At 42.8% G+C, this 72089-nt stretch overlaps 1 protein-coding gene across 1 annotated transcript; it reads left to right on the top strand.

The window, feature by feature from the left end:
* Positions 1-33749: 33749 nt before the first annotated feature.
* Positions 33750-47661, top strand: NXNL2 (nucleoredoxin like 2). Its single transcript, XM_088470259.1, has 2 exons — positions 33750-34100; positions 47417-47661. Exons 1-2 carry the CDS (start codon positions 33802-33804, stop codon positions 47586-47588), a joined length of 471 nt encoding a protein of 156 aa, XP_088326385.1. The 5' UTR covers positions 33750-33801; the 3' UTR covers positions 47589-47661.
* The last annotated feature ends 24428 nt before the right edge of the window (positions 47662-72089 follow it).

The following is a 72089-nucleotide window of genomic DNA, read 5'->3' as shown; positions in this document are numbered from 1 at the left end:
TGATTTCTGATATTTATTTACAGGCAAATTATACAGAATGAGATATACACAGTAGTGACATATATACTAGTATATTTATGCTTCCTAAGAAATAAAACTTAACAAACAATATAACAGACTTAGACAATTAATAATAACACAAATTATATACTTGCAAGCACATAGTTACCGTACTGAGCTGGCTCTCTGACTGACCTTACTGAGCTGTACTTTCCTAATATTTATACCCCTAACTATCCATTAACTGGCATATTCTCATGGCATATTTCAAAGAGCCATAACCTGTGTGTATAATCTTTGACCTATACACATACATCACTCTCTTCAAAGGAACCTTATTCCATTCTATTTTAAGCTAATGCAGGTTAAGTCTCCGATATCCAAAATGCTTGGGACCAGGGACACTTTGGATAACGGAATATTCCATATTTTGGAAAAATTGCATATCATAATGATATATTTTGGGATTGGGACCAAAATATTCACACAGAATGCATTTGTGTGTTATATACACCTTATACATACAGCCTGCAGGTAATTTTATACAATATTTTCAAAAATGTTATGGCTCAAACAAAGTCTGTGTACGTACATAAAATTCAGTTATGTTTCATATACACCCTATACACAAAGCCTGAAGGTAATTTTATACAATATTTTTAATAATTTGTGCCTTAGACAAAGTTTATGTACATTGAACCATCAAAAATCAAAGGTTTCATTATCTCAGTCATGCCAAAAATTTCCGTATTTTGGAATATTCTGTATTTTGATATGGGAAACTCAACCTGTAGTAGGCCATTCACATTAATTCTTGGTAAAGACAAAAAAAAAATCACACAGATACTAAATTACATAATTTACTAGTGGAATGCAATTTGTATGTATGTGTGCCCTGCTCTTTACCATGGTGGGTTTGGACAACATCAGGGATGGGGAACCTCAGGCCCGGGGGCCGAATAAGGTCCGCGGAATCATTTCTTCTGGCCCTCGGAGCTTTTATCTGTTAGCCTCATCTGGCTAGCAGGGTGCCTAGAGTGACACACTGCAACCAGAATCTATGCCGCAGTGCCGCCTGGAGCGTCCTTAGGATGCTTGAGACAGTCACACCGCTGCCCTTGCAGCTTCCCGAAGCATCCTCAGGATGCTCTGGGCATTGCTGTAATCACCGGCTATTGTGGCTCCGCCCCCGTGTGATGTTTTGCGTTTTTCTGTAAGTGGTGAAGAATAGTATTTAGCAAGTTTTTTTGAATAAAATAACTATTCCCAACAAATTTGGGTTACTTGAAAATGGGGGCCAGCATATTTAAAAGTTGCTAAAGTAAAGTTGAAAAAAACTTGAAAAATCCACCTTCCGCAAGCACCTGCAATCAAAAAAACATTGGGGCATACTTTCAAGTTCGCTAGTTTTTAACTTTGTCCCCCCCAATTTTTTTTTTGCCCCCTCTTGCAAACTCTTTTTTTGGATTGTTCTTAAGTCTATTTTTAAATATTTTTTGAAACAATTTAACTTCGGGGGACTGTCTGAAGGCTGTACGGGGGTTCTCGCAACGTTGCACCCCAAAACCCCAATTCTGCACTTTTTTCCGCCTCCTATTCATAGGTGAAACTTTCCCGCCTATTACATTGCATTGACTTTCCGCCTAGGCGGAAAGTCTTTCATATTGAATGCGGGGTAAAGTAAAAACAGGCGAAAATTACGTAATCGGCGAAAAAGTATCGTGGATACGGACTTTTCGCCTCAAATTGAATACGGGCCATAGTCTTCTGATTCAATGCCATGCCAGTTTTTATAAGGCATACCTGGTAATAAACATTTTAAGTTTTCTTGTTGTCTTTTTAGTTGCTAGCTAATGTTAATGATATTTTACTAATGATACTTTGCTATTACAATCATTTGGTGGTCTTTTCTTCACATTTGGTTCCCTTTCCAAAAAGGATATCATAAAGTGATAGATTAAGAGTATGCCTGGGAGTGGCTCTGATGATGTGTAGTTCCAGTGATAAAACCTCTGACCATGCTAAACTTGTCTCCACTATTATTTTGATCAATTTTTTCTTGGTTATACTATTAAATATTTGAACCTTAACTTTTCTTTGTGTTCTATATACAGTATAGATTCTTTTGTGACTACCAAAGATTTTATTGTTTGGAAAAACATTACAGTAGAAGTGTATGTCTCTTTCGCTTTGTATGCCTCTGAAGATACCATACCTGTAGACAAACTCTATACACACCAATACATATACTGCAGGTTTGTACATTTTGGTAACTAGATCAAAATAATTTTCAGTACCTGGAATAAGCCCTCTGTGGGAAGAAGTATGTGGGATAGCCCTGTTAGTATTGTTTTTCCTCAGACAAGTAAGGCATGAAGCAGTTTTCTTGCATTACCTGGAATAGGCCCTCTGTGGAAAGAATGTGGGATAGCCCTGTTGGTATTGTTTTTTTTAGGTTTTTCCTCAGACAAGTAAGGCATGAAGCAGTTTTCTTGCCTACCTGAGAATAGAAGCCTAATGTGCACCAGTATGACCCTATCAGTTTACACATACCATCCTTTCCCAAGTGAGTCAGACCATGGGCTGCTTCTCCAAGGTCTGTATAATATGATGTAAGGGATACCTTGTCCATCTTGGTCATACCTTGTCAATTTTTCATAGACCAGTGGGCTTTTGACCACTTCCCTTCAACTTACGGATAGAAATTTTCTGTGGGGAACACAACTGTTGCATCTCAATGAAATCCTGTTCATTAAGTATTTTAAAAAACCTACAGTAGATCAACTGGTGGTGAAATTTTAAATTTACTTATAGGTAACATTCTTTAGAAGCTTCGTCTGCTATCCAATACAACTGTATTGCTCTTAAAAGTTTTTTTAATGTGCTGCAAATTAGATACTGGCGTTCCGGTTGTTATGAGGAAAATTCTGAGCCAACATAGATCTCCAAATTTATGTCAAACAGCCAAATGCTTATCTTGAATAATTTTTGACAACCTATACTATACTATAAATTTTTTCCACCTTACCATTTCCATGTCCATGTCTTTGCAAACATTAAATACTATTCCATACACCACCTGATGAGGCACAAATGTTAAACATGTGTCCGGATTAATTGTATGACAATTTGTCAACAGTTATGATGTTGTCATTGTTGTGACATTGAACATTTCGGCATGTGCAGAATGTCAACATGTTCATCATTTCGACATGTGAAATGTCTACATTCTGCACATTCCAGCAGCAGACGGTTAGGGTTAGGCTACAGAAGCGGAGGCATAGGGTTAGTCTATGGGAGAGTAGGTTAGGGTTATGCACTGGGGGGATGGTTATTGGATAGGATTAGTCATGATTATCCAACAAGCTATGCAGATTCTGCTGGAAATCAGCCTGATGTCACTGCCGGACCTGGAAGACATTGCTGCGGCCACTGGTTCCACCATACCAGGTAATTCACCACTAGACCACCAGGGACGTTTGTCGGCATTCTAATCATGTCTACATTTCATCAGTTTTGATGGGGTCAATGTTGACATGCCAAGCATGTCGTCATGCCTCATGTTGACATTCTCATGTCACCAAAATATTCCACACCCATGTCAGAGCGCCTTAAGAATGATAAAGGCCTGTATCGTATCTAGGGAAAGGTGTCTGATGCCTTGTGTAAGACAATGGCTCGGGTACAGTATTTGATTTTTTTGTGTTTTGTTTGTGAGAGATGGCTCAGCACATGTTCAGTATCAGTGACTGATGATTAAAAAGAATCGATATTAAAACAAATCATCTACATATTACATATACACTGCTTGGCTAAACATAGCAGTGATAGTGTTAGTCTTGTCTGTTTTGTTTGTTCTGTGTTTTGTGTGAGCATGGCAAGTCAGAGAAGAGTTTGTAGATGTGGATGCAACATTCTATTTTTGTATGAAGAGAGTGTTACATTATTCTCTGCAATTGTCCCTTGCTATGACTTAATTCTGGAGAACAAGGTAGCAAAAACTCTGAGTAGGCATTAGTGCCAACTGTGGAATAATGTGACATCTGTGAATCCTGTGGGGCCATATAAGCGTACTGAGTCTCACTGCAGGAAACGTTTCTCGGATAAAAAGGGTTAAGCTAAATGGCTAAGGAACGGATGGCTGTATTGTGTATAGGTGGTGGTCTCCCTCTAAATATAGAGTACACTGAGTATTAAGAGTAGATGAGAAGGATTATTCCTTATTAGTACATGGGATCAATGTTCACAACTCTAATGCCCTACCTCAGCAGTAACAGCCTGGACGGGAGGAAGTGAGACTGCCGTCCAGAGGAATTCAGGCATCTGCTACCAGTACTGCCCAGGAAGATGTTACAGAGCCATCAGCCATAAGAAATCAGGTATCTGCTGCCTGTTCCATCCAGGAAGATATTGCAGGGCCATCAGCCAGAAGAATTCAGCCACCTGCTGCCAGTGCATCCTTGTTGAAGTTTTTGATATAATGTAAAAGAGAAAATTATGGATACAATTACAGCTTCATTGAAAAGCACCAAATCACATCACTTAATCCTTACATGTTACAATAGCCCTAATGCTATCTGTGTTGATTTTCCTCTGCTAATCTTTGCTGTGAAAGTAAAGGAGAAAAGGTAATGGTTATGAAATTGTAAATGTTCCCAAGCAATATTTGTGCTTTTCTTTTTGATAAGGACCTACTACAATATTGAAAAGCAAACCGGCATTAGAAATTGGAAGGACACAGACCTACACTTTCTGTTTTTTGGTATGAAATGAAAAAATTTGTGAAAATTTTCCTAAAATGACTTTTGTCCCTCAGAAAAATCAGCTACACACAGGCATGCTTTTTTAATATTATCATGTAAAATACAGGATTATGGAAATTGCAACCATTGGGCCAACATGTGGTAAAGAACATGAAAAAAGGAATGTATTTATGTTTTCAATTTGTATACAGAATTTTCTAATCAAGATACAGAGGATATAGAAGTTCTGGATTAATCTCCTGTTATTACAGAAGAAGAATAATTGGTGGCCCTTGATTTATACCCAATCAGCCACTGCCCCACAATAGCAAGAGATTGGTCATGTCCCTGTGGCACCTCCTCAAAGTGTACCTCCAGCAAGGGCGGGTGAGATGTTGGAAGCCATTTTGGCATTTCAACAAACAGACTTCATGGACAGTGAACCATGTCAATACAATTAAAGACTTTACCAAATGAGGCGACTACATCACCAGCATTCTGCAACATATTACTAGCCTAAGCAGAGTAGCCACAACTATTGAATCACAAACATCAGTGCAGTAGTGGACTAAGTATTTTTCCCAGGGTCTGCTAGGACTTCCATACTGCATCTCCGTGTCGCTACCGTGTTCATGGGCACAGCCATATTGGTCTGTGTCATCTGATCAGGCCCCTCCAATGGTAGTCTTGCGGTCACTCAACTGATCTCTGCATCCAATGACCAGCTCCCTAAGGGTATTTAAGTCTGGCTTTGTGAACAGGAAATTGCCTGAGCAACTTCACTTCTCTAGTGACTATTTGCTGAGACTGCATCCTAGGCTCACACTATTCTTTAGTGTTCTCTATCAGATATCATTCCTTGTGTTACCCATCACTTTTCAGCATCACGATATCCAGTTACTTATCCTTTGCTATTCAGTGTCAGGATCACCGGAGCTTCTATTCAGCACCAAGATTCCCAGTGCAGCTACTCGTAACAAACAGTATCTGGATCTCCGGAGTTGTCCCCATCGCTAATCAGTGTCTGATTCGTCTTAGCAGGTACTCCTCCAGTACATTCCTAGTTCTGTCCCTTGTCTTCTCGCTTCTCTCAGATACCTACTCTGGGGGCCACAACCTGTTCACTTGGTGCAGCGAAAGCTATATCCCGCTTGGAGGAATCACTGGTGAATACCATCAAGTGGATTAGATTCCATGCCTTAGAGTAGGTCTCGTCAACATCTGAGAGTAGCCTATGAGGAAAACTTACATATATCCTCGTCTATTACCATCAACTCACCCGAGCCCACTGCACCTGCAACCGAGGTCAATCAACACCAGGGCCTGACAGTTTGCACAGGCCAAATGGAGGCTGCAGAGTCTCAGGGTGATGGAGTTCTACATATTCTGCTTTCTCATATGGAATGCCATGAAGCCAATCAAGAACTCATAGGGGAACGTCTTCTGGTACTCACTGGCCAGTTAAGTTCTATTAATTCAGTTATTTCTGTAATGGCTCCAGCACCACCGCAAGGTCCTCCTGTACCTCTTTTGGGAGCTTATGCTCCAGATCTGTCTTGTCTCCAGTTAGTTCATCCAAACCGTTTTGACGTCAACCCTAAAAACTGCCAAGGGTTCATTAATCTCTGTGAAATTTAGTTTGAGTACCTCCCTCATAATTTTCCTTCCCAAAGATCCAGGGTCGCATATATTATTTCTCTGCTCACTGGTTCGACCCTAGATTGGGTATCACCCTTGTGGGAGCGGGCAGATCCTCTGATGTCTAATTATGAGGAATTCTTTAAAACTTTTAAAAGTATATTACATGAACCAGGCAGGTCTATTTCAGCATCTTATGACATTTTACAACTCCATCAAGGTTCCCGTTCTGTGTGTCAGTACATTGTACAATTTCAGACCACTGCTTCCGAGGTCCAATGGAACGTTGCATCCCTCAGAGCCGCCTTCTTACATGGTCTGTCAGATAAAATAAAAGACGAATTGGCTTCTAGAGATCCGCCAGAGACTAGCCGATCTGATCTCACTGTGTACTAGAATTGACTTATGGCATAGGGAAAGGCAAGTGAGCAGGTGGCGTGAAGACCATCCGTGGACTTGTCCTCCTTCTACTCATCCTGTCAGTAGCCCTTCGTCTTCATCTCAAGACGAACCCATGCAGGTTAATAGGTCTTGCCTGACTCCAGCATGAAAGAAGTGGTCGTCTGCATAATCAACTCTGGGCCTGATTCAGACCTGGTCGCAAGTGCTGAGTGCTCGCAACTGGGTCGATGGTGGCTCACAGCGCATGCGCACGATGGAGCCGGCTCCATCGTGCGCATGCGAGAGACCCGGCTAGTGACGGGCACTCCGTCGCTCTGGGTCTCGCAACAAAGGGGGTGAGCTGTCGATGTTGAGTGACAGCTCGCCCCCTTTAGTGGGTGGGCCAGGGGGGTGGCAGCCCGAACGGAGGCGTTCCCATGAGAACGCCTATTGTTTGGGGGCGGCCCCACTGACATCACGAGTGATGTCAGTGGAGAGATTCCTGCTCTGTTACAGCTGAAATCTTTGTGGGGCTTGTGGCCACGAGACCCTACCACAAGGGTCTCGTCACAAGCCCGATGGTCACGATGGTCTTGACCATCGTGACCATCATCATGGCCGCTCACTGTAGCTGTGGGTGATCACCCACAGCTATGCAAGAGGCCGTTCTGAAAAAAAAAAAAACCCGGCCCTGATTCAGAGTGAGCGCTCTGTCAGAGCGACCGGGTCTGAATCAGGCCTTCTGTCTCTACTGTGCTCTTGTCCCCACCTTTCAAGAAATGAGAAACCCTAACCTTGCAGGGAGGGCTCCAGCTGGGGGTTTTATCTAAGTCCTCTCATTTGATTGATCCATTATTACCAGTTACTCTCCAGGTAGCCTCACAAATGAAAGATCTTTTGGCATTAGTGGATTCTGATGCGGCTGGGAATTTCATCTCAGAAGCCCTTGTACAAAACCTCAGCATACCGGTCAGACCCCTACAACATACTATGTTCCTATCTGGGGTAGACGGAAGTACTCTCCAAGCCAGTCTCATTTCTTCCAAAACCACTCTTGTCACCCTTGGAATAGGTGCTCTCCATCATGAAGAAATTAAATTTCTAGTTCTTCCCAAAAGTACCCATATTCTAGTGTTGGGTTTGCCTTGGTTGAAGATCCATAATCCCACTTTGGACTGGGTTACTATGCCAGTATTATCTTGGGGATCTCACTGCCAGAACAATTGCCTTTCTAAAGTTTTTTCCATGTGTAGTCTTCCTATTTCTCATAAAGGTGACACCTCTGGATCTCCTGAGACCTCTGTAATATCTAATCTTGTTCCTGATCTCCAAATTCTTGAGCCATACTCTGACTTCAGTGATGTCTTTTGTGAAAAAGCAGCCAATTCATTGCCACCCCATCGCTTCTGTGATTGTGGCATTGATCTTATTCCCGGGAAGACGCTTCCTCGTGGTCGAGTTTATCATCTTTCAGTTCCGGAAACAGCGGCTATGTCCGAATACATTAAGGAAAATTTGAAAACAGACTACCGTGTTTCCCCGATAATAAGACCTACCCTGAAAATAAGCCCTACCCTTACTTTTGTAGCCCGGTCTAAAATAAGCCCTACCCCGAAAATAAGACCTACCTTTTTTTCTTTTTGAGCTGGGAACGCTGCAGAGACCAGCGTTCCCAGTCATGCAGTGCGCGGGTGACGTCATGACGTCACCCGCGCGCTGAGGATCCTGTGCGGCCGCGCCTGCTGGATCATATTAGATCCAGTCAGCGCGCAAGTGAATGGACATCCCGGATGGCGGTGACTCAGATAAGTACTGTACTTGCACTGCAATACGGGGGCCTGCATAAAGGACACTGCTACAGGGGGGGCCTGCATAAGGGGCACTGCTACACAAGGGAGGCTGCATAAGGGGCACTGCTACAGGGGGGGCCTGCATAAGGGGCACTGCTACACAAGGGAGGCTGCATAAGGGGCACTGCTACAGGGGGGGGCCTGCATAAGGGGCACTGCTACAGGGGGGGCCTGCATAAGGGGCACTGCTACAGGGGGGCCTGCATAAGGGGCTGTCAATGTTAGTTAAAATAAGACCTACCCTGAAAATAAGCCCTATGGTGTTTTTTGGAACCCCCAAAAAAATAAGACAGTGTCTTATTATCGGGGAAACACGGTATCTACTTCTCTAGCCGATGCAGGGTTTTTTGTCGTGGAGAAAAAAGATGGTAGCCTTAGACACTGTATCAACTATCGTGACTTTACAATTAAAAACCGGTATCCTCTACCCATCATCTCTGAGTTGTTTGACAAGGTGCTTGGAGCTTCTATTTACAAAACTCGATCTACATTAGGTATACAACCTCATCTGCATACGGGAGGGGGATGAGTGGAAAACTGCTTTCAATACCCTGGATGACCACTTTGAGTACCTTGTGATGCCTTTTGGGTTATGTAATGCCCCAGCAGTTTCCCAAGGATATGACAATGAAATCTTTTGTGGCATTCTCTATCAATTCGTTGTGGTTTATTTGGATGATATTTAAATTTTTTCGGAAAAATCTTCATCAACTCCATCGGCAACATGTCAGGGATGTCATCTCTCATCTCCGGACTCATCACTTGTTTGGAAAAATCTCCAAATGCATTTTTAAAGAACCTGCAGTAACTTTCTTGGGTCATATTCTCTCTGGGAAATCCTTACAAATGGACCCTGATAAACTGAGTGCTATCCGGGATTGGCTACAGCCAAACACTTTAAAGGGGATCCAATGATTCCTGGGGTTTTCCAATTATTATCAGAGATTTATTCACGGGTTCTCAACCATCGTTGCTCCCATTACAACTCTCACTAAGAAGGGAGCTGTTCCTTCTCATTGGCAATCAATGCATTTCAAACCCTCAAATCAGCTTTCCCTCTGCTCCCATCTTAAAAAAAACAGATTTGGAGAGACTATTCACTGTAGAAGTTGATGCTTCCTCAGTAGGTGTGGGAGCTGTACTATCTCAATTGGCTGAAGACAGGCGCAACCATCCGTGTGGTTACTTTTCTAGGAAATTTCTCCCAGCAGAAAGGAACTATGCCATCGGTGAACAGGAACTTCTAGCTATGAAGCTGGCAATGGAAGAGTGGAGATATCTTTTGGAAGGAGCTCAGTAATATCAAAGAATAAAAATCTGATGTATTTGGAAACTGCTCAATGACTCAACCCAAGACAAGCTCAATGGGCTCTCTTTTTTTTCTTGTTTCAATTTCAAAGTTTTGTTTCGTCCTGGCATTCAAAATAAAAAATCAGATGCGCTTTTCTGGTCTTTCCTGCCACTGGAGGGAGATGGAAAACCAGCACAAAATTCAGACTGTTCTCCATCCCACTGTCTTTGCCCTCAAATGAGTGGACACTCCACCCCCGGGCAGAGTCTTCATAGATCCCAGACTTGGCAAACAACTGCTCACTTTTCTTTGTTTTCTGGCCATTCTGGGGTTCTCAAGACCATAAAATTACTCCAGCATTCCTATTGGTGGCCCTCCTTCAAAAAAGATGTCTGCGACTTCATCGCTTCCTGCATTATGTGCGCCCAGCACAAGTCCTCCTGTAACAAGGTTGTAGGCCCTCTCCAGCCATTACCTATTCCTAATAGGCCTTGGTCCTATCTCTCCATGGATTTTATTTCTGATCTTCTAGTCTTCAATGGGTACAACACTATTTGGGTTGTCGTGGACCGTTTCTCCAAAATACTCATTTTGTCCCTCTAGTTGGCCTTCCCTCTTTACTGCATTTAGCCAAGGTTTTTGTATGAGAAGTCTTTCAACTCCACGGACTTCCTACCAAAATTGTGTCGGATAGAGGTGTACAATTCGTGGCCAGGTTTTGGCATGCTCTATTTTCTTCTTGTGGGGTCAAACTCAAGTTTTCGTCTGCCTACCATCCTCAGACTAACGGACAAACAGAGCGCGTCAATCAGGAACTGGAAACATTTATCCAATTGTTTGTGACCTCATCTCAGGATGCTTGGATGGATCTTTTGCCTTGGGCGGAATTTGCCCATGACTTTCGTTATCATACATCTACGATTTCCACAGCATTTTTTACTGTGTACTTTAGGCATCCTAAAGTTTCAGAGTTTCAAGAGCTACCATATCTCAAAGTTCCCGCAGTATGAAGTCTTCTAGAGTCCTATTCTTGTATTTGGAAAAAGGTGCATTCCTCCTTGAAGAAAGCTTCCAGCAATTATAAAAATTCACTGATCGGAAATGCTTGGCCGCTCCTGTTTTTAAGTCGGGTGACAGAGTTTGGCTCATGAAGGTACCCAGTATGAAACTAGCAACTCTGTTCATTGGTCCTTATCCTGTTTTGCAACGCATCAATCCTGTTGCCTATAAATTGAAGCTTCCTTCTCACTTGAAAATTTCAAATTCTTTTCACGTTTCTCTACTGTGTCCCTTGGTCCTGAATCTATTCCAATACTCTCCTCCTAAGGCTCCTGAAGTTCACACTCATTGCAGAATCGAATTTGAAGTGAAAAAATTTGGGATTCTCATCTTCACCTAGGGCATCTTAAGTACTTGATTGACTGGAAAGGCTACAGTCCTGAGGAGCGTTTTTGGGTTAAAGCTTCAGATGTCCATGGTCCACAACTCATTTGTGCCTTCCATAAGAAGTATCCTAGAAAGCCATCAAGGTGTCCGGAGTCCACCCTAAAAGGAGGGGGGGTACTGTCAGGTTGAGGGCTGGGATCGGCAGCCTCTCACCTATGTACCAACATCTTCGATCTCTGAGGCGGTCAGACACCAGGCACATGGGTGAATAGTGGACTGAGTATTCTTCCCAGGTTCTGCTAGGGCTTCCATACTGTGTCTCAATGTCACTATCGCGTTCATGGGCGCAGCCATGTTGGTCTGTGTCATCTGATCAGGCCCCTCTAATGGTAGTCTTGTGGTCACTCAGCTGATCTCTGCATCTAATGACTAGCTACCTAAGGGTATTTAAGTCCGGCTTCGTGAACTGGAAATTGCCTGTGCAACTTCACTTCTCTAGTGACTATTTGCTGAGACTGCATCCTAGGCTCCACACTATTCTTTAGTGTTCTCTATCAGAAATCATACCTTGTGTTACCCATCACTATTCAGCATCCGGATAGCAAGTTACTTATCCTTTGCTATACAGCATCAGGATGCCCGGAGCTGCTACCCATCGCTACTCAGCATCTAGATTGCCAGTGCAGCTACTCGTGACAAACAGTATCTCGATCTCCGGAGTTGTCCTCATTGCTAATCAGTGTCTGATTCATCATAGCAGATACTCCTCCAGTACATTCCTAGTTCTGTCCCTTGTCTTCTTGCTTCTCTCAGATACCTACTCTGGGGGCCGTGACCTGTTCACTTGGTGCAGCGAAAGCCATATCTCACTTGGAGGGGTCACTGGTGAATACCATCAAGTGGATTAGACTCCATGCCTTAAGGTAGGTCTCGTCAACATCTGAGAGTAGTCTATGAGGGAGACTTACATATTGCCTCCTCATCTATTAGCATCAACTCACCCAAGCCCACCAACCACTGCACCCGCAACCGAGGTCAATCAACACCAGGGCCTGACAAAAACACAATAAAATAAAGTAAAAAAGCAGCAAGATTATACTAATTCAAATAATAACAAGATAACACAGCGATTTAGCATATATGAATATTGCTTCTCAAAGTATAACAGCATTTCTTACTACAGGTGTAGTCCTAATTGTTGCAGTCTCATAACTCATATCACAAGATACAATACCGAGCTGATCAGGCTCTTAAGTTGGTACATGAAGGTTCAGTAATTACGATGAATACTGCTGAGCATATACCTAAAATAAACCAAAGTCAGGCCCTGATTCAGAGCCGGACGCTCTGACCAGAGCGCTCGCTCTGAATCAGGGCCCTCCTACCTAAAAATGGAGCGGCCTCCTGGCCGCTCGCATAGCTGTGGGTGACCACCCACAGCTTATGCGAGCGGCCAAAAAGATGGTTGCGATGGTCATGACCATCGCGAACATTGGGCTTGCGACGAGACCCTGTGGTAGGGTCTCGCTGCCGCAAGCCCAGGAGTGCTTTTGGCTTTATCAGAGCCAAAAGCACTCCCACTGACATCACTAGTGATGTCAGTGGGGCCGGATCCAGACGGTAGGCGTTCCCATGGGAACAATGCAGCAATGCCCCCGGCACGCCCACCAAAGGGGGCGTGCTGTCACTCACCATCGACAGCACGCCCCCTTTGGTGCGAGACCCATAGTGACAGCTTGGCTGTCACTATGCGGGTCTCGCGCATGCGCACGACGGAGCTCGCTCCGTCATGCGCATGCGCATTTGGGCACCATTGACCCGCTTGCGAGCGCTCAGCGCTCGCGAGCGGGTCTGAATTAGGCCCTCAGTCCCCTTGTCAGGAAAACATAAAGTGCTGCTAGTGATTAGTTGGGGAGTAATGCCAAGTTTACTCCGTGGACTGTATTCCAAAAGTAATCCACCCAATGTAATAATAGGCTGACTGCCGCAGACAGCACAATCAACCTCTGTCAGCCGGGGCTCCTGGACACACCGACAACCAGCACAGGGTGCTGTTACTAACCGTGCTAGAGACCTCTATCTCAGACCCCTACATCTTCCCATGTGGCTGTGCCATCGCTACCCACTGAGCCGTCGGCCTGTTGTTCCGGTGATCTCCGATGCGGGGCCTCCGTCTGAGTATCGTCTGCAGCATCCCCGCTGTTGCTTGAGTCCCTCTGCCGCAGATCCATGTGTGCACGGTGCGCCAGTATGCAAGTTTTCTGGGACATGGGCGCGGCCATCTTGGGCCAGGGTAAGTGATTCTCGTGCATCCAGTCAGCAGCCGTCTCAAGTTGCTTCAGCCAATCCGCTTCAGCTTGATGGTATAAAAGACCTTCCTGTAACACATGCTGGTTGCCAGTGCAACAATGTCCATTGCTGCTGCATGACTTATGTACCTGAGCTCCCAGTGTGAAACCTATGCTTCCTAGCATAGATAGGCTGATTCTCACTTGTGTTCCTGAGTTTCCTGTGTGTTACCAGTGCTACTCCAGTCCGGAGTTAAATTCCAAGTTCTACAAGTTCAATCCTCGTTGCTCCAGTCCAGAGTCAAAATTCTATTCTTCAAGTTCATTCAGTTCCAAGTCTACAGTTTCTTTCTACATTTCCTTTCCAAGTCCAGTGACTATTCAGAGACTTTTGTTTTACAGATTTATTCAGTATCTTCTAGTTGCGTTATCTCTGCACAGAGGACTATATTATAACATCTTATATCACAGTCTCCTCTATTACTGTATGAGCAGAAACTACATTAAACCGTCCAGTTTCAACTACCTGTTGGTTCAGGTGTCTCTGTCTTACAACCCAGTTCGGGTACACAACCCCAAGTACCCCAGACCGTGACTGGTGCTAGGATGCAGCAGTCAAGTCATCAGCAAGGATCCACACAGAAACCGCTCTGTGTAGCAAAATTGGAGGCAGTGGATTCAGGTTACCTCAGTAGGCTACATTAATCAGTGGGGATGTTCCTGATGAGATTCTCCACTCGCTGCTGCGGTTATTGTAACAAAGTACCACCTGGTTGGGTTCCAGGTTCAGTCATTACAAACAAATAGCAGCAGAATATATCAACCCGATAGGCAGCTTGGAGTGGCAACAGAGTCCCCTTTTACCTTGACTGGGAGCAGCAATGCGTTTGGCCCATTTTTGTTAGCTTGTTAAATAGTGAAGGTTCTTACACCACTGGTTAATTAAATTAACATATATACAGTACTGAGCAAAAGTTTTAGGTAGGTGTGGAAAAAATGCTGCAAAGTAAGAATGCTTTCAAATATAGAAGTGTTAATAGTTTATTTTTATCAATTAACACAATGCAAAGTGAATGAATAGAAGAGATTTCTAAATCAAATCAATATTTGGTGTGACCACCCTTTGCCTTCAAACAGCATAAATGCAGTTCCTCTTTTCTACCTGGTGTGTCGCTCTCCGCTCTATGTTTGAGGAAAGAAGTACCTGTATTATAATTATTGAGGCAGTATAAGACATTAATGTAACTTTTGCATTATTTTTGTTTATATACTATAATATTAGCATATTCATTAAATTGCCAAGGGCACCTCTTTATAGGCATCATAATGAAACACACAGCATTAGAATGTTTTTTTTTTTTTTTTACCCAAATCCGTCTGTCTGAAGCAAGTCATTTATTTGGGCGGGTTTGCCATCAGTTTCTTGTCTGTTTCAAAAGCCAACACTTAGTAAATTGTGGGGTTTCTATACTTGGTCTGCCAATGTTTTATTGTTTTCTAAACTCTGCCTTCACTGCAGTTTCCCGTCGGTTTGCCATTCAGTAAACCTGCAAATCACATACCTGCCGGAAAACAATAGAAAACGCCAAATTGATGCTTAATAAATATACCCCTTAGAGTTATAAAGAATAGTAACTTTTTTCTTTGCAAGTACCCCTACGTCAAGTATCTGTCAAAGAGGCAGAAAGCAGTTGTGAAAAAATTTGTTTTTGTAAATACATAATAAAGTCACAGACTGTCTTAACCACCAGATATCTATAATAAGAGATTTAGCATTGAGTGGAAAAAATATATAATGCAAAGTAGTCCAGCTAAGGGTGCCTCCGTAATGAACACTTTGGCTTAGTATAACTGATGCTATATTCAGTAAGTAACCAGGGACACTGGTGTTTGTTGAAAAAGTAATTGCCATCTTATAGGCAGGACCACTGCTATTAGGCCAAGTATGTGGGGCCATGGTCATACCAAATTATGAAAACCAGGACTCTCTTTACATACTACAAAATCCACTGTAGATGGCATTGTCCCATCTTCTTTTGCCTCCTCACAGTTCATCCCCTTGAACGGGTCTGGGGGCCCTGTCTGTTGGGCCATCTAATCACAATACAACACACAACAATCTTTAACTATCAAAGAAGAAATTTTAAAACCTGGAAATCAAGGTCCTTTTGTTTAACAAAAATAATCACAGTTTTAATGATTTCCACTTAGAAATACCAGGATTTTCCATGGGAACAGCCTTGTGTACAGTACAGTAGGAGACATGGTAAGGTTACCTATATACAGGTGTGGTTTAAGAGTGGAGGGCCCGCTCTTCCCTCTCGCCATCATTGTTACTAAGAAGACTTTGGAACTGTGCGCCAATGCCAGAGAGGTAAGTGTAATGTATGGGTGCAGTGTGAGCCCCCTGGATGTGGCTGCTATGAATGTGACTCTAAATTAGATACACAGGCCCTGATTCAGAGCCGGGACGCTCTGACAGAGCGCTCGCTCTGAATCAGGGTCGGGCTATTTTTTATTTTAGAGCGGCCTCCTGGCCGCTCGCATAGCTGTGGGTGACCACCCACAGTTATAGCGAGCGGCGAGGAAGATGGTCACGATGGTCAAGACCATCGCAACCATCGGCCTTGCGATGAGACCCTTGTGGTAGGGTCTCATTGCCGCAAGCCCCAGAGAGATTTCGGCTCCCACTGACATCACTGAAATCTCTCCCACTGACATCACTCGTGATGTCAGTGGGGCCGGCCCCAAACGGAGGCGTTCACATGGGAACGCCTCCGTTTGGGCAGCCACTCCCCTGGCCCGCCCACCATAGGGGGCGTGCTGTCACTCAACATCGACAGCATGCCCCCTTTGGTACGAGACCCGGAGTGACAGTGTGCCTGTCACTATCCGGGTCTCGTGCATGCACACGACGGAGCTGGCTCCGTCGTGCGCATGCGCTCTGGGCCACCATCGACCCGGTTGCGAGCGCTCAGCACTTGCGACCAGGTCTGAATCAGGCCCACAGTTTGCTTCAAAGGGTTTTGGAATACTGAGGCAAGTCATTAATAGATTCCAAAAAGCCCTGTCCCATTTGAAGGCTGTGTTTCAGCTTCTCCTCAACTCCTTGCAAGAAAGCTTTTTAAGTTGAACCAACAGATTTTATTTGGGGATGTTTCCTATTACTTCTAGTAAGCTTTGTGGTATATTTGTAGTTGTTGTTGATGTTTAAGTCCATATTATTTGCATTATGCATCACAAGCATTTACTTAATATATGCCATTTTAAAAATAATTGAAAAAAATATGGTAGCTATATTATCTTTGTTCAAAGATTTAATAAATCCTGTCTCATGAGCAAAATTAGTATATCATATATAGAATGTAATGGTGGCAGTACCTAGAATTGAGAGGTACTGACCTAAGGGTATATATAGTCATTGTATGCTCTTTGGGGAAGTGACTGGCATATAAAGTATGAGTGACATTAACCATATGAGACGCACGCACGTCATGGGCAACCTGGTAGTGAGATACTGTGGCAATGATTCTTTCCATGTCATCTTTGAGATTGTTTGATATTACAGAACTATAGAGACTCATACACTAAAAGTGTTACTTGCACAGTTTGTCTAAGTAATATGTTTTGACATCTTTTTATCCAAGGCTCATATGTTCCCTCGAGACATAGATATTACTCTAAAAATAAATGCAAATCTTATCACCACCTTGAAAGAAAATTTTACCAATATAATACTAATATATTTTAATGGAATAAGGAAGAAAATTTTCTGTAGAAATACTTTTAGTAGAAATGTAATCAAAGCTATTTCACCCTATGTATTCAGAGCATATAAATTTGATCGACTAGAAATTATTGCAAAATAATGCTTTGTTATGTAATTTAACATTAAGTAGTTCATTGTAGGAATGTACTTCATTCCCTATGAAAGCTATACTGCTATAGTTATTCAATACCAAAAAGTAATACTAAATAGGATAAACAGTCAGGAAAATTTCTGTTTACGTTTTGAGAAAAGTAAAGGGTGATGCAAGGAAAAGGTTGTCCATTTGTACAAAATGTTTGTGAATATATTGTTGCAACATGATTTGGGGTCAAAACATATTTCATTACTTTACAATTTTGTAGTAAAGACTTTAGGCCTAAGTAAGTCGTCCACAGTATGTGGCTGCTGTGCGTGCTTGGAAATAAATGCAGATTTATTCCAATTCTAAAAATTATAGTAATCAAACATATTGATGAATGGCAGAGCAATTAAACATCTTTGGTGAGACCAGATATAGCATAAAATCTAGAAATGCATTCACTTTCATTGTGACGCTACATCAAATATTGACTAGGTGATATATAGTATAAAAGCACTTACATTATATAAATATCTAATATCTATGCAGGTAAGACATAAATAATGAAACAATAGCACAATCAAATATATTATTTGTAGTAAAATAATCACAGAAACCATTTTAACTCAAATTCAATATGTCAGCCTCTAAGCCTCAATATTTCAGCCTCTTTAAGCTTATGTATCAATCTCATTCTTGTTGTGTGTTTGGTTTCAATGTCTCTATACTGCCATTTGGTACAATTACTGCATCAAAATCAGAAGAGGATTGGAAGCACACTTTTTATCTCAGTCATGTTATGTAGGAAGGTATTTAGTTAAGTTTAGCTAATAATTATTTCCATGGTAATTATTATATTTAATGAATCAGTACAGCTATTGGCACCATAAATGAGGAGTGCCATAAATGAAGTGCCCTAAATGAAAACTAAATAAATATTGAAGAACTACTGATTTTCATAAATGTGCCTTTGTGCTACATTTAAAGCCATGAAAACTAATACAAACAAGTACACACATTACTCACTTCCATCTAAAACATTTCTTTTGTGTTGCTCCCCAATTATGAAACATCCTAGACATCTTGTCCAGACTTTCCCCTAATCTTTAAAATTCAGACAATCTCACAAAGCCCAGATACATTGATGACTGTCTCTTTTTGTTTAATTTATAGATATTGATATAATTTTTTTTAAAGATGATACATATGTATCTTTTACATGTATAATCCTAATTTTGCTTTGTATTCATATTTTTGTTTTATTGTGTATGTCATGTGATCAGCATGATGTTAGGTGGAATCTATATGTTTACTTATAGCATGATGAGACACAGGATAACCTTTTATCTGAAAGCACAGTTAATAGGGAAAGTACATATAACTATCTGTTTAATTGGTACTGCCAATGATGCAAGTTCTGTCAGTGTTCATGAATAACTACCATCAGGTGGTGTGAAATGTAGAAAGTCAAATTGGACACCATAGGGTAGCAGAAGACAGGGATCTAGTCTAACTAGCAAATTAACAAAGTTACAAATAACTAAAATAACTTGAAAAATTTACTTACACCCACTCCCTGCCCTATAGACCCAGGATATATAGTAGTTTTGGGTAAACTGTAAATGAAGCTCATACTTTTTGAAACTGAACAATATATTATGAAGATGGAAAGGAAAAAGGACAAAAAGTTTATCATAAATAAATATGAACGGATGTGATAATAATTTTATATGACAATAATGTATATCAGATACGTTAAAATGACACATTGCACAGACATACAGAAATCATTTATATTAATGATGAATTATTCAAATGATATGCCGATGTTGGTGGAGTTGAGCGATTTTTTTTTTTACTACTGCAGGTGAAGGAAAATTCTTAAAAACTCCTAAAGTGTATACATTACGCAGAGCGTACACACAGAGGTGCTGTTCCGATTAAAGCAAGGTTTTAGATGTCTTGGAAAAGTGTTGGGTGTTCCTGAGCAGTGACTGGGAAGTGGCTAAACATACACGGAGAATGTCTGTCTGTTTTATGGGCATGTTATGGGAGTGTCAATGAAGTGTTTGCATACACAGATGCTCAATCATTAATTCTCAGACAGTAAATTTGCACCTGCCATAGGGCTGGTGCAAGTTTTAATGGTGCGACCGATGTTGGCGTATGCAGACACACCCGGCAATACTACAAAGTGTACGGATGCTAAAAGTGGGTGTCTCAGTCCTTGTACATTCACAGAGCACGGATGGACACCTGGGAAGGACTTTGTAGCGGCCTTTGCATAAAGTTGCAGATGGGCGACACGACACCAACAGATGCTAATGCATCTGCATCCACCTTTCCATCAGGCCCTTAATATTGAGTAAAAACATGTAACATACCCTAAAAGCACACAAAAGTTTAGAGGCGTCATGCCTCCAGCTCTCATATCTTATCTATTGTGCTAAATAGGCCATTATTAGTTGTATATTTTAGAAAAGCTCCAAAGGGGAAAATAATCTAAGGTGACACACAATGAAATTTGTGTGTCATTTGCAGAAACTGTAAACCTCTGTAAAAATGTAACAAAAATAAGATTAATGGATTAAATGGATGATATAAAAATAGATTGGCTTTCTATGTAGCAACAGAGATAGATCACCAGGAGGGACCTCTTCTTGTGGTCATGGATTATGTTTTGCATGGGGACTTTTGTGAAGTGATTGGTCTTATAGCTGTAGTTACTTGGTGTTATTAGACTTGTGTTAGTGACTTTATATACTGTATATAATGTGGAACAGTAATTAGCTGGTTATTGACATCATAGGTTCAAATCCAGCCTGTAAACCATTTGTATAGAACTTGTATGTTCTTCCCATGTTACCCAGGTTTCATCCATGTGCTCCAGTTTCCTCTCACAGGCCAAAAAAACAATGCTATGTGTTCATAATTGTCTTATACAGGACTGACCGGTGTTTGAATGGTAGATACAGTAAATTAGACTACAGTATATGGCTCACTAAAATGACTGATGCAAATGAGTAAACATTCTCTTTAAAGTGCTGCATAATTTGTTGGTACAATATAAATAAAGATTAATAATAATCCCTGAATGTCTTGTGACAGTGGCTTCTATTGCAGAGCATTGATGAGAATGGACCACTCAATCTTAATAAAATATGTGAGAGGAGATTATCAAGCAAACCCAGCAATTATGGAGAGCTTTATGAAATTTCGGAGAGCGATAAAGTGGAGAGAGATAAAGATATATTAGCTTCTAGCTGTCATTTTACAGGCTGTGATAGAAAAATAACAGTTACAGTAGAAGCTAATTGGTTGGTACTAAATCTCTCTCCACTTTCTCTAAGATTTGATAAATCTCTCCCGAAGTGCTGTGTTTGTTTGAAATGTGCCATCATTATTAGGGTACAGATGGAATTTGTGGGCACCTATGTGTGGACGTCCACAGGTACTGTGTAATGCAGCTTCATTTTGTGGGATTTTTATTTTCTTACTGGAATATTAACACATGGGTTACATTTGTATATTGTTTGATATGCCATTTGATATAGTGCAACATGCATTTCTTTATTTAATTCAGTATTAAGGTTAGAACGGTGGTGTGGTGGTAAGCATTACTGCCTCATATCGCTTAAGTCATGATTTCAATTCCTGGTCATGACCTATCTGAGACCCATTGCAATACAGGGCAGAACAGATATATACTGTGTATATACATATATATTGTGGCAGTATCACCAGAGATTGAGCAGCAGATGTGTGGGGCAGGAGAGATCCGCCCACACAGAGAAGAAAAGGATTCTGGGAAGTTGTGTAGGTGCTGCCTTGTGGATAGAGCTCAGGTGTGGGCTGATGTGAAGGCAGGCCAGTCAGGCTGCTGTGGGAAACAGTCCATGTGGGATTGTGGCAGCAGAGAGCCCAGTGAAGCTGAGCGAGCCATTGGGGGCCAGGATACCTGTGTCTGGACCTTGCAGGAGGCAAGGGGGGACCACAAACTCTCAGACTGAGTGACATTGAGGCAGCTGGGCTGCAGGCTGAGGAAGCCAGGGCCGACTGTATACCTGAAGGATAGAGGGAAGGCAAAGAGACTTTGAGAGACTTTGTCAGCAGATTAGCTGCACCCACGGTAGAGAGGGTTGAAGAAGTGAGTTAGTTGCCCTGATTGGGCTAGGCGTTTGTTGTTTTTGTTTCTCGATTATGCTGACATTAAAGTACCATTTCCATTTATTTTACCTGGAAAAGCTGCATGGGTCCTTATTTGAACACTAAACACTGCACCAATGACATCCACTGAGCTAAATACCCCAAGTCATCACAATATATATATATATATATATATATATATATATATATGTATATATATTGTGGCAGTGTCACCAGAGGTGGCACTCGTGAGCAGCAGATTCTGTGTGAGGCAGGGGATATCCGCCCACACAGACTAGAGAAGCATTGTGGAAAGTTATGTAAGCGCTGTCTTATGGATAGAGCTCAGGTGTGGGCTGATGTGAAGGCAGACCGGTCAGGCTGCTGCTGGAAACAGTCCACGTGGGACTGTGGCAACCAGAGAGCCCAGTGAACCTAAGCGAGCCATTGGGTGGCCAGAAGGCCTGTGTCCGAATCTTGCAGGAGGCAAGGGGGGACCACAAAACTCTCAGACCATGTGACATTGAGGCAGTGAAGCTGCAGGCCAGTAGGCCAGGTCCAGTCCTGCATGTGGCAGGAAGGACCACAATCTCAGAGACTGTGTTGGCAGACTAGTTGCTCCCTTATAGAGAGGGTTGAAGAAGTGAGTTAGTCGCCCCAAACAGGGGCTAGGTTTGTTTGTTATTTTCTGTTTCCCGTTTTCATACGCTGGCAGTAAAGCATCACCTAGGTTATTTTCACCTGAAAGCTGTGTGTGGACCCTTATTAAGCACCTAAACACTGTACCCATTCACCCTCTGCCAAGCTAATTAACCCCAAGACAGCACTATATTATATATATATATATATATATATATATATATATATATATATATATATTATATATGCTGGATTTCTGTCCAGTAGCCCTGGGTGCTCATCTATCTGCTCTGCCTCTGTATCACTTCATGATATGGGTGCCAAAATTCCAGGTTGTTGGAGAGTGTTCTAAGCATGTCACGTGCAGTACTGTCTCAGTGCAATCTGGAGAACTGCAGAATCAATAGTCAGTATACTGAATTTGATTATACCAAGTGTTTTACATTTTAAAGAGTAAGTAATTCAACATACAGAAAAATAAAAGTTTTTGTGTAGTTGGTCAGTTCCTAAAAATAGGAAAATTTCCAGGGATAAATATTCTATGGACAAAACTTTAAAACCTGGGACCAGTGGCGGCTGAAGAGGTGGGGCTGCAGTGCAGTCCAAAATTCACATAGGGGAGCCACACCAACTGCCCTTCCAAACACTGCCAAATATCGCCGGCCAAGACTCACTGGCAGTTGGTGTGGCTCCCCTATTTGAATTTTGGACTGCGCTGCATCCCCACTTCTGGAGCCTCCGCTGCCTGGGACTGCTCCCAGAAATAGGGATAATTAGCAACTCTGTATAAATATTATCAACATTAGGTGTGAAATGTTCTGTCAAAATGAAAACTCCAATAATATTATCTGCCTTCAACCATCCAACTGTTGACCTTTTTAAATTGTATAGGAAAACTAGGAATTGCATCTCCCCCCTTAATATATTATTTAAGTTTCATGTGAAGATGGCAAATCTATTTCAAGATTGGCTTGCTGACTTTTATAGCTCTATGTAAACAACCCCTAAGTGCCTGAAGCAGCTTCTGATTCCTTACACCCCCACTCACTTACTGCGATCTGCAGATGAAGGACTAGTAAGCAGTACCCAGAATCTCTCCCGTAATTCATGTTGGAGAAGAGCTTTTTAGCTTTGCTGCACCCAGGGTTATATCCAGGACTTTGTGAACCCCATAGCAACATTTATAAGGGGCCCCTTTAGCAATGCTCCTAGAGAGACACCGATCTCCACACTGGTTGTTCATTTTATGCCTCGTAATATTGCTCTAGTTTACTTTATGCACCTTACAGTAATAGTGACCTAGTTAATTTGATGCCCCATAGTAGTGCCTTACTTCCTAATGCAGGAAATTCCACTTTGAGTAGATATTCTTAATTTAGGCACACTGTCACACTGTCCCTTTCTGGAACTGTTCTACTCTTGGAGCTTAATTCCTGCCTCCCAGATTCATAAAGTCTGTAAACAGTGGCGTCGGTATGGGGGTGCAGGCCACACCCGGGTGTCACCTTCGGAGGGGGTGATACCAAAATACTAGCTCCTCGGTGACAGGAGCTGGGTGCTGCAGTGTGACATTCTCCTGCAGCACTTGGCTTCTGAAGGAGGAGCCAACAGTGCAGTATCTAGTCTCCAGGGGCGCTGGACAACCCCTCCCTTTTTTGGGTGGCACACGCTACTTTGCCATGCGAGGGGGGATTATGGAGTGTGCACTGGGTGCCAACAGACCTGTTGATGCCTCTGGCTGTAAACAGGGAAAAGCCTTCTCTGCAACAGTGCTAAATTTACAGATTAGCTCAGCTGTGTCTGTGAGCATGAAACAGGAGTGTGGGAGATGGATTATATCAATGTGGAGTTTTACTGAGAGGGAGAGGAGAGATCGCCACTATTCCCCCTTTTCATGCCCGGTAATTTCAGGAACTTGGAAGACAATTATATGAGCTGAGTCCGGGGCCCCTTAAACCCCTGGGCCCCATAGCAATGGCACCCCTTACACCCACTATAGTTACGCCTATGGCTGCTCTAACTCTCTGGAACTCGCTTTCTTGCACGGTTCAAGAGGCCTCCATTCTAGAAACCTACAAAAACAGACTGAAGACAAACAGTACCTGTTTTTCAGACATTTCATTAATATCCCTTTAAGTTTCTAAAAAAAAAAAAAAAAGTAACCCAAATGCTTAGCTCTCTTTAGCTGTATGCTATCATTACTTACGTTGATTGTATATCTTGTGTTTTTTAAAATGCAAATGTAAAGCACTTTAAGTCCTGTTGGGAGAAAGTTCCATAAATAACATTATTATTATTATTTTTATTTACAGTAGATATCTGACCATGGTTTTATCCAGAGACTTGTTCTAATTAGAATTGTATGTATTCAAAAGGATCTTTATGAATTATAATAATATATAAGATACCGAAACAGTTTGTGCCATAAATTTAAAAGGTTTACCACATATTATTTATACATTGTACATTTTCTGTATTGATTATTGCTTTGTATTCATTCAAGCACCAGAGTCCAGGGCATTCATCTCAGATAACTTAGCATGGATTGGCCAGTAAGGCAACCACTGCATATACAGGACAGTAGGTGGCTACAGAACCCTCAAGACAGGGGGCAGCCACTGAACCCTCAGGACAGGAGGCAGCCACTGAACCCTCAGGACAGGAGGCAGCCACTGAACCCTCAGGACAGGAGGCAGCCACTGAACCCTCAGGACAGGAGGCAGCCACTGAACCCTCAGGACAGGAGGCAGCCACTGAACCCTCAGGACAGGAGGCAGCCACTGAACCCTCAGGACAGGAGGCAGCCACTGAACCCTCAGGACAGGAGGCAGCCACTGAACCCTCAGGACAGGAGACAGCCACTGAACCCTCAGGACAGGAGGAGGCTACTGAACCCTCAGGACTGGAGATGGCCACTTGAACCCTCAGGACAGGAGGCCAACACTGGATAGTTAGGACAGAAGGCAGTCACTGGATCTTTACAACAGGAAGCGACCACTGACAGAAGATGACCACTTGGACGTTTGGGACAGGAGATGGGTACTTAGATCCTTAGGACAGGAGGCGGCTACTTGAACCCTTGGTATAGGAGGTGGACACTTGGAAGCTTAGGACAGGAGACAGCCACTGAACTCTCAGGACAGGAGCCGCTCACTGAACACTCAGGAGTCACCCACTGAACGGGAATCAATTGCTGAACCATACAGACAGGTACTGACTACTGAACCCTTAGGACAGGAGATGGCCTCTGAGCCATCACGACAAAATTTGGCCACTATACCCTCAGGACAGCAAGCAGCATTTCAACCCTTAGGACAGGAGGAAATCCATCAAAAACTTTATTCAAGGATACTTGGTATAATTGTGCACACAGGAAGTCATTCTGAGGACTAGAGGCTGATTCGTCATTGCCCACAGATTAGCCAAGATTAACCTAATTTCTTATCACCACATATCATGGCAATAAGAAATTATTTATCAAGGTAATGTATTGATAAAGGCTTGCAGGGACATGACTCCCTTCCTTGCTAAGTGTTAGAAGTAAGGTGATCATTTACACGATCACTTTACTTCTGGGTTCGGACCTGGTAGAGTTATGACTCGTGCACAACCATCTTGGGAAAGCTACCATTAATGAGCCTTCTCCGAATTTTTTTTTTAACTTGTAGCCTATAGCAGCTAGCAATATGTTGCTTATGGCATTAGCTGTTGGGAATCAAGCTCCAAAAAGCATCGCTTTTTGGAATTTGATACAATCATAATATCACGGTTCCAATAGAAACCTATGAGGACTACTCTGGTGACCAAAACAAGAGGGACATCAGTACAGTACACTATTAATACCTAATAAGGTACTACAGCAGCTGCATTGCCCTATCACCCCTGCTGCACTATCTTGGCCCGACCTAATAAAGAATGTGGAGAGTGCACAGGTATCTGCACAGCCTATTCCCTCTAGCAAGATGTGCCATGTAAAGGTCACTCAATGTATTAAATAGAATGTCTTTTGCACCTTCCAGATGAATCCCATTAGGTAAAGTGCACTTTTATTCACGTATGGGCATCACCAGCACATATGTCCATAATATGAAATATGCTGTGCATTTGTATATTTATGAAGTTAGTCAACGACCCTTTCTATTGTGTTCCATGCAGGTCAGATTACAAACTTTTACATATAAGCAATGTGTCAGTCATTTTGTGGATTTTTTTTTAATGAGGTCAATATATCCACAGCTCTGATCCCTAAGCGCTATAGATGGGAATCAAATGATGTTTCTTCTGAACAATTGATGGATTGGTTCTAATGGCTAAAGGGGCCTATCCACTAGGTGACCTGAAATAATGAACATCTAGCGTTCAGACCTTCAGGTCGCCGAGTTGTGGAGCCCGCACTGAACAGTGTTCAGTGAACGTTATTCAGTGCAGGAGCCCGACCTCCTAGATCTGAACGAGCGTCGTCAGGTTGACGGGCATGTTCAGCAGATAGTTGGGGTCGGCAAGGACCCAGCTTGCACACGCATCGCTAGTCCTTGCCGGCTATCCATTACCCAAATTTGTAAACAATGCCAGATTGTTCACAAAGTCGGGTAATGGATAGGCCCCTTTACCCTGCAATTGTAAGTAAATAATGTTTACTCACCATATCAAGTTTTAATGTTCTACTGAATTATTGGGGGACGGGGTTAGGCAGGTAGGCTTGTTTCATTGTCTCCCACATCCTGCCACTATGCCTGTATGTACAGTAGATATTTGCACCTTCAGTTAAATCCACCTATGTTTAAAACAGATAATTTCCAGCATACCATACACAGGACTTGAACTCCCAACCTTATATACTGCAGTCAAAAACTTAACACATGATCTATTTGCTCATGCATAGGAATCATTGTAATTCTAACTATATGAAGATAGTTTGTTTTTGTTAGTTTAAACCATTGAAGCTAAGCAGATCTATGTAGTGTGTGGCTGCACATTACACAAATCTGCTCAGCTGCAATGGTTTAAACTAGAGATGTGTGCAGACCCCCTGTATTTTGACCCTGGTTTTAAATCACCATCGGGTTTTGTTTTGACAAAAGCACCCTCAACTGTTTTGGATTTCTTTAAAAATGTATAAGAACAGCTAAAATCATGTAACTTGGACCTGTTTTTACCCCGATAGTAATTTTAATTCTTACAATCAATTTTTACCACCTCACAGCACCTGTTATCACAGGAAGTGACTTAAATGCAATCCAAATTATATGAGATCCAGCTTTTAGATCTGAGTTCGAACTTGCGAGAAGACCCGAGTTGGAACTCGGTTCTACTCATAACCCCCAAAGTCTTCCTAGCCAGGACTCAGTTCGACTTGGAACCCCAAAGTTTGGGTGTGTTCAGTTTTCAGAAAAACCGAACCACTTATCTCTAGTTTAAACTGACAATTAGAAGTTCATATCATTAAAATGACCAGGATTGCTATGCAGGAACAAATAGCTTACAGTATGCGTTAAGTGTTTGACTGTGGTAAATGAGGTTTGGAGTCCGGATCATGTGTATGGTATACTCAGTGTTGTGTGCTTTAAATATAGGGGAATTTAGCTGAATAACAAGTTGCACACAAATCGCACTATTACTGATAGCTCACAAGTTAAGTGTATGAATATGGTTTGGTGTTCAAATCCCTTGTATGGAGTGTTAAGTAGCTGGTTTACTTCAAAGTAGTAACATTTGTTAGTATCTGAAGTCATCTGTGTTCCCGAATCATGTTTATGAATAAACAATGTTTTTTTTTCCAATGTTAAAAATATCAGTACCACCGATATTTTCTTTAGATGTTTCATCCCTAATGAGAGCATATGTGGTATACATTATATAGTATGATCGCAATTCATTTCAGGCTGTCTTTTATTTTGTTTACCATGATAATTTCATACATTGTAGCTTTATTATGAGGTTAATTCCTATTTTACTCTGTAAACTGTAAGTATGTTTGTTTATTGCCTAGTTGTAATAGGCTGTAACTGACTATAGTTAGTACAAAATTTCCTGTTGAAGTAGACATGTTGTCAACACCTGAACACATTGTGAATGGTATTCCCCTATTGCTGCTTCCTAGAATAGGAGTGGTAAATGATCATGTTTCATATAATTGCTTGTGCTTTAATTTGAATCATTGCAGCCCTCTAATTTATTCTTCTACAAATTGATGCAGGAAAATGACTGGGGTATTAAAACCCTTGAACTTGACAGTGATGAGTTTTTCTTTGGTAATTAACAAAATTCCTAAGGGGTTTCCCTTCTTTAAATAATATTGTCTTGAAACCAGTTGTTTACTACTAAAGCAGGCTGGGTTAAGGGGAGGTAGCTGTAAATTGTATCTGGTGTCGCAGTGGAGGGATAAGGCAATATATTCCTGACCAGCACTTTAAGTTTAATTTACCCTTGGACTCAGTTTGATCATTTTATATACTTATGTTGCTTTAGTTAACCAATATGAGCTTTAAAACTCATTGGGTCTGATTCAGGGATGGACGCTATAGCAACAGCCGCTGCATATTTGTACACAAATGGCTGTGCTAAAATATACAAAAGCCGCACCCTGCATGCTTCTGTGATCCACGGCTGCATCCCAAGACGCAGCATCGGATCAACTGTGTGACCATCGGACATTTGAGTAACCCTCAAGGAACTCAGGATGTCCAGAAAAATCATGCTGCCGCAGACACTGGCTTCCGCATGCCCAGAAAATGGGGCCCACATGCCTAGTTTTCTGCAGCGCAGCCCGTCGCCATCCCAAAATGCCAGCAGCATGTCAACCATGTTGTGGCTTATGAAGCACTGCCAGCGACATCACAGAAATAGATCGGCAAATGCGCAGCGCGACTCCTTCACATGCGCGGATCTACAAAGATCAGAGATGTACGAAAATATTGAATACACATACATCTCTGAATTATGCCCATTGATTGGGATAGATAACCCATTTAGGTAAACCCTGTCTTCTAAATTCAATTAGCAATTTCTTAAATATACTGTATATTTCAATATTCTGTAAATACAATGGATGTGAGATATTAATTTGATTTGTCATACATTTTGCATTTGACTGTATATTTTATATGAAGAGATAAAATTAATTTGGGAATGGTTAACTCAACATATAAATCATTGCCACTTTGGCTAGAGGTGTTTTATATTGGCACTGCTTTTTCTGGAGCGTTGTATTTCATTTGCTCTGTTTTTACTTGATTATCTTATTAGTGTCTTTTAGTTATTTAGAACAATCTTGATGTATTATGGATGAGTCCATTATTTCCCTGAATCTTAAAATTAACCTACATCAAACTGTAAATGAGCACTAAAGCAGTTACATAGTTCTTAAATAAAATGACAGCTCTGACAGTATAATGGAGGTAAGGTGCAATAAGATAGGAGGCTGAACCAATGGTGAATTTATCACTGTGTTGTGCACACACAGGAGCATATTCAATTGGGTGGAAATTTACCAAAAATCTCACGGTGCAGGGTTTTTCCAGCAGGTGAAGATTTTTGGCATTCAATTGGGTGCAAGATTTTTATTTTTTTAGTGCACAATTTTTTTTTGAGCACCTTCAGGGCAAGTCCAATTTTTCCTAAAATCTTTATTTTAAGAAAAGTTGTCGGGACTTGCTTCAGGATGTCTATGACCCCTCCCCCCCCCCCTTCCCTAATGAATAATTAAGAAAATGGAAGTTTCCAATTGATTTTCTTAGTCCAAATTACTTACCTTCTGACAGCACTGTCCTCCTCCTCTGCTTCCCAAAGAGGCTGAAGTCACGTCTTCCACAGGCTGTGTGAGATCCCGTGTGTGTGTGTGTGTGTGTTCAATGTCATGTGTGAGACCACCTGTCAGTGTGTGTGAGACCCCCTGTCAGTGTGTGAGCGCCCTTGTGTGTGTGAGACCTGTCAGGTGTGTGTCTGTGTGTGTCCCAGTCACTGTCAGTAGTGTGGGGCATGCAGCAGTTGGGCATTGCAGACCAAACAGTGAAGTGATACAAAATAGTGGTTGCTCATATCAGCTTAATGGTTTTTCACAGGTGCTTGTAAAGGGTGGGGTTTACTCTGTACTACAGAAGAAATTAAAATATTTCCCTCCAGCACACTGCAAAAAAACAGCAAAAAGGCTTCAATACTACAGTATAATAGAAACCCAGAGGTCTTTGTTGCATATATTTGCAAATACATGGTTAAGCGCCGAGCCGCATCAAGGCTCCTCTATACCGGCACCCCTAATGCTACATAATAATAGCACCCACTCTGGGTGCTACTATTATCTACAGAAAAAAAGAAAGTTTCCCACCAGCATACTGCAAAAAAACAGCAAAAAGCCTTAAATACTACAATATAATAGAAATCCAGAAGTCTTTGTTGTATATAAGTGCAAATACACGATTAAACACCAGGCCGCTTCAGGGCTCCTCTATACCAGCGTCCCAAACGCTACTTAATAATAACACCCACTCTGAGTCATAATTGCATACTGTTATTGTACTTTAACCATGTATTTGCAAATATGTACAACAAAGACCAGGAGGAATATATTCTAAGGTGCAGGTTTTTATAAGTGGAGATGTTGCCCATAGCAACCAATCAGATTCTATTATTATCATTATTATCATTTATTTTTATGGCGCCACAAATGTTCCGCAGCGCCTTACAAAGTACATAAACAAATTGTAGACAAGCGACTTACAGAACAATACAATACAGGACCAGGACATGGATAATATATATTGCTACATTAGCGACCATAACACCCAGATAAGCAACAGAGCATAAGCAACCAAGTGTTAGGTGCCCTGGTGGTGAGTAAGAAGTAGATGAAACTAAAGTAGGGAGAAGCACAAGAGGGTAGAGGGCCCTGTTCGTAAGAGCTTACATTCTACATAACATTTATCTAGCATCTTCTAGAAGATAATAGCTAGAATCTGATTGGTTGCTATGGGCAACATCTCCACTTCTAAAAACCCACACTTTAGTAACTATACCCCCTGGATTTCTATTATCATATAGTATTTTGCTGGGTTTTTTTGCAGTGAGCTGGAGGGAAACTTTTTTTCTGTAGTACAGTGTAAACCCCACCCTTTACAAGCACCTGTGAAAAGCCATTAAGCTGATATGAGCAACCACTATTTTGTATTATTTTTCTGAGATGCATGGGTGGGACCAGCATTGGGAGGGTGTGCTGGTTCCTGAAGTGCTATTTGGAGGCTTCTGGAGTACCTCCTAGGTGAGTTGGCTCTCTGCTTAAATATATTTATGTATGTGCTGTTATCATGTGGCAAAACAGTATGCAATCATGACCCAGAGTGGGTGCTATTATTATGTAGAATTAGGGACAACGGTAAAGAGGAACCTTGACGAGGCTCGGCGCTTAATCATGTATTTGCAAATATATGTAACAAAGACCTCTGGATTTCTATTTTCATGTAATATTCAAGCCTTTTTGCTGTTTTTTTTTTTTTTGCAGTGTGCTGGAGGGAAACTCTTTTTTCTTTGTTACTGTAGTACAGAGTAAACCCTGCCCTTTGCAAGCACCTGTGAAAGACCATAAAGATAATATGAGCAACCACTATTTTGTATCACTACGCTGTTTGGTCTGCTATGCCCAACTGCTGCATTTCCCACACTCCTGACAAGGACTGGGCCATACTCACACCTGACAGGTCTCACACACGCGACTGAAGGGGTCTCTGCCCACACCGGATTTTTCACACATTGACAGGGAGATTCACACACACACACACACTGAAAGGTGGTTTCACACTGGGCTGTGACAGGGGTGGGGCCTGACAGTTCGCATCATTAAGCCACACCCCATTCATGGCAAATTGCAGCGATTGGCTTAAATTTAAATAGGGGACAGGACTAAATGACGTGATTCATGGAGAATTGCATCATTAAGCCCCGCCCCCTACACAGGGACCCGCTAGGAAGTGGGCAGAATGCGGGAGAAGTTCCTACCCTTCCAGGAGTGCCGGGGCTACCAGAAAAATCATGAGCCTCCCGTGAAAACCGGGAAGGTAGGCATGTATGGACAGGGGGTCTCACACATGACAGGGATCTGAGCATCTTTGAGAAGCAGAGGAGGAGGACAGTGCTGTCAGTACTTTTAACACACGTATTAGGGGTGTAAATACTGAAGACAATGGTAGGTGGTCACCTCTGGGCGCCAGCCCTGAAGGGGGCACACTGGCCTCCTCCATTATTCCAGGTTCTGCTTTATGCACCCCAGAGCAGGAATAAGCAGGGAGCCCGGGGGGTATTTGTCGCAGTCCTCCCTCTCCCAGGTCCCCCACCCTGAAGTCGGGACACTAGTCTGGTTAGACTTATATTTTTGTATTTCTATTGATGCTTGGTAAATTAATTTTGGTTTATGTCATTAAACAGTTTAATCTATTTTCTGAATGGCCATTCATACCTCTGATCTTAGGGCAAGCCTGTCACAGTTAGGAACTGATTATGAAGACAAAAAAAAGATGTTGCCAGTCTACATTGCTGCCTCCATTAATGGCAAACACAGAATATTGATGAGGAGTTTTCAAATTCAACAAAATATGAATATTGTCTGTATAAATCTTCACTACAATTTTACTTTTTGTTCTAAGCTAAGCTGAAAAAGGAGTAAGTACCAGTGCTTGTGTGTTGATTCTGCTGTGGTTATGGATCGCATACAGTATGTGGGAACTTTCTCTGTTTGCTGATATAAGGCAGTGCATGTCATTTTTGTAAAGAAGACATGCTCCCAAACAGTACAAGGCTAGACTGTCCACATGGAAATTTTAGTTACATTATTACACTATATACAATAGAATTGTGGGTAACTAAATGCAGATTGTTACTGTTTCACCTTGGAGCGTTCTGCATTTCCTCAATTTCTAATTAACCAGCACTAACACCAATGATCATGTCATACACAACCCTGATGAATATCACTATCACATGCTTTCTCTGCTGTTCCCAATAGGTGGCAGCAGACTGCAAGCTTGGAAGAGATTTGTGATTGAAAACTAATTCTTTACGATTTAAGGCGGAGTCTGGTGCAATATGAGCTCCCAAATAAAATCTTACATCTAAAAAGACAATATTAGATTTAGCAACCAAAGTAACAAACTTCTTAGTTCCTGTGAATATTGAGAACTCCACTTTATGCTACCAGAAGCTAAGTACCAGAATGTAAGATCATTTCACAATATTGTTTTTTAAATTTCTTAATTTAAATAATTTCTAATTTATTTAATGACAGCAGACATTACAGTTTATTGAATCCTAACAAAGCTTTTTCTTTCAAAGATGATTTGTTATTATATGCAAACAAATTTGGTAATGCCATGCTATAGATAGCTGATGCCTAACATCTTATACTTTTTCTATACAGTGGCCTGCATTGTACCACCTGAAGAACAGATGGCAGAAAGCACTGCGCTCCAGAGAGCTGTATGGGAATAGGATTAAAGGGAAGACTTAAGTATTTATAAACCACTGTCCGGGCTTTAGGAATCACTACAAATAAATAAGCAACACAAAAGGACACGTTACATTCATTGTATTTCTAGACATCTAAGTAGAATGGATATATTTTCTGGACATGTTTTGGTTAACAAAGAGGGAGAGAAAGTGGATCCCGAGGAGGCCTTGCAGAATAAAATAGTTGGTTTGTATTTTTCAGCTGGTTGGTGTCCCCCCTGCAGAGACTTCACCCCTGTACTGTGTGACTTTTACAGCGAGCTGGTAGGAGAAGCAGACACACCTGCACAGTTTGAAATTGTATTCCTCTCTTCTGATAAAAGTCCAGATGACATGGTGGATTATATGCATGAGATGCATGGTGACTGGCTGGCCTTACCCTGGCATGATGCATACAAACAGTAAGTCGCATAATATTGCCCCTTTAGCATTGTATTCATTTATGTATTTTATTTCCCAGGCAGTGTGATTCCACATAACTGTTACTTATGTATTACTTTTATTTGTTTGCATTCCATTTCTTGTGTTCACTTTATTAAATGAATTGAGTTTATATGGAGAAGAAGCAATGAGGATGATTTTTTTTATCAAGAATGGTTACAAAATCCTAAGAATAAATTGGTACTGTATGTTTGTTAATACATGAATATGGTATGCATACAACAGAGAAGTGTATTAATACAGACGTATAAGATTCAAAAGAGGAAAGGTTGATGGAAATATGGGTAATAATATTTACTGTTGTTTAATGGAAGAAAACTAAAGGCCCCCATACATCAGAGATTGATTGCAGCAATCGTGCAATTTGCAATCGATTGTGTATAAAAATCTTTCCCTTTTTCAATCGATTGCTGATTGCAGAGATGCCACAATCGATTGAAAAAGGTAAAGATTTTTATACACAATCGATTACAAATTGCACGATTGCTGCAATCGATCTCTGATGTATGGGGGCCTTAACATTTCCTATGTCGAACATACTGATGGGTCTCACCTGTGGTTCCCATTGTTGGCATGGTTCTCAGTGGACTGAGCTGGATCAGGGGTCACATGTGTTTATTTTAATTATGTGTATAGCAGTAAGAAGAGACAAGTTTATAGCATTCTGTGACTTGTGAGGTCAGAAGCAAGCCTTTATAGGGATATATCTTATGTAGCAAACAAAGCAAATAGGTCTTCTTTCAATACTAGTGTTTAGCAATTAATCATTAAATACTTTTATTTAAGAGTAATTTTTGGCAGCTTCACATTATTAAATCATGCAGAAGTAGCAGCTTCCTCCTCCTTAGAGATAAGAAAAGAGCTTTCCCTGTCTGCCCCATAACTCTGAACCAGGCAGCTGGTCTATGCTGTACTCTCAGTGACCTGCTTAGTGAAAGGAGTGTAACAATCTGCAGGACACTGCAGAGCATTACTGAATCCCTAGGTGAACTCTTTCATCCTACAACACCTTTAGTATTAATATCCATTATTTGTTTGCTTAATATGGTTTAGTCAACGTTTAATAAAATTGTGATAGTAATACCGTACATGTATAAATGTCTGTATTTGGTGACAATATATAATGTAAGTTTGCGTTATGAATGCTCAAACATTCTTAAAGAATAGCAAACTGCATAATGTAGATAGCAATAATGTGCAAACAAAAATACATTAGCTTGATTCCAAAATACTGTGCATGGGGCCTAATTCAGAGTCACGCACAATCCCAATGTTCACGCTGTTGAGCAGGTGCCTAAATACTCCTACAGTACATGCGTTACACAGAGGGTTTGCACAAAGTCGCTGTTATGCTTGAGGCACATGGAATCAGAGATGTCTTGGAAAAGGGATGGGTATCTATTAGCGGTTGCCCGTCTAATAGACATGATGGTCGTGTTAACGTCCACCTCTGATTTAGGCCCTTGAAGTAAAAGAAGATTTATGTGATCTGTACAGTCTCAGGAGTGTCTTTATAGATGCTGAGGGCCTGAATCAGAGGCGCACGCTAACTGTGCTCAATGTCCATACGCACGTGGTTGGCCGATGTTGGAAGTACTGTAATGCGCATGCATCCCAATGGTTACCACATGGAGTCACTCAATGAATTTGAGCAGCATCTGTGGATTTCAGTGGGTATTTCTCAGGGGGGTAACAGGGGGCTGGCGAGATGTGGGTATGTCGCTGACAGTAGGTGTGTCTAAAGAAGCAGTAGCGCTGACTCAGGATGCCATGTTCAGGCAGAGACATTGCTCCTACCATAGGGTTGGTGCAAGCTTCGATGTTGCACCTAAAGATGCATTGAGACGTATTAGTGCCGCTACAAGTAGGCGTCTCAGTAGGATCTGAGTTGGTCGCGCCATTAGCATAAAGATGCTGGGAGGAGGCGGAATCGACTGGGACTCCGGGAGGGTAGATGTGCCTGCCTTGCGTAGCACACTGCTGGAGGATGTGACCATGGCTGGCCTTAGGTAAAGGGGATGGGCTGGGCCCCGAAGGCAGTCCGGGCCCCATGGCAGCCGTACCCCCTGCACCAACGGTAGGTAAGCCAGTGAGCACAAGAAATTCCCTGTGCAAAATCATCTTAAGTTTTGGTTCAGCCATGTATCTCAGTGCACCTAGATTTTCACCAAGGTGCCTAGGTTGTCCTAGGAGCTGAAGGATTCACAGGAGGAGGAGACAAGCAGAGTAAAGGAGTTCCTTGCACAGTACAGGGTAGACAGGCAGGTGCACCTATTTGTGTGGAGCAGTGCATAAATTAGATTTCCTTTTTCAGAGACACATTACTGAAATTATGTAAGTGGGTGGAAAGGGTAAAAGTTTAGGGATGCCCCTATCTGTGTGAAGGGGTCCACTACACAAAAGGATTTGAATTATACCCCAGCCAGGGCCGGATTAAGGTCTGTGGGGACAACAAACTTGTGGGGGCCCCAATCAATAAAATCAAAGTGATTATATGGGCGATGTTAGAAACCAACATTGTGATAATATATATCTATCTATCTATCTATCTATATATATATATATATATATACCAAGAAAGTTTCGGCACTCGTGGCAAAAAGGCTGTGAAGGGCGTAGGTGTCATCCATGGACCACCAGGTCCTATACAGTCAGCAAATAATGGCGGCGCTCCACGACTGGATAATAAACAAGAACAGCAACTTTAATACGTCAATCCAACGTTTCGGGCATCAGCCCTTCGTCTGGGATACACACATATAATAATACAGTACACATAAATAGACAAACAATTATAAATTACCTAATCCAGGTGAGCCGGAACTTCAGCGTCCACCTCCATCAGCCCCGACAAACAGGCGCCCGGAAAGCAGAGTCGCGGTCAGCGTGGCGTCATCAGGAAGTGTCCGCGAGGTAACCGGATCACCTGCGCCGCCCATGTAGGCATGGCAACAAACCTGTTGCCGGAAGTATAAAGACATTATCAGGGGATCATCAAACAATATACAAAGCATCTTTAATCAACCAAATCTAAATCTTCATTAAACAATATTATTGGCATCATGATCACTAAATTTCAGTCACATTATATCCACATAGAAACAACAAGCTATAATAAATATACCAGCTATATATAAAGCATACAGTACTGCAAACTATATATAACGGAAATATCTGCATAAACAGTCTGAATAGCAAGGTCATAAGAAGATAATGTACTATCCAATGGACAAGTAAAAGAGTGTAAGGAGCACAGACTAATATGCCTATAAAAAACATTGCAAGCCAAGGGTTTCATTAAGCCCCCTGGGTGCCATGGTATCAAGTTTAAAAATCCAATAACACTCTGCTTGCAATAATTTCTGAGATCTATTACCACCCCTAATATTAAATGGAATGTGGTCAATGATTTTAAACCTTAAATCAGCCACTCCATGTTTCAAAGCTATCCAATGCCTAGCGACCGGCTGTTCGCTAGATCCTGTATTGATCCCTATACGGATAGCCGACCGGTGTAGTGCGATACACTCTTTAATTTGGCGTTCTGTTTTGCCCACGTAGTTGAGTCCACATGGGCCAAACAGCATATATACCACAAATGTAGTACTACATGTCACTGGGAACCTAATGGAGAATCTCTTACCCGTGTGCGGATGATTAAAGGTATCACCCAAAATTACCGCCCTACAGGTTATACATCCCAAACATCGATGATAACCATTTTTTAAAGATAAAAAATATTGCGGTTTTTTATCTTTATCTTGGCCACATCAAGTTTCACCAGATGATCTTTAGGGTTTCTAGCACGAGTGTAGCATGGCATTACTCTAGAATCCTTTAGAGTCGGTAAGTCACTATCGGTATTGACTAACGGCCAAAGGTTTTTTACAATCCTGGCTGTATCTGTGCTTCTGGTATTAAACCGATTTACCCAGGGCATGACTTGAGCAGATGTACTGTTCGTTTGATTAGAACTAAAGGTCATTTCTCTGGGCAAATCTAGCAACTCTCTGCTTGAGCTTATATAATTCATTATATAATTCATTTAACTTATAACCTCGAGCTACAAATTTGTTAACCATTAGATTCAGTTGATATTCCAATCAAGCCGGGTCACTGGTGATACGCCTGACCTTCAACATTTGAGAGTAGGGTAAACCATGGCGTAAAGATAGTGGATGAAAGCTGTCGTGTCTTAGAATGGTGTTTCTATCTGTATCTTTAACATATAAATCGGTATTAAGCACCCCCTCTTTCAATGAGATGCTAACATCCAAAAAATATATACTAACACTATCTATAGTAAAGGTCAATTGCACCTCATGACCCGAACGATTATGTGTGTCTAGAAGATTTTGCAGTTCATCTCTTGGACCTGACCAGAAAATCAATAAGTCATCTATGTATATTCATAGATGACTTATTGATTTTCTGGTCAGGTCCAAGAAGATTTTGCAGCTCATCTCCACAGCCCGCCGCCCGGGGAAATGGTTCCTTGAGTGCACGACTCAGTTGCTATGCCCCACACGCACTGCAGGGCAGGCAGCCTGGGCTCCACTCTCAGAGACCAGCCACAGTCTCGCGAGATTTGACATAATCTCACGAGACTGTCACTGTAGTGAGTCTACTGTTCCCTTCTGCTGTCCGCGGCAGCTGAGCTGTTCCCTTACAGCGGCTGCCGAGAATAGCAGCAGGGAACAGTTAATGTTAGTAGAAGCGGCTGGGGATCGGGGTCAGTGTGCAGGAGCCCCCTATTTGTGGGGGCCCCGGGACGACCGCCCCTGTCGCCCTGCCTTTAATCCGGCCCTGACCCCACCTCAGAGGTGGCACTGATCAGGCTACTCCTAGACTTTTAATGGGATCCATTTTACAACCATGTTGGCTGGGAAGCCGGTTTCTAAGAACACTCAAAGCAAAGAAACAGGTTCACACACAAAGTTGTAATAAAGACAGTCCCAATGTTCCCTACTCTCTTTATGTATTCAAACCATAAATAAGTCTAAACAGAGCAGTATTTTCAAAATAAATTGAAAAATATATTTTATTGAATGGACCCAAAGTTGTAGGGCTTTGGACTTAAACATACTAATTATGTTCTTGCATAGTGTACTATTTGAGATTTTCTCTCCTTTAGTTTTAGTTTGGGGAGGGAGCCCCTATGAGAGGAGATTAGCCAAGAACATTGAAGTACACTGGATGTAGACATACTGGTGTGGTGCTGACTGCATTCAGTGTGCTTTATATTGGAGCCCAAGTGTTTGTAAATTTTTATTTGTTCATGGTTATTGTTATAAAGCTGTATGAGTGTGTATGTATGTGCGTGCACAGGTTCAGTAGTTCATTATATACTTGTCATTTAGGGTGCCTTTATTATCTGATAATTTATCAATTAGGTTATACCTCCCTACATAACAAGGGTGTGGCTATGTCACAGTGAGGTCCCAATAGAGGTATGGCCACAGCTTCTGCAGCAATGGCGACCCCTTAAGTTCCTCCCATCAAAATGCATTAATTGGCACAGAGTGAATAGAGACATACCTCCCAACATTGTGATCTGCTGGACAACACAGTCAAAGCATACTGTTCTACCTTGACCAATTTGGTGCCCTAGGCAAGATATTAGCCCCAGAAATGGAAGGCTTTAGCTGAAGCCCTTTTGAATTGTAGCCCTTAACTACACACACCCCCATCTGTACAGTTGTTATCATAATATGCTCCCCACATATATTCATATAGGCGGCGGGGATGGGGGGGTTTAGGTTTAGGCCCTTAGAGGGGGGATTAGGGTTAGGCACTTGGGGGGGAGGTTAGGGTTAGGCACCCCTAAGGGAGGGTAAGGGTTATGGGGTTGAATAGGGTAGGAAATACTTAACTTGGGGTCTTGGGAGGATCGGGATATTCACTGCTGCCGGGATGCCACTGTCGGGATTTGAACCTCTGGCCATGCAGCCGCCGGTCAATCATGCTTAATCTGTATGAACCTCCTGTTGTATTGTCTAGGGATAAACTAAACACATGTAAAAAAAAGAAACTGACAGCACTAATAAATGTTGTGGAAATATTCAAACATTAATATTAAAAATTGAACTCTCTGCTGACCAAATAGATGTTATCAATATGTATTAATACATATGCTTATGCTGTTATGGGTATACGTATTTCTTAATCTCACTCTTAGGGGTATATATATACTAAAGTGCAGTTTTTTAGAAGTGGACATGTTGCCCATAGCAAACCAATAAGATTCTACTTATAATTTATCTAGGACATTCTAGAAGATAATAGCTAGAATCTGATTGGTTGTTATGGGCAACAAATCCACTTCTAAAAACCTGCACTTTAGTAAATGTACTCCTTATTCCCTTCTCCCTCGGCCGATTCCTAATGTACCAAAGTACTCACAGGTGCTAGCTCGCCATATACCAAATGCTTCCAGTTGCTCTATAGCTGGTAATTGGAAAAATGCAGAACCCCCCACTACTCCTGCTTTGTTTAATCCCATCTGGAATACATATCACTTAGAACACATCACAAGTCTCTTACACAAACATCCCCATAAACTGAATATTATCTGGTCCTCCTTGGGTTTCTAACCACCCCGGAGCCCCATCTCGCACTTAATTGCTCTACATAGTAAACCTCAGCTCTCTCAACTAATGTTTCTTTTACCTCTACTCTCCCCTTTTTCCTGTACTAATATCCCCATGTTCTGCTCTTCCTTCTTTCCCTTTTTCCTTCTTTGTCTCTTACTCTACTTTTGTTTTTTCTTCTATCCTAAACATTTTTTTACCCTCCCATGTGTACTGTACTCCTCAGTTGGAATTACCAATTGTTCATTACCTTCAGACTATTTCATTGTATGATACAGTACACATATTGCTCTACACTTAATCCTATGGTACCCATTGCTCTCTCTTAACTGTCTGGGCTTAGACTTTTCCCTAGGTCTATTGTGACCTTCCCCAATCTTTCAGCTTTAATTGCATTTCCATAACAAATTTCCATGCTGTATAATTTTTTTGGATCTTTAGCATGATAAATTCCAATATAGGTGAAGCTCCTTTGTGTATGCTTCTTACAGACATAATTTGTGCAGCATCTGGGCTGTAATCAGCTTCTCTGCTGTCACACTGTGCTGAAAACACTCTGTGCTGTCTTCACTCTGTGTTGTGTAGCAGTCTGTGCTACAGAACATCAGTCTGTGAGGTGCATGTGCCTAAGATGGCATCTGTGTCCTGTACACACCAGTGGATGCCCTGAAGCTACCAACAGCTAAGTTACTTAATCGGTGTAGTGTTTTTATTGAAGGTAAAGCAGGTACATCCATAGTCACTGTTTTACACGCTGGTAGATGGAGCAAAGTGGGGTGTCATACAGCTCGGTGAGTATATGAAGCTAGCGGGTATTGGTGTAGGATCACTGGAAGAGCTTTTGGGTAGGAAGTATTTGAAGGTCTCACCAGAGCTAAGTGGAAGTCAACCATCTCCCACTGTGGCGCTCTAGCACAGTGACATGATGGCAATGCGATCGCTCGCATCCAGCGTATGCAAATTTGTCAAAGTGACGGCATGGGAAGCGATCGCTCATCAAGGCATAAGCAAACCCACTTTGGCTGTGCAAGCGATCACTCTGTGTATGCAGACACCCATTAGCGTATGTTGAGACGCCCACTAGCGCACGTCATCTCCAGGAAGTGTATTAAAACATTGGTACATCGAGCACCATCGGTAGCGAACGCAGCGCTTGTGGTTGCCTTACCCTTCCGCAAGCACTGCGAGGATTTCAGTGTAAAAAACATGCGTGACATGTACTATGACGCTGCCTGTTAATTATGCACGTTTTAAAAACGGCATTGAAACACCCAGGCACGCCTGCGTTTGCACCTCCACACCCCTGTTATTAGTGTTCTGCCCCTGTTACCACCCACAAACGGCCTCTCCTGTCACTCATTTCACTGGGCTGTCTTTGCTGGGCGAGTGAGCGGGCTGTGATCGCACAGAGTAGTTGACGCACATGCAGAACAAAGCATGCGCATTCGCAAACCATCGGGCCACTTGCGAGCGCACAGCGCTAGTGAGCGGATCTGAATGAGGTCCTTAGTTCTTGGAGCAGGGAATGAAGTCTCCTTGGAGTAGCAATATGGAGTTTGCACAGTAGCGCACTCCACCTTCAATAATAGGTTGTACATGGGAGGCAAGCTGCTGCTGATATAGGAGTTGGGTGCTATACACCCTGTAGACAGACTCTTTTGAATTATCCCTCACCCCTCCTTCACCTCTGCCCCCCCCCCAAGGCTACCATCATCAAGCGTAACCTTGAGGCTATTGACACTGCTTCCACCCTGCTCTACTCACTTCTCTCCCCCATTGTCTCTGTCTCCTGCACTGACCAAGCTGACCCTATACAGTGTCTCCCTTACTTCTGCTCTAGACTGTGTTGTGGCAGTCACCACTCGCCCTCGCAGATCCATGCTTCAAACTTGGCATTCCAATGCTCTGGATACCTGCAAAATTGTTCACGAACCACTGAGCAACAGTGGAGTAAATCACGCTCCAAAACAGACTTCAAATGTATGCTCTTTACTATAGTTCTGCCCTTTCTCTCTCTAAACAATCTAATTTCAAGACTCTTGTATCACCCCAGTTCTCCAACCTCCATTGTCACTTTCAACTCCCTACTCTGCCCCCCTCCTTGTCTCCCCTCCTCACTCTCTGCCCTTGACTTTTCCACCCTCTTCACATCTAAAATTGAATCCATATGTCACATCATCACATCCCACTGGACCCTTAGCACCCCATCCCCATCTTTCCCAGCCTGCCTCACCCCATCCATTTTACAAACTCTGACTTCTTTTCCCCAGTATCTGAAGGAGAAGTCATGGTCCTAATATGCTCCTCCCCCTTCCATCTGCACCCCTGACCCTATCCCCTCCCTTCTCCTCCACTCCATCTGTCTTGTTGCCTGTTCCCACCATGCCCATATATTCAATCTCTCCCTCTCATCACACATTGTCCTCCCTGTAGGCAAGCATGCCCTTGTGTCCCCCATTCTTACAAAACCTACTCTTGATCCTGACACTCTAACTAACAATCCTTGAGCATATTGTCTAAAACTGCCTTACCACCTTTCTGTCCTCCAACTCCATGCTTGACCCATTTCAGTCTGGCTTTCATCTTATCCACTCTATACAAACTGTTCTAACTAAAGATAGCAATGACAACCTTGCTGCCAAATCCAAGAGCCACTTCTTTCTGCTCATTCTCCTCACCCTTTCTGCTGCATTTGACACTGTGGGCCACCCCCTCCTCCTGAAAATACTTCACTCCCTCTGTGTGCACTCTCTCATGCTGTCCTCCTACCTCTCTAACCATTCGTTCACCATCTTTTCTCATGACTCTACTTTCCACCCACCTCCTCTACCAGTAGGTGTCCCCCAAGGTTCTGTGCTTGGACCTCTCTTATTCTCCCTCTATGCTTCTTCTTTAGGTGCGCTCATAAGATATTTTGGCCTACAAAATCATCTCCATGCTGATTACACTCAGATCTACCTCTCATCCCCTGACCTTTACCCTTTTCTCCTCACTCGTAACTGCAACTGTCTCTCTGCTATTTCATCTTGTATGCCCCAGTGCTTTCTTAAATTTAACATGTTTAAGACTTAGCTAATAATCTTACCACCCTCCTGAAAAACCTCGCCTCTCACATTGTCTATATTGACAGCACCTCATCCTATTCTAATCCTTAAGTGAGCTGTGTTGGAGTTATTCTTGACTCCTATCTCTCCTGCAAATCACACATTCAGTACCTTTTGCTCTCCTGCCATTTCCATCTCAGAAATATCTCCAGGATCAGACCTTCACCCACTCACTGGTCATCTCCAGACTGGACTGCTGTAACTTCCTCTTATCTGGCCTCCCTGCCTTCCACCTCTCTCCACTCCAATCTGTCCTCAATGCTGCTGCCCAGCTTATCTTCCTCTCCAAATGCACTCCCCTCTCCTTAAAGCCCTACGCTGGCTCCCCTTCCACTTCAGAACCCAAATAAAACCTCACACTTACTCACAAAGCCCTCATCCAATCCTCTCCTATTTACATCTCTGGCCTTCACACTACCACCCACTTCACTCCATAAATTAATACCACCTCTCCTCCCAGCTGATTACTTCCTCCCACTCCCGTCTCCAAGATCTTGCCTGTGCTGCTCCTTACCTCTGGAACTCTCTCCTTCTACGGGGCATATCCAATTAGCCACGTGGTTTACTTGGATATGCCCCTACCAATCAGACTTTCCACCTCTCTACAAAACTTCAAACAGGCTTTCAAGACACACTACAGTATCAAAGCCATCCAGCTCTCATTTTAACACTCTGGGCCTGATTCAGACTCGGACGCTATATGTGGACGGTCGTTCAAAAAAAGGGGCCGGCTATTTAAATTGTGCGCTCGCTCATTGCGGTTTGTTGACGCCTCTATGTCTGAGCGAGCGAGAGAACGAAAAATGCGCTCGCTATTTTGTAAAGACACCCTTTTGCAGTTCGCATCACACGTCATCTCCGGTATTTATTTGATTAATCGGGTACATCGAAAGACATCTGAACTGCTTGCAGTGCTTGTGGTAGGTTTTTCCTACCGCAATCACTGCGAGCAGTTCAGGCTAAAAGACAACCAAGTGACGTGGTCGATGACGCTCCTTTACTAATTATGCACTCTCATTAAACTCCCTTTTTACCGTTAGGCACGCCTGCGTTCGGATCTCCATTCCCCCATTTTCAAGCACCTTCCCCTGTTACCACCCACAAACGGTACATTCTGTCAATCAAATTAGCAGCCCCTCGCTGTTTTGCGAGCGCTCGATTTCCGACCGCAATGACTGGTTTGCGCATGCACATTACGACCAATACGCATGCGCAATTGTGCGAACATCGCTCAGAGCGAACGAGCGGCCGCTTATGAGCGGCTCTGAATCAGGCCCTGTCTCCCCTTTAGACTGTAAGCCCTCACGAGCATTGCCCTCTTCCCTCAAGTGATTTTCCTTCCGTAACTTTTACCATCATCTCCTCCCTACTGCCTATAGTGACACCTAACCCTTGCATTCTACTGCCCTGCTGCTTATTTGGGTATTATGAATGCTGATGCAGTACTGTTTATAAACCATATCCATGTTCTGTACTATAAGTCACTTCATTCTAGATTTGTTCATACTGTTTGTTTATGTACTGCGGACCCCTTGTAGTGGCATATAAATAAAGGATGATAATAATAATTATAATAATAGTGATGTTTGAAGCTAAGTGCTATGCACACTAAAAGCAAACTGAAGGTGGTATTTTAAGCTGAGTGCTGTGTACAAGGAAAGCAGGCTGCTGGTGATGTTTGAAGCTGCCTGGCAGTTATACACAATGAAAGCAGCCTACAGGTGATATTTGAATCTGCTTGGCAGCAATCTATGTACAATGAAAGAAGGCTGCAGGAGCTGTTTGAAGTTGCTTGGCAGCAATACAAAATAAAAGCAAACTGCAGGTGATGCTGTATAGCAATGCAAGAGAGAGGTGACTGGGTCAGGAGCAGAATGCAAACATAACCAGGAGCAACGAGACTGGCAATGATCACAGTGCAAGTCTAGGTTTAAATAGGGCACTCTGAGTACCGATAGGCTGAGCAGAGTAGGTGAGTAATATTGCTGGATACTAGTTGGTCTGTGCGGTCATATGACTGCAACCAGGATGGCCGCGCTCATGCTCAGCAAACGCTGGGAATGAATCTGGAAAGCATGCCAACCACCATGCTGGTTGGCAAGTACATATTATTATTATTATTATTCTATATTTATATGGCACCACAGGGGGTCCGCAGTGCCTTACAAAGAACAAAAACAGAAACAGTGAACATACAGTAAAGAACATTGCAGAACATGGACATTGTTTATAAACATTGCTGCATCAGCAGTCATAATACTCAAGCAGAACCTAATGGTTGGCTGCCCTTGCAGGCAGTGAGGGGGAGATGGTAGAAGCAAGGGAAGGTAAATCATACAAGGCAAGCTGGCGCTCCTCGTGAGAGCTTTCAGTCTAAAGGGAGGCCTTGATGGGACACTGCCGGATTCGATAACAGGAACCCCGATACGTGACACAAATGACACAAATGCAGCTGATTGGATGAAACATTGAAACGTGACTTTCATTTATGTAATCGAAGTAACGTGTACTGGTCTGATTAGAGCAGAAAACGGTTATGATCCATTGGACAGAGAGCGGTCACTAACTTCCCTGGATGAGGTGGCAGTCAAGTAGCTTCCATTGTTATATAGATAATAGTGGGGGAATCCTTCAAAACATTTGTGGTTATGTCATTTTGAATGTCGACTTAATATATACCACACCCATAATGCATACCTGGCTACTGTCGCGGAAGTTGCTGAATGCTCCTGATTTTTCGGGTAGCCCGCCTTACCTCTGGAAGAGAGTCCAGATCTCCCACATACCGCCCACTTCCTATTGGACCGAATGGGGGAAATAGAAATGGGAATCGTGGGTCCGCGGGAGGGGGGGGGGCAAATGGCCCCTTCCCCATGGGGTTGCAAATCGCACCATTTTGCTAATGACATGACAGTCCCTCTTTTATCTTAACAGTAATTTTCTTTTTAGGTTACATAGCATTAGAAATAACTGAGATTTGAGAGGAAGAGGCCATTTCATTGTGATGCACAGTTGCAATTATACAATATTCAAGTTTTGTTTTTCTTCACAGTTCCACAACGTATATAAAATGTATTTCCTATAATGTATTTTCTATAGAGGTGATTCAGCTCTATGTGATGTGTGCATTGTGACTCCTGAACAGTCGGGTGAAGGTATTGTACTCTGTGACCAATATCTTCACTCATTTCTCCTTGATTTTGGCTTCATTGACTGATCCATCAATTAACACTTTTGTGACATAAGACTAGGGGGTAAGTTTACTAAAGTGAGAGTTTTTAGAAGTGAGTTTTAGAAGAGATGTTGCCCATAGTAACCAATCAGATTCTAGCTATTAATCTTCTAGAAGGTACTAGTTAAATGTTAAATAGATCTGATTGGTTGCTATGGGCAACATCTCTTCTAAAACTCACTTCTAAAAACTCTCACAATTTACCCCTAGTTCTGAATTCATAACATACTTAAAGGTTGGAATAATGAAAATGTGATTTTGCAACTCTATAATGGGCTCCTTTCTTTTGGCACCTTGGACAGTCTCCAATGTTATGTTTCATTAGTTTGAACAATTTTTCTGCTTTGCAGTGAACTGAAGAACAAGTACAAGATCACAGCTATACCAAAACTGGTGATTGTGAAACAAAATGGAGAGGTGATTACAGACAAAGGAAGAAAACAGATAAGAGAAAGAGGACTGTCTTGCTTCCGGACATGGCTTGAAGTAGCAGATGTATTTCAGAACTTTACCAGCAAATAGAGAATTATGTAACTTATTATTTATTATATTTTTAGATTAAAACTAAGTTGTAATTGAGTCCTGAAATTCTTTACTAGGCCATATATATATATATATATATATATATATATACACGATATATATATATATATATATATATATATATATATGTATATTTTTATACTTCTTATGTTCAATATTCACAACTATTGGGCAACTTATTTACTTTGCTTAAAACATTTGCACTGCTAATTCACTTTGTAATATCAAAACCTGCATTTTCTAATTTCATTGTATATGTATACACTCTTATGTTTGCTATTAACATAAAATTTGTACATTATATAAGAAGACTATTTGTCTAGTGTGAATTTATTTGAGCAGAAAATGCTTAACAGGCTGAAGATTAAGGCCCTGATTCAGAGCCGGACGCTCTGACCAGAGCTCTCGCTCTGAATCAGGGCCCACCTCCAGCATCTTCCTGGACGCTCGTATAGCTGTGGGTCACCACCCACAGCATATACGAGCGTGCAAAATGATGGTTGCGATGATCTTGACCATCGCGACCATCGGAACTGCGAGTGAAAGCCTGCGGTTGGGTTTCTCAACCGCAAGGCCAGAAGTGATTTTGGCTCTATCAGAGCCAAAATCACTCCCACTGACATCACTAGTGATGTCAGTGGGGCCGGCTTCAGACGGTACGCGTTCCCATGGGAACGCCTCCGTCTGGCAGGCACGCCCCTGGCACGCCCACCAAAGGGGGCGTGCTGTCAGTCACCATCGACAGCACACCCCCTTTGATGAGACACTCCGAGCGAAGGAAAGTCCTTCGCTCGTCGGGTCTCGCGCATGCGCACGACGGAGCTCCCTTCGTCGTGCGCATGTGCAGTGGGGAACATCGACCCACTTGCGAGCATACTGCCACTCGCGAGTGGGTCTGAATGACCCCCTAAGATGCTTAATCTAGCAGTTAAGAATATAGTAACTATTATTTTATTTATGTAGTGCCATAAGCCAGAACCTGTCTAGAGGCTTCCGATTTTCTGAGCATAGCCCCTGCATTATCTTTAATACCGCAGAAACATAAAACACACATACCAGGGTTAATGTAGTCAAAAAACAATGAATCAATCAGTATATTTGTACCTTTGTGGGAAAAACAAATCAACATAGGAAAAACATACAAACTCTATACAATTAGCACTCTAATCAGAAACAAACACAAAGCCTTGGCACTGTAAGGCAGGTATGCTAATCACTGTTCTCACTTACACTTACAGCAAGTTTCAGCACGAGAAACTGAAATCAAGTTAATGTTATAGGCAACAATGTAAAAACAATAGCTCTGGATCAGTATAATTATACAGTAGCAATTCCAGGACACTATAAAGTACATTTGCCTGGTTGCTTAAACTCACTAGAGGAAATTTACAAAGGACAGTTCATGCGTAACTCAAAACATCTTGTTTTTGCATCAGTGCTCCTGGAAGGTTCACCCAGTGCACATCTTGGTACATGCCTACCCTCAACACTTTGGAGATGCATGCACAACCTAGGTGTGTGGGAAAAGAGCATGGGCGCAGGATGTGCGGTGGAAATGGGCCCCTTGGCTCAGAGTCAAACACAGACTTGTCCAGAGTCACACACAGAGACACCCCAAGTAACACAGACATGCAAAGAGCCACACATAGTCATGCCCAGAGTCTCCATTGCCACACATAGTCATGCCCAGAGTCATACACAGTTATACCCAGAGCCACACACAGACATGTCAAAAGACACACACAGAGACACCCAGAGTAACACAGGCATGCAAAGAGTCACACATCGACATGCAGAGTGAAACAGTCACACACAAAGTCATATACGGTTATACCCAGAGCCACACACAGACATGTAGAGTCACACACAGAACATACTTGCCTACTTTCCTGGAAGTTGCGGGAGGCTCACAAACTTTCATGTATTCCCCTGCACCCCTGGAAGAGTGTCCAGATCTCCCACATCCCACTCACTTCCTAGAAGGGGGCAGGACTAAATTATGTAAAAACATCCAATGAGGCCCTGCCCCTCCTTGTGGTGCAGCGATTCGGGGGCAAGGCCTAATGACATAGGAGCCCGGCCTGCCCCTTGAAGGCTTCTCCCAGAGTCGGAAAGAATAACCCAGAGTCACAAAGAGTCATGCACAGTCATACACAGAGTCATACACAGAGTCATACACAGAGTCATACACAGAGTCATACACAGAGTCATACACAGAGTCATACACAGAGTCATACACAGAGTCATACACAGAGTCATACTCAGTTATTGGGATTATTATTAATAAACTTCAAAAATCTGATTCAGTGAGGCAGTAGCACCACCCAGCTGATTGTATGCACGTGACCTGATCATAGAGCCCTGCAAATGACATTTTTTTGCTTACTCCTTCCATTAACAAAAATCTACAAAGATAATGTTAAGGAGTACCAGGAAGCATATTTCAGAAATGCTTTGTGAAACCATATGGGCACCCAACAGGCCACATGGCCACCATATAACCATATGGCCACCCAACAGACTACATAGCAACTGACCGGAAAGTGAGCTCTGTGATAACCCATTAAATATCACGCAATGGAGTTCCCCACTTATATCACCAATTACATACCTGCAAACCTCTATTTGAACAGTTTTTCCCTTGCCAGTGAAGCACATGCCACATGGATGTGCAAAATGCGTGGCCACTGTTGGTTGGAAACTTATCAACATGATACTTCTTTCTACATAAATATTATTTGTTTTCTTTCTGTGCATGATATTGTTTTTGTACAGTACACGAGTTTACATTTTCTAGTTATAATTCAAATTACTTCTCTGCTTGGAAGTTATCACTACACTTTCATGTGTCCCTATATTATGATGTCCTTGCCTTCCAGATGTTGCTCCATCTAAAGGACAGGTGTTCTGTGTGTAAAGTTTACTTATCTGTCCTAAAATTATCTTCACTTGTTTACAATTTCACTCACCTATCCGCACACTTTTTGTTGTAGCTGACTCGTCCTCTGCCCTGTTTAGCTAGTTGCTGCCTAGTTGGACTTTGGTTGGGACATGAAGGGACAGGTGCACAATCTCTTTCTCTGAGGGTGCCATTATATGCCCCATGATAGTCACTGCAAGTAGCATGTAACAAAATATGAGCCACAAAAGGAAATCAATATCCATAAATCTTTTCACAAATGATACAATTTAACGCCCTCTTTGTTATTCCTGCTTGTTGCAGATATGGATAGAGGCAGTTTTACCCAGCCAAAGCTGCAACCACTGATAATTATCTTTTTCATGGAATATAGATAATACCAGGGGTCAACAGACTAGCGCCAATAGACTAGAACCTGCCACAGTTCACCTCAAGTCAAAACCAGAGAGATAAAGAGAAATGTTGCTGGTAAAAAATCAGTAGTACAAAAATGTCATGATAACATCAGGATCATATTGATGTTTTTCTGTTCCTAAATGTTTCCATTATGTATTTGTTCCACTTCCAGTATGAAAGAAAATAATTTGTTACTAAGCCAGTACTGTAACTGTATCTCCTGAGAGTTGCTAGCTCAGTGCAATCAAGTTATTTGCATTTTGTAAGTCAAATACAACACAGAGCAAACTAAATACTAAAGGTGCCCACACACACAGCGATATTTTACACGATTTGGCCGATTTCGACGAATCGTGACGACGAATCGGGTAAAAAAAGTACAAATCGTGAGTTTATACTCACGAGCACGATGCCGATGCGCGTCCCAGCTCGGCATCGGCATCGGCAAAGTATCACTTTTCCGAAAAGTGGATACTGCAAAAAAGAGCAGCTTTTCGGAAGTGATACCTTTGTTAGGGAGCCATGATGAATGCCTCCAAAACATTTTTTAAACACGCAGAGAGTTTAAAACAGAATTATCTCTAGTGATAATTATGTAATGATGAATAGGCCCCTATGTGTTCGGAATTGACATTAATAAGAAAATTTCCACATACACTGATATGATTGTGTTAAAATCTACATAAAACTGTCCTTCTGACATACACATTGGGAATTTAGATTTTGAGATATTAGAAATGAAATCACATTATATTTGAAGAAAGGATGAAAACACATTTGTAAAGAGCAAGTGAATAAACTGGTGCTATATAAATTAATGTTAATGAATAATATGAAACAAATAACATGAACAAACAAAAATTTGTTGACAGATGTTTGTAATTGTCATGCTCTGGATTAATTAAAGTGCAGTCTCAACAGACAGGTAACGCTCACTATTGTTTTGCTTCTATTCCCATTTGTGTAACCTAACACCTGTTATTAACCATTATGATATCATATTTCTGAGTTCTCCAACTTTCACAAAGAGTATGCATGAAAGCTCTGGAGTGTTCTGCAAACATATTCCAAGCACTATCAGGATTAGAAACAAACAATGAAGACATCAGCATATTCTCCACCCACATTCTGATCATGAAAAACAATCCTCTTATTGGATTTGCTTTCACAGACTTTGGAACTTGTAGCCCAGGTTGCTTACTGTAGATCTGGTATATTGCATATGAGACACACAGTGCTCAAGGATCTAAACAAACATTTCTGACTTCTGAGTGAAAAACGACTAAGTCCCAGATTCCAAGAACTGATGGGAAAGTATATAAAGGTTCATACTACGCAGTCATCTTTCTCTTCCAGCATTATAGAGAGTAAGCTGGCAAACAAAACCACAGCTGGTGACAGTGAACAGCAGAAGCAGCAATCTATTTTGGAAGATCACCAAACTAAGAAGGGATCAAATAATATGGAGACTTGCTTGGTGTACTGGTAGTATAAATAAATGTGTAACAGCCCGCCGAGCAATGTGGTTAAGTTGAGAGCACTGTAGAACATGTAAGAGATTTCTACTACCATATCTGAATATGGGGCCTCAGAGTGTATGTATTTTTAAGAAATATAACCAATCGACACAGTAGTATTTGTAGCATTTGTGGTTGAAACCAATGTAAAGTTGAAGGCTGGCTCCCTAATGTAGTATCATGCTCTGAACCATTGGAACCCTACTTGATACTAAGGACCTTATTTATCAACTAGTTTTAGCACTCACAACGAGTGATACAACTTGCATATGATAATGGTGCTCCAGCCAATCAGCTCCCAACTGTCATCTGTTTGAAAAATGACAGCTGGGAGCTGATTGGCTGGAGCACCATTTATCATTCCCAAAAAGTTTTATAGCGCATTGTGAGTGATAAATCAGGCCATAAATTGCTAAAATATCCTAAAACCTGTTGTATATGGATGTAGGTATTCTGCTTTAAAGTGAGAGTTATAAAAATTTTACATTTGAATTGTTATTAAATTTGTTGGGCACACAAGTTATGTGTCAATGAGACTAGTCACCTATATTGCTAGTTGTACATACACTTAAGTGAATTTACCCACACCTATCATCATCTTTCTGTCTCTCATTGTTAATAAATGAACCATTTTGGTTTGTTACCTCATATTGTACTATTGCTGTCCTAATCGAAAATGATGTGTGAAACAAGAGGGGAGATTTAATGGGTCAATCCCAGGTGGGCAACCACATGCCTGGGTTCCTGAGAGAGACATGTTGGTGGAGATACTGAAGACATCAAGAATAATTCACAACACATTAATTTTCTGCAAAAGGCATCTCAGTTCTAAATAACCGCAAACTTGCGACTGTATTTAGAATTGTATATGAGTCATATATCTAGCACTGTGCACTTGGAGAGGAAGCTCAGAGGCATTAACATGCCATGTATGGCAGTAAGGGCAGACACTACTTAAGCTTGCCCATTTGAAATACATCTTAGTTAATTAGGAATACGTTAGCCATGCCATGTTAACAAGGTACCTCCATAAACTATGGGCAAATGATGATGATTGCATTATTTGCTCTTAGCACATATTCATACTGTATACACTAGGGGCCGGATTCAGAGCCGCTCGCAAGCGGCTCGATGTTACTGCGCATGCGCCGCATCTGGTGCGCACATGCGTGAGCCCCGTCCAGCGACTACAGCTCAGTCGCTACAGGGCTCAATACAAGACGGGGCGGCTGTCGATGGTGAGTGACAGCTCGTCCCGTTTTGTAGGCGGGGAGGGGGAGTGGCTGCACAAAAGCAGACGTTCCCTTAGGAATGCCTGCCATTTGTGGGCGGCCCTACTGACATCACTCGTGATGTCAGTAGTGGACTTCCTGCTCTATTAGAGCAGGGAGTCCACTCAGGCTTGCAGGAGCCGAGACCCTACCACAGGGTCTTGTTGCATGGCCGATGGTCGCGATTATCGCGACGGCCTCCTGCCCACTCACACAAGCTGTGGGAGGTCTCCCACAGCTATGCGAGCCGGCAGACAAAAAAAAAAACACGCCCACAGACCCTGCGAGCTGCCTGCGGAATCAGGGCCTAGATTTAAAGTTGAATATATCTTGACATATGTACAATTCAAGATACAAAATGTGCACACAAAAGGCATGAAGTCACATCTTTTTTCATATGTAGAGGGGTTATCTTTATGTTAAACTGTAACTGGGGGCCTAAGGTAGCAATACACATTTAATACATGTTAGTAATATTAGCATTGCAACTTGGAAAGTATATAATGCTTATGTTTCCTTTTGTTCAATCATTTTTAAGTCATTACTCATTAAAGAAAACATTTGCAGCCAGTCTCTAGAGCATTTGAAGCAGACTCCAGGCCTAATGTAGAGTTGGATGCAATTAATACTAACCTTTGCATAAACAGCCAGCACTAGAAACAGCTGTATGAAGGACAATCAGAAGCCGGTCAATGAGTAGCGGCTAGTTAATGCTGTTGATTGTCATCATAATCATCATTTTCGGTACATACTTTATATTAGCTCCTAAGCGGCAGCAGCAGTCTTCCTGGTCTCCCACTGCAGTCCAGCACACAGTAGCTGCTGACAGGTAAGAGGGGGGGGGAGAGAGGGCATTGGACCCGGATAATTAGTACACGCCCCCCCTCTTGGCACCCCTGCATATATGTGTCTGCACCCATATATGAGAACATGCCCTACACTTTCATGTTCCTTCCCTCCCCTCTAAGTGGAAGGTATCCTAACTTAGTGTAAGATGCAAAAAAATATATGTATTTTAATTTTATATGCTCATATGTGATACAGAAATGCATATGTCGAAGTCTGCATGATGTCCTGTAGATTTAGGTTTTCATGTTGCTAACTGTTGCTTGCACCCAGGGCTGGTGCTAGGGCGTTCGGCACCTCCCTGCAAACTATAAATTTGCGCCCTCCTCACCCACGTCAGGAACAGGCAGTTGCCAGCTGTCACTCTCTCTCTAAGTCACTGTTTGGGTGGTCCTCCTTTTGGCGTTGCGGTGCGCAGCTCCTTCACTGTTTTTCTTCTTGGACAGATCACACCACACAGATAGTGTGCACCCGTGGTGTGTTATTATTGCATAGGTCCAAGGCAAGGCAAGGCTTCTAGACACCCTAGGCAAAACTTCTGCCTGCGACCCTTCCCCCTCTTAGTACACATTTAACCCCTCAGGTGAAAATATGGAGGTAGCATCTTAGAAGTTACTCCCACTCCCCAAAAAATATGTAAAAAACAACTAAGCGCGACATTTGCAGGTACACCCAGGCAGGCTGTAGTGTCGTCTGGGGACACAGGCAGGATAGACAGACAGATAATGCCAAACAGACTCAGATGTTAATACCAGAGCATTTTAAATAAAAACATAATTAAAAGGGAACTCTAGAGATTTGATTCTTGAATGTAAATGGTAGGTAGGGAGAGCATCATGTGCTGCTTCCATAGGTAGATACACAGATACAGGGCCGGATTAAGGTCTGTGGGGGCCCCTGGACAACAAACATGTGGGGGCCCCTAACAATAAAACATTGCTGCTACTGTTGGCACCTAGCATCAGACCCCTCCCTGGGGCTGACTAAAGTCCTGGGGGCAGTGATACTTGCGGAACTGTGTTACCTGCTATTGTAATCAACAAAACACACGCGCAGGCACACCTGCTTACCTCTTTAGGGGTGCTCACATTACAGCCCACCCCATAAGCCATGCACAGGTACATTAAGGGTGCTCACATTGCACCCCAGCTAATAAGCCATGCACAGACACAGGTATAATAGGAATACCCACATTGCACTCCCACACCATAAGCCATGCACAGACACAGGTACGTTAGGGGTGCTCACATTACAGCCCACCCCATAAGCCATGCACAGGTACATTAAGGGTGCTCACATTGCACCCCCAGCTAGTAAGCCATGCACAGACACAGGTATAATAGGAATACCCACATTGCACCCCCACCTCATAAGCCATGCACAGACACAGGTACATTAGGGGTGCTCACATTACAGCCCACCCTTAGCCATGCACAGGTACATTAAGGGTGCCCACATTGCACCCCCACCTCATGAGCCATGCACAGACAGAGACACTGGTATATTGGGGGTGCTCGCATTACATACCCAGCCTATGAGCCATTCAGACCAGCGTGAGTCACAGTTCTTTTAAAAAGGGCAGAGCCAAATTTCGGCGAGGAGGGGCTTAATCATGGGCCGCGTCGGGCTACTCCGTAAAAAAAACCCCAAATAACGGTTCATCTGGGTATGCTCTGGAGTGAGGGCCCTGGGATGACCGCCCCTGTCGCCCTGCCTTTAATCCATCCCTGCACAGATAGATAAATAGGGCTTGATTCAGAGGTGGACGCATTTGAACCAACACTGCGCACATGTCCCAATGGTAACCAAAATTCAATTCATGCAACTCCACTAGGCATTCCTGGGCAGTAACTCGGGGAGTGACTGTCATTAGTGGGTGTGACCGTGTCAGGGAATGCATCGAAAGACGCGGTTCCACTGACTCCGGTGGCCATATACCGTGTTGGTGCTCTTGATAAAAGTCCTGAAAGGACTGAAACGTTGTTCACTGACACTGTCTGTGTCTGTTTATTGAATCTTTACTGTAAGTGATACTGTTAGTGCCACCAGTTACTGGACCTACATACCGATGTGCTGCCCATCCAGGAGGGCAACAAGGCAGGTAATGACTTTGCACAGGTGGAGTGCCGGATAAGTTTTGTGTATATATACACACATATAAATACATATATAGATACACACACACACATATATATATATATATATATATATATATATACATACATACACGTATATACATACAGTATATATATACATACATACATACAGCCTATGTATATATTAGGGGTGTGCACCGGCCACTTTTCGTGTTTTGTGTTTTGGTTTTGGATCTGGATCTTTCTTCGTGTTTTGGATCTGGATTGGTTTTGCCAAAACCACCCTTCCGTGTTTTGGGTTCTGGGTTTTGTGTTTTGGATCTGTATTTTTTAAAAAAAAGCATAAAAACAGCTAAAATCACAGAATTTGTAGGTTTTTCTGCTCCTATGCTATTATTAACCTCAATAACCTTAATTTCCACTCATTTCCAGTCTATTCTGAACACCTCACACCTCACAATAGTGTTTTTATGTCCAAAAGGTTGCACCGAGGTAGCTGGATGACTATGCTAAGCGACACGAGTGGGCGGCACAAACACGTGACGCATCTAGGCGTGATACTGCAGTGGCAGACAGGATGGCAGTTTGAAAAACTAGGCCCCAAACTGTACATAATGCAAAGAAAAAAAAGAGGTGCAAGATGGAATTGTCCTTGGGCCCTCTCACCCACCCTTATGTTGTATAAACAGGACATGCACACTTTAACAAACCAATCATTTCAGCGCCAGGGTCTGCCACACAACTGTGGCTGAAATGATTGGTTCGTTTGGGCCCCCACAAAACAAGCTGGCAATTAATGTGTCCCTGCACAAACTGGCTCTACGGAGGCAAGATGTCATCCTCATCCTCCACATCCACCGATTCCTCACCCTCTTCAGTGTGTACATCCTCATCCTCACAAAGTATTAACTCGTCCCCACTTGAATCCACCACCACAGGTCCCTCTGTACGTTCTGGAGGCTGGTCTCCCTGGAAGAGCTGATAATTCATTTTGATGAACATCATCTTCTCCACATTCTGTGGAAGCAACCTCCTACGCCTTTCGCTGACAAGGTTCCCGGCTGCACTAAACACTCTTTCGGAGTACACACTGGAGGGGGGGCAACTCAGGTAAAATAGAGCCAGTTTGTACAGGGGCCTCCAAATTGCCTCTTTTTCCTGCCAGTACAGGTATGGACTGTCTGACATGCCTACTTGGATGCTGTCACCGATGTAATCCTCCACCATTCTGTCAATGGTGACAGTATCATATGCAGTAACAGTAGACATGTCAGAAATTGTTGCCAGGTCCTTCAGTCCGGACCAGATGTCCAAACTTGGTCCTGCCTGCCCTGCATCACCGCCAGCGGGTTGCTTAGGATACCTAAGTTTTTTCCTGGCAGCCCCAGTTGCGGGAGAAAATGAAGAAGGAGCTGTTGACGTGTCACGTTCCGCTTCAGCTGACAGTGTGTTCACCAGCAGGTCTTTGCACCTCTGCAGGCTTGTGTCGGCCGGAAAGAGAGACACCACATAGGCTTTAAACCTAGGATCGAGTACGGTGGCCAAAATGTAGTGGTCTGATTTCAACAGATTGACCACCCTGGAATCCTGGCAAAGCGAATGAAGGGCTTCATCCACAAGTCCCACATGCCGAGTGGAATTGCTCCGTCTTAGCTCCTCCTTCACTTTCTCCAGCTGCTTCTGCAAAAGCCTGATGAGGGGAATGACCTGACTCAAGCTGGCAGTGTCTGAACTGACTTCACGTGTGGCAAGTTCGAAGGGCTGGAGAACCTTGCACAACACGGAAATCATTCTCCACTGCGCTTGAGTCAGGTGCATACCCCCTCCTTTGCCTATGTCATAAGTGGATGTATAGGCTTGAATGGCCTTTTGCTGCTCCTCCATCCTCTGAAGCATATAGAGGGTTGAGTTCCACCGCGTCATAACCTCTTGCTTCAGGTGATGGCGGGGCAGGTTCAAGAGTGTTTGCTGGCACTCCAGTCTTCGGCACGCAGTCGCTGAATGGCGAAAGTGGCCTGAAATTTTTCGGGCCACCCAAAGCGTCTCCTGCACGCCCCTGTCGCTTTTCAGAAAATTCTGCACCACCAAGTTTATTGTGTGAGCAAAACATGGGACGTGCTGGAATTTGCCCAGATGTAATGCCCGCACAATATTGGTGGCGTTGTCAGATATCACAAATCCCCAGGAGAGTCTAAGTGGGGTAAGCCACTGGGCGATGATTTCCCTCAGTTTCTCTAAGAGGTTGTCGGCGGTGTGCCTCTTACTGAAACCGGTGATACACAGCGTAGCCTGCCTTGGAACGAGCTGGCGTTTCTGAGATGCTGCGACTGGTGACGCTGCTGCTGTTGCTGCGTAAGGTGATACATCTACCCAGTGGGCTGTCACAGTCATATAGTCCTTAGTCTGCCCTGTTCCACTTGTCCACATGTCCGTGGTTAAGTGGACATTGGGTACAACGGCATTTTTCAGGACACTGAGGACACTTTTTCTGATGTTTCTGTACAGTCTCGGTATCGCCTGCCTAGTGAAGTGGAATCTAGACGGGATTTGGAACCGGGGACACACTCCCTCCAGCAATTGTCTAATTCCCACTGCACTAATGGCGGATACCGGACGCACGTCTAACACCAACATAGCAGTCAAGGCCTCAGTTATACATTTTGCTTCAGGATGACTGCTGTCGTACTTCATCCTCCTCGCTAAGGACTGTTGGAGGGTCAATTGTTTAGTAAAAGTAGTGGTGTTCCTACTTCCTCTCTGGGATGATGAACGACTCCCAGCAGCAGCAACAGCAGCAGCGGCAGCAGGAGGCGTAGCAATGCAGGATCCTCCGGAGGAATCCCGGATAGGAGAGTCAGTCATGCCAGTGACATGGCCTGCAGGACTACTTCCGATCCTGACTAAGGAGGAAATTGACGAGGAGGGAGTTGACGGTGTGGTTTGCAGGCGCTTGGATACAACAAGACAACGGGATTTAGGTGTCCCTGGACTGCTTACGGTCTTAGCCAAAGTTTCTGAACTTGACAGTAACTTATTATGAACGCGCTGCAGGTGCCGTATAAGGGAGGATGTTCCTAGGTGGTTAACGTCCCTACCCCTACTTATTCCACCTTTACATAAGGTACATATGGCAAGACAGTTGTTGTCTGGATTTGGATAGAAATATTGCCAGACCAAAGAGGTGGAATGTTTGGTCTTCTGCCCAGGCATGACGGTGATGGGCTTTTTCATCCCACGGACAACAACTGTCTCCCCTGGAGCCTGATTTAAACAAACCACATCACCATCAGAATCCTCCTCGCCAACTTCCTCCTCAGCGCCAGCTACACCAGTATCCTCATCCTGTTGTACTTCAACAGTGACATCTTCAATTTGCATATCAGCAAGTGGACTGTGGGTGCTCCTTTCAGCACTTGCAGGGGGCGTGCAAATGGTGGAAAGAGCCACCTCTTCCCGTCCAGTGCTGGGAAGGTCAGGCATCGCAACCACCACCACACTTGGACTCTCCTTGGGGATTTGTGATATCTTCTTAGAAAGCACAGTTCTTCGCTGTGCTTTTGCCAGCTTAACTCTTGATTTTTTTAGTGGGAGAAGGGCTTCCATCGTCATGTGAAGCTGAACCACTAGTCATGAACATACTAGGGATCGACCTTAGCCGTTCCTTGCCACTCCGTGTCGTAAATGGCATATTGGCAAGTTTACGTTTCTCTTCAGCTGATTTAAATGTTTTTTTCAAGGTCATTTTCCTGAACTTTGTCATTTGGGATTGTATGTGCCCTCTATTATGACATTGGGCATCGGCCTTGGCAGACGACGTTGATGGCATGTTATCGTCTATGTCATGACTAGTGGCAGCAGCTTCAGCACTAGGAGGAAGTGGTTCTTGATCTTTCTCTATTTTATTTTTATCGGAGAAAGTTTGGTCCTCCATTTATGTTATATCGATTTGATATATACGTGCGGCTAAACACAGAAAATATTTTTTTATTTTTGCTGGAGAGTAGTGCACTTTGTGGGTTACACCAGCCTTTAAGAAATGAGCCAGCCGGCTCTTTACTTATGGGACACAGGCGCACGCTTGGCGCTGCTCCTTTGTTGATGCACATGCGGCTACTGCGCACACAATTCACAAACACAGAAAATATATATTTTTTTGGTTTGGACTGGAGTGTACTTTGGGGGTTACAGCACCCTTTAACGGTCAAGCCAGCCGGCCCTTTACTTATGACACAGGCGCACGCTTGGCACTACTTTGTTGATGCACGTGCGGCTACTGCGCACACAATTCACAAACACAGAAAATAATTTTTTTTTGGTTTGGACTGGAGTGTACTTTGGGGGTTACAGCACCCTTTAACGGTCAAGCCAGCCGGCCCTTTACTTATGACACAGGTGCACGCTTGGCACTACTTTGTTGATGCACGTGCGGCTACTGGGCACACAATTCACAAACACAGAAAATATATTATTTTTTTAGCACTTGGGCGGAGCACCCCTGATGGACAGAGCACCCCCTGGACAACACTACAGCACCCCTTTAGGACTGGGACACTGCACAGGACTTTGGAGTGGACACAGCCCCTATGGAGAACTGACTGCACAACACAGTCCAGCCAGCCCCTATGGACTTTGAAGTAGTGGACACAGCCCCTATTAACAACAGCAGCACAGCACAACACAGCCAGCCCCTATGGACTTTGAAGTAGTGGACAACAGCAGCACTACACTACACTACACTACACAGCCCAGCCAGCCCTAACTCCCACCCTCCCTCTTCACTGTCCACAGCCGAGTGAGAAAATGGCGCCGACGCGGGTACCTTATATAGGATCCAAAACCCGCGAGACTCGGAAGGCGGGATGATGACGTTTTGCCTCGATTTCAGATCCGAGTCAGGCGGGAAAAGTCGAGCCTGACTCGGATCGGACTCGGATCGGGGGGGCTCGGGGGGGTTCGGATTTCAGAAATCCGAACCCGCTCACCCCTAGTATATATACACTTCTAGATACAAATGGCACCCACTTCACTTGACACGGGGATGTCGCTGTCGCCGGACCCAGCTGCCGCAGCCTCTCACTGTATGTGTTTAGGTTTTTTTTGCCTTTGCCTTGTCCGGGGGAGGGGGGAGTAGGTGGTGGAAGTGAGTGTAGATGAGCGCCCACTGCTGGGGTTTCACCGGGTCTCTCAGCTGGCAGGTGTGGCTTCCGAGAGAGTAATGACCATGCCCTCTCACTAAAGCAGCATCAGTAGGCCACCCCTCAGATCCTGGTGCCTGGAAGTGCCGGCCCTGCATACATTGCGTGTATAAACTTCTGGTCTACATGCTATTGCGGGCAGTGACTCTGCTTATAACAACTTAACAAGGCAGGGGAACGAACTAGCTCCTCCCGCTCAGGGATGGGCAATGCGGGCAACATAAATTCCGTTTAAATTCAGATGGATTGGGGTCCGGACCATCCATTAACCAGATTGCTTATCTGCCTGAATAAATCTAATTTATGTCAGTGGTCAGGGGTGTTTTAAGAGAGGAGGGGGCCCGTGTGCACTCCTCGTGCGGGGCCCCCTCCTCTCTCCCTGGTGGCTGGCAGCCAACTGACGTGGCTGGCCAGCCACCGAAGCATTACTAGACTCCGGGCACTAGAGTGTGCCCGGAGTCTACTGCGCATGCGCAGAAAGCCGGAAAAGTGGCAGCAGTGGCCATTTTCCGGCGTTCTATGCATGCGCAGTAAACTCCGGGCAAACTCTATTGCCCGCAGTCTACTGCGCATGCGCAGAACACCGGAAAATGGCCGTGGCAGCCATTTTTCCGGTGTTCTGAGCAGCAGTGACATCAGACTTAGGACCTCGGAGAGGTAATTTTAAATAAAATATAGGTGCAGTGTGTGCGGTGCGGGGCCCCCCTGGACCCGGGGGCCCGTGTGCCCCGCACACACTGCACCCATTATAGATACGCCACTGTCTGTGGTCGCCCGGACCACCCCTTAGCTTCACCCTGCCAGGCTCACCCATGACACTGCAGCACCAGCTGCCTCAACCTGCCTGTATGCATTTAAAAAAATGAGATGGGTGTATTTAATATTGTGAGTGGGTCTAGTGTTTGTGGTTATTGTACATTTATGTGCATGATGATGTAAACTGTACCTCCCAAACTATCCCATGTAACCAGGACTTGCCTAGACCACAAGGATATGCTGTTCTGTATAGGGTACACCAAACATGTGTGCAGACTGCATCTCGTCTGGTGATTGTACACAAGCTTTCCAGGCTGATCCTGAGGATGGCATGTTCATGATCGGGAGTTTGTACAGATCCTATTTCTGCAGCTTTACTTAAATATAGATTTAAAATGAAAAAGGTGGTCATTTAAATAAAATATAATAATGGGAAAAAATTACTTGAGATATTATCAGATTAGTAAACCTCCCCCTGCTGTGTCCTTAAAAGGAGAGCAGAACACATCTCCTTATAATAATAATAATGCATGTGTTATCTAACAATGACAGTATTAGTTACTCACTGGAGATACCATAGTATGCACATGGGGGAAAGGCCTCAACATGATTTCTCTCAGTGGGTTTAGCAACTATGCAACATTTCCCAATGGATGCTACCGTTGCCAGAAAGCTGCTATCCACATCAGTTAATTTCTTTTCACCAACCCTGCACTCCAATGCGATAGTACTCTATTATACAGCACCAGAGCGTTGAAGGCAATCAATTGCCACCTTGTGGCCAGATCTGTAATTCATTTAGATAATTTATTAATGTAACATTCTGTGATAGAACTCTAACTATAGTAACTGTATTACACCATTCAATAAACTGAAAACAGTTTGTTACTGTTACTGTAGAACACGCATGATTATATGTCAGGTGTATGGAGCAGACATTTTCTGAAAGGTTTCTCAATATGCTTCTGTTTAGTCGTTCTTCTCGCCTTGTAGTCACTGTTATAGAAGTGGTTACTTATAAGCTTTTGTGCAATTCGGGACATACTTTCAATAAGTAATGAATTCATTATATTGATTATCAGAAATATAAACTTAAATATGTTAAAAGGATGATTTGTAAGCACCTATCGGTTCCAAACGCCGATGGTGGGAGTTTGGTGGTGGCAGCTATATACCGACCCACTGCGCAGTGAGTGGAGTCAGTGACAGGCGGTCACTGATGGTAAGCGGGAATCCCTGATACCCCAAGACCCAGTGGGGATCAAAAACCCAATCTGTGATCGAGTGTCGAGTTGAGATCATCCGGTCACAGACATTACCACAGGGGGTAAGTCTGTCCTGTGGTTTCCAACCAATCAACTTAAATGCATTTGCTGTGCATGTGCTGGCCACATGAACGTTAAACATTGTCCCCTATGGACAGTGGGGAGTGGTACCTACCTGATGATATATGTAGCACCTATCCTTGTGTATCAGCACCTAATTCCCTATAGATTGTAAGCTTGCGAGCAGGGCCCTCTTATCCCAGTCTCGTTCTATTAATGTTGATTCAAATTGTAAAGCGCAATGGAATATGCTGCGCTATATAAGAAACTGTAAATAAATAGTAAATGATTTCTTGATATTGATATCATTGTTAAGGCTTAAAATAAGAAAACAAACAAAACATGAAGCTTACTTTCTAATACCTGCACAATGCCTTTATATGGCAGATGAGCATAAGTTTCCTGATAGCAGCACCTTTTCATAGTGGTTCAATGCTCCAACTTCCATGGCTAAGCCATGGCAGACAGCTGCTGGTCTTGGAGGATTGACCAAGGACCAGGGATGGACTGGGGGCAAGAATCGGCCCTGACATTCTTTGTATGTGCAGAATTAGGTGCATTCAAAAACAAACCACTAGAGGGCGCATATAAAATAAACTAAAACTGGTATTCTCTGTTTCCTAGCTGATTATCTGAAGATTTTCTGGTAACTGACAAGGATTAAATTGTTCTAAGGGGCATCCTGTGTCTGGAAGTTACAAACCTGACCCAACAAACATGAATATTAACGGTGATATACCCAAAATTCAGTAGATCAGTGGTTCTCAAACTTGCTCCTCAGTCAGGACCCCACAAAGTTCATGTTTTCCAGGTCACCCAGCAAGTGCACAGGTGTAGTCATTACTCACTGACACATTTTTAAAGATTCACAGGTGGAACAAATTATTTCACTTGTGATTCTGTGAGGAGACCTGGAAACATGCACTGTTTAGGGTAATATGGACCAAGGCATCTATGTATCAAAGCTTGATGAGAGAGATAATTGTGAGATATAAATCACCAACCAATCAGCTTCTATCTTACATTTTATAGGCTGTGTTTGAAAAATTACAGTTAGGAGCTGATTGGATAATACTTTTTCTCTCACAATTTTATCTCTCAACAAGCTTTGATACATTGGTCCCCAAGTGTGAGAACCTGTGTAGAAGATAATACCATGGGGCTATAAACCCAATACTACAAATATCTTTTTTTAAATTTAAAAGGGAAATATTTCTCTAAAACTGGATATGCTTTATAATGCAACTCTAGCCACAAGTGTTATTAGTAACACTCACACATATTTAACTCCCACCCAGCTTTAATACTGTGTGTGTGCAGACTAAGGGGTATAATTACTGAAATGTGAGGCTTTAAAAGTGGAGATGTTGCCCAAAGCATCAGATCCTACTCATCATTTATCTAGCACCTTGTAGAAGATAATATCTAGAATCTGATTGGTTGCTATGGGCAACATCTCCACTTCTAAAAACCCACACTTTAGTTAATATACCCCTAAGAATCTAATAAATAGAATTTTTTTTCAATGATATAGTCAAAAAAAGGTGAACTCTTAAAATGGTTACACAAAATATTTGGCAGTGGAATTTTACTTCAAGAGTTCCCAGTTACTCATCCCAGCTCTTTTCATAAGCAATCTATACTGTATGCAGTAAAATGTAAATTTACATATACAGGCCCCCATTTACTAACGAGTTTTATCACCAAAACGAGTGATAAATTTCACTGTGTATGATAAATGGTGCTCCAGCTAATCAGCTCACAACTGTCAACAGTCAGAAAAATTACAGTTGGGAGCTGATTGGCTGGAGCACCATTTATCATACACAGTGACATTTATCACTCATTTTGGTGATAAAACTCGATAGTAAATGGGGGCCACAGTGCGGAATGTCATTCTGTTAAAAGGAGAAGCAACAGTGGAATTTGGGGATTATATTCCCACAATTTAACACTACTGCAAAATGGTCAGTTTGTGCAAAATTCAATTTTCACAGCATCTTTTTTCATCTACCACTAGATGGCAACATCCTTCTTTTTGAGATCCTTGGCAAAATGCTTTCTTTAAGTTTTCTAAATGAAAAGACTGTGGGCCTCATTCAATGAGGATCACAAATGCGATCGCAGCTGCGAATTTGCACGCGGTGGCAAAAATATGCTAATGCTTGCCAAAGTTTAGCCGGCATAAAGACGCCCACTGCTGCTTTCTCACATCCATTCAATGACACTCCTCTGCGTAAACATCGGTACTATGGATGCACATCAGCCCGTCGCGCAGCATTTACAACAGGTCTGACCAGCCACAGATGCTGCCAGTCTCTTAGCATACATTGGGCTCTCAAGCTGCATATGCAATAACAGTGGCTAATTTTTTCACACCCAAGCAACAGCGTTCAAATGGACAGACACGCCTGCGTTTTCCTGACCACTCCCCCGTCACCAGCCCCAAATGCTGACAGCCTGTCACTCACTCTGCGCACTGTCACTCTTCCTCTGTGCGTCTGTAGTCACAGTGCGATCGCAGTACACATACATTGTGGCTTATACGCATGCACAATGGCTATTAATCGCTCCATCTCCGTATGTAGCTGTATTTGCGATCCTTACTGTGAATGAGGCCCAGTGGTGTTTTATGAGTTTTACACCTAGTAGATAGTACCAGCAGATTATTCCAAAAAATATATATATATATTTTAAGTCAGGCTTTCTAGTAGTTCGGAAAATTGAATCTCAGCATCCTTTGGGGCAGGTGAAAGGTCCTGGATATTTCTAATTACCTATAAATTTTGATTATAGATATAGGCCCTGATTCAGACCCGGACGCAAGTGGCCGGACGCACGTACGGCGTACGAGCCGAAAAATGCAAATACAAGCGCTCGCTCGTAATTTCGTATTCAGCTATTCTTCCGCCCCATAGTCTACCAACCCCTCCTCTAGCTAACGAGTGAGCCAAATTGCGTCCGTACATCTCCAATTGTGCATGCAGGGAACGCTCGCACCAGTCCAAACCGGAAGTGGGCCTGTCAGTTTTCGATTACCTGCTCGTTCATTCTGCATACATCCTTTAATCGTATCATGCCAATCAACAGATCAATTAGCTTAATTGCTCTTCACCTTTTTTTTTTTTCCAGTTTCAATAAACTTTACTCTTGTCCGTGTTTGTTTTTTCACGCAGAATACGTACGGTTTAAACAATGGTTTCCTTTATCCAAAATACATGTTTTGGGCTTTTTTCATATTGTTTTCTGTGTTTTGTCTGACGCATATTTTACTTGTTTCATTTTTTGGTTTAAATTAGCTAACGCATGTCACTGCATTAAGCCAATCATAACTCTCATTAGATTTTTTAGCCTGTCGAACACATGACTCATACATTAACCAATAGAATGTTTCCTGTTAATTTTCCAAATATATTAGCCAATCAAAATTATTATCTTGTCTTTATTAAATCTGTTTTTTCATAAATCCACCATTGCCATCATGAGAGCCTCTGCGTTCACCAGGCGGGAGCTTCTCGTCCTGACGGAGGTAATGGACCGGCGGATAACCAGCCATCTCCCCCCATCAGCAACAAAGAAAAGCGATCCGCCTATGCGGAGGTTCGCCACCGCCTGCGCTCCTTCGGCTCACGCCGACAGATTGGCCAGCTGGAGCGCAGGTGGTCTGATCTCCAACGACGCACGCCACGCTTGCTGGCATGTTTTCGCCAGCGTATAGCAGAAAGTAAGTTTTTTTTATTTTGCTTTCCATTTTTATTTTGTGGCCCTATCTGCGTGTGCATGTTTTCATTCTTGCCCTGTTTGTTTATTTACTACATATCTGCGTGTGCATGTTTTCATCCTTGCCCTGTTTGTTTATTTACTACATATCTGCGTGTGCATGTTTTCATTCTTGCCCTGTTTGTTTATTTACTACATATCTGCATGTGCATGTTTTCTTTTTTTTTTTAAATGAAATTATTTTTTGCGGATGTTTTCAAGGTTAAACATTAATCATAACTTAAATTGTTATCCATCATTTAGGGGCAGAGCGCAGTCTACGCCGGCATCGGCAGCGATGCCGTCGGCCTCGTCCCCTATCCCCAACTCCCAGCCAATCCTCCTCTCCCCACCCTACTCCTAATTCACCCTCAAACCCAGCCGGCCCAGACCCGGACGCCCATCCCTCTCCGATACTTCCCATCCCTCAAAATTCCCCCTCCCCTCAACCCCCCTCTCTCTTTTCATCACCCTCCCCTCCAACCACCCCTCTCTTTTACACCTCCTCCCCCCCTTCAGAAATCACCTCTCCTCCAACCGACCTGCATTTGCCGACCTCCGAGGAGGACGATGGTGGTGCTACAGGTCCAGGGGGGGGGTGTTATCCTTTGCCTGTGCATTTTTCAAATTTGACTTATTTATAATGTTTGTTCTATATATCTTGATTTTAAAATGTCTATGATGTTTGGCCCTTACACATATCACACATGTCCAAACACTCATACTTGTATCTCTTGTTTACGGTACCCACAAAAGTAGTTTTTCAGCGTACTTCTCATTTATTCCTTTTTTTTTTTCAGAGTCATTTTTTGGAATTTACTTTGGCCAAGAATGTTGGCTTTGAATTGTAATGTTTGGCAAAACTGACACTTTTTATAAAGTTGGATTTCCTTTGGAAGTTGTTGGTCAAACAAAATTTCAGTTGTTTTGTATTAAGCACCTCAATTTTTAACCCACAGAGGACCAGAGGCGGCTGATGTAGGCAGCAGCATGTGTGCAGAGGCTGAGGGGCCATGTTATAGGCATGCTGGTGGTCCTCGATCACATGTCGGAGATCCTACGACCTTAATTTTTTTGTTTTTGCCAAATTTGGCCATGTTTTCTAAAAAAAAAAAAATTTCCTTTAAAGGCTCATTCCTTCTCTGTAAATATTATATTGTTTAACCTTACATAAGTCTTCTAGTGCAGAAAGTATTTTAAAGTAATGTAACTTAGATTCTAGAAAGCTGAATTATGTAAGCTGGCACATTCAACACCTAACAATACTAATAGATTTGTCGGTTTTTTTTTATATTTTTTTGGGGGGGGTAAGGTAAATATTAAATGAAACCTGTTTAGGCCGAGCTTAGAAAACATACTGATTCCACATAATACCTTTGGGTGTTTGTTTTGAGCCACTAAGCATGGTAAAATACTGCAAAATTTAAAACATTACAGGATTAGCCCTTAAGCAAGTTTGCCTTTTTTGAACACGGTTACACTTGCATGTAATTTAGAAAGGAAATCTTTTTTTTAATGTAACCAACATTTATTTACTCAAAATTAAGAAACACAAAGTGATTAAGGACAATAAATACACACAGTGAAAACACTAATCAAAAATCAGCCTACACACAAAATATACAAAAACAAAACAATCAAGAACTGTTTGACAAAGTAGCAAGCCAACATGATTCCACAAATGACTTGACGACAATTTTGGTCCAGAAGTTACATCCAATGTGTCCACATGAAGTCATTTTTGACAATCAGGTAGTAGTCATGGTTTTCACGAAAAATATTATGGAATAAAACACACAAACAAAACATAAATTAAATTTGTTAATTACATTATTACATGTCTACATTGTGTCATCTCACTTCATTTTGGTCAATAATTACCTGAAAAAACGTGCCACAACATCATCACGTATGGCCCCCCCCACATACAGACCTCCGACCAACCTCGGGGGGGCCATCCTCAGGCAAGGCATCCTCTGGCTGCATTTGGACACCACTCCTTATGGCAATGTTGTGAAATATCCCACACAGGACCACAATTTTCAAAACCATATCCGGCAAATACATGAGCTCGCCACCAGAGCGGTGGAGGCATCTGAATTGGCCTTTTAAAAGGCCGATACAGCGCTCCACCACTTGCCTGGTGGCTGTAAGTGCGGAATTATACTCACTTTGTGGCCCTGGTGTGGGAGCCAAATAAGGAGTGAGCAGCCAGTGCGTGCAAGGGTAGCCACTGTCTCCTGTGAACAAGAAATTACAACATCAGGATCACTGTGTATCAAGCTTTGCATTGCTTTCTAAAAAAGGTCTACACTTACCCAGAAGCCACACATCACCAGCTTGTAGGTTGTTTAATTTATGCCAAATCCCTGATTGATGGATGACGAATGAGTCATGTGCACTCCCTGGTAATTTGGCATTCAGGGACAGGATCTGGAGGGAGGCATCACATACCACCATTACATTCAGTGAGTGATAGTGTTTCCTGTTCCGAAAAAAATGGCCTCCAGCCGTGCTGGAGGCTGAAGTGGTAAAGCCAGCAATTTGGTAAAAATTGGCCTTCGCCACACTAAAGGAACCCATATCCAAAGGCATTTGAATAAAATGATGGAGGTGCTTGAAAAGGGCCTCCATCACTGCCCTCAGGATCCTTGAAAAGGAGGATTGGGAGATTCCCGCAACTATTCCCACCGTGGTTTGAAAGGATCCTGAGGCACAGAAATGTAACACCGCCATAAATTGCGTAAGTGGTGGTATTGCTGTAGGACTGTCAATTTGCCGCTCCAGATCACTCTCTATTAATGAGAGAGTGTCTATGATGATTTGGGGCGGAAGACGGTAGCGCCTTAACACCTCATCATCGGGCATTCCAAAAAGGGTGACACGTGTTCTATATATCTGGGGCCGAGCACGCCTGCGATGCCTATGCCTGGGACGAGATTGAGGTTGGTCGGCTTCCGGCAGCATGGCCACAATAATACGACCAACATCAACCTGAAATGGTAAGAATTGTAGTTAAGGTATGTTGCCCCCCAAAAAAAACAAAAAATACTTAGCTTTACGATACAATCCAAAGATGCTTACATGCTGGGGTATTGTCATGATTTCAAAAACCTACATTTCAAAAAACCATAATAAGTTTAGATTTTGTGGTGGCCATTTTGTAATTTTTTGTATTGAAAATGCTCAAAAATAAAGGGGGTAAACACACATTTCGAAAATTAGGAAACCGAGATTGAGAGAACTTCCACAATTTGCCCGAAACAAAAAAAGCCAGAATTTGAACGCTAAATGGTTCGCATTTTTACAAGGGGAATCAAGTTTACAAAAGTGCGCTAAATGGTTCGCATTTTTACAAGGGGAATCAAGTCTACAAAAGTGCGCTAAATGGTTCGCATTTTTACAAGGGGAATCAAGTCTACAAAAGTGCGCTAAATGGTTCGCATTTTTACAAGGGGAATCAAGTCTACAAAAGTGCGCTAAATGGTTCACATTTTTACAAGGGGAATCAAGCCTACAAAAGTGCGCTAAATGGTTCGCATTTTTACCAACCCCAAAAACCCCTAAAAAAAACATAAAAACCACAAAATATGCGAAGAACAAGACATGAACATTTAACAAACAAGTTAAAATCAAAACTTACCAATACACGAGAAAGAAGTCACAGAACAAAAAGGTCATTGGGGCACAGCCAAAAGAAACCTACAAAAAAAAAAAATAATAATTTTTAGGCCAAACCAAAAAAAAAGGAGAACTATATTTTACAAAAGTATGAGGGGAAAAAACTTACACAGAAAAAACACCACAAATAAAAAAAACCACACCAAAAAATGCGAACGGAAAGTAAACCAAAAAAAAGCCTCTAACACAATCCAAAAATCCACCAAACACAACTCCCTCCAACAAACCACTCCGAACAACGTAACCTCCAACAAACAACAACCGCCACCTCGACTCGAGGCGCCAAAAGCCATAAATAGTGTTTCTTTTCCCGCTGAAATTAAGGACGGATCATAGGAACGCACAATCAATGATGCGGTCAAATAATAAGGACGCATGTATAAATACGTCACAGAAAAAAACAAACGGTCTGGTGTAGTTCTTGGTTTGGCATGAAAAATGGCTACAGACCAGCCAAACAATGGGCAAGAGGCGGCCGGTAAGTATTTCTCACATTTCTAATCAAGGCTGATTTGGAAACAGAATATAGTGAAAGATTGACATCTAAATTCAAATTAATTTAATATAAATAGGTGTTGAGGCTGACATGGAAGAGGCTGCTGGGCCCAGTATTTCGGCCAAAGCTGGCAAAAAGAAAAGGCAGCCACAATTCACAAGAAAGGAGATGGAGGTTTTGGTTCTGAAGTGTGTGGACATCCTGCCACAGGCAGACAGGAAT

Source organism: Taudactylus pleione, unplaced genomic scaffold, assembly GCF_031769625.1.
Source record: "Taudactylus pleione unplaced genomic scaffold, aTauple2 ptg000095l, whole genome shotgun sequence".
Taxonomy (NCBI): domain Eukaryota; kingdom Metazoa; phylum Chordata; class Amphibia; order Anura; family Myobatrachidae; genus Taudactylus; species Taudactylus pleione.
The sequence above is the reverse complement of the archived record's forward strand: the minus strand, read 5'-3'. Positions and strand labels throughout refer to the sequence as shown.

Bases quoted from the DNA above. Each gene is read 5' to 3' on its own strand.
- NXNL2 (XM_088470259.1), top strand. From the start codon at position 33,802: ATGGATATATTTTCTGGACATGTTTTGGTTAACAAAGAGGGAGAGAAA. The intron at 34,101-47,416 runs GTAAGTCGCATA...TCTGCTTTGCAG, and splicing joins TGGCATGATGCATACAAACA to TGAACTGAAGAACAAGTACA.